This window comes from Charadrius vociferus, unplaced genomic scaffold, assembly GCF_000708025.1.
Source record: "Charadrius vociferus isolate BGI_N301 unplaced genomic scaffold, ASM70802v2 scaffold477, whole genome shotgun sequence".
Taxonomy (NCBI): domain Eukaryota; kingdom Metazoa; phylum Chordata; class Aves; order Charadriiformes; family Charadriidae; genus Charadrius; species Charadrius vociferus.
Genome location: NW_009649449.1, coordinates 2,999,782 through 3,070,051, shown reverse-complemented (window position 1 = coordinate 3,070,051; position 70,270 = coordinate 2,999,782). Strand labels below are relative to the sequence as shown.

General features: G+C 49.3%; 1 protein-coding gene across 1 annotated transcript; it reads left to right on the top strand.

The window, feature by feature from the left end:
• Nucleotides 1-12,347: 12,347 nt before the first annotated feature.
• Nucleotides 12,348-59,055, top strand: ACAP3 (ArfGAP with coiled-coil, ankyrin repeat and PH domains 3). Its single transcript, XM_009889583.1, has 24 exons — nt 12,348-12,399; nt 16,115-16,234; nt 17,105-17,158; nt 29,794-29,852; nt 32,805-32,988; nt 36,492-36,536; nt 36,987-37,082; nt 37,426-37,500; nt 38,825-38,836; nt 47,339-47,451; nt 50,335-50,386; nt 50,856-50,956; nt 51,397-51,508; nt 52,080-52,288; nt 52,588-52,657; nt 52,781-52,875; nt 53,414-53,628; nt 54,507-54,611; nt 55,014-55,115; nt 57,302-57,394; nt 57,548-57,768; nt 57,931-58,040; nt 58,416-58,526; nt 58,641-59,055. Exons 2-24 carry the CDS (start codon nt 16,136-16,138, stop codon nt 58,786-58,788), a joined length of 2,481 nt encoding a protein of 826 aa, XP_009887885.1. The 5' UTR covers nt 12,348-12,399; nt 16,115-16,135; the 3' UTR covers nt 58,789-59,055.
• The last annotated feature ends 11,215 nt before the right edge of the window (nt 59,056-70,270 follow it).

Here is a 70,270-nt window from a genome sequence, read left to right as displayed (position 1 = left end):
GCCGTTTGTCGGGTGTGCGTGGCAGGGACGGATTAGTGCCGGGTATAAGAGCCACACGTAGCTGACAGAGCGACAGGATGTAGAGGGCCAGGGATGGGGATGTTTCCTGGAGATGGAGTCTGTTTCCCACATATTCTTGCCGGCTGCTGGTTGGTTTCACTCCCCACCATCCCTCTTCCCAGTTCTAGGTTGACTCTTCCAACAGGAGTCCAGTTTAAGACTGGGACCAGGACTCAAGGGACTTTGCGCTTAGTTGCTTTTTGACGTTCAGCAAGATGAGTTCGCTTTTTCGTGCGTCCATTTTCCCACCTGAGCTATATGACATGAGTGAAGCACGTGAGCATATGTGGCTCCATTCACGTTTTCCCAGAGCTTGTTGCTGGTTTCAGGAGTGGCTGGCATTAACGGACAGAGTCTATGTTCTCATGCAGGGTAGCTCTTCAGTCCCTTCTCAGACCCTTCTGGGAGGTAATCCTGTAGGACTGCGCTTGTTGAGCTTGGCCAAACCGGCACCACCAAAGTGATTGAAACCTCCAGTATTTTAACAAGCGACGTGTGTGTCTGGAATGGCAGTTTGCTGGCACGGCCGCCCTTCTGCCTCATGTATGAGGACTACAAACTCGCTGCAGCTGTAGCCTTGAGAAGGCATCTCACCTGTCTTCGCTTCCCAGCCCACGCTCCAGCTGGGTGGGATGCTGAGCTGGCATTTACTGATGCTACCCAGTTTCATTACTCCTGAGAACTTACATCTCCAACAGTGTGCTGTATACTCTGCCCGTTACCCTCAGAAACCTTTGGCTGTGCTTAACTATCTCGTAACCGGTCCCGTGCTATTTCCATGAGCAAATGCAAAGCCGTGCAAACCAAGCTCTCATTTTGAAGGAAGGGGAAGCCACAGCAATGGCAGGATCCGGTTGTCATGGATATTGTCACCATGGAGCTGTTGCCATGGCGCTGTCTGCTCACATTGGCAGAGAGATGCAAAGTATACTTATTCTTTTGAAGAAAGGAAGAAGAACAGTGGATAGTAGAGGGCACAGAAGCTTTCAGATAGGTATTTAGGGAGGTTAATAGCTACTTTGTTTTAGAGTTTTGCTGACTCTGCTGTCTGTCTATGTCAGGTTCCTTATTTTTCTCTTTTGTGTCTTACAGTAACAACCAACAAAAAGAAGTGAGACTAATGTGTACTTGCTGTAGGGTCATCCTCAGCCGTATTTCACTGTGCAATGAAAGCGGCACTTTTCTCTTGCAACAAAAATCCAAAGAGTGACCACTAGCAATCAGTGCTTGGCTTTTTCCTCATCTCTGTTTAAACCTCCAGAAATACAGTATCTTGCAGAAGACGAGGGTATGGAGCCGGAACTTAAAATCCCACGTTCCCCTGCAGGCCCCTGTTCCTTGAAGGAACACACTCACCTTATTTTAATTTCTAGAGAAAGGCAGCGCTCCTTCGGACGGTGGTTTGGCAGCAGTTCGTGACCTTGTCAGGCTGCTGATGGCTCTGGAAGGAGTTGAATGAGAAATGACTTGCGCCTGTGCCAGACATCCTCGTCTAGTTAGGGGCAGAGCTAATCTCATCGAGGCAAATGCTGGTTTCACTCCGCTTCAAATAGAACACAGTCAGGTTTAATAAATAATAACTACTCCGCTTTGCACACCTACAGCTTCGGACTCGCTGAGCATTTTGCCGCTGGTATTTATTAAACCCTCCAAACACTTCTGCGAGAGAGGGAAGGGTTAATTTTTCTCAGTCTTTTAAGAGCGGTAATGGGGCAGAGAGGCTGTGGTAGGTGGTCTCCCATGGGTGCTGTGGCCAGCGGGAATAGGATCCGGGAGTTCCCGTTCCCTGTGCTGAGCCCTGGAGAAGCCCACGTTTCGTTCTGTCCCACAGCATCCAACTAAGGGAGACCCTGAACATCCCCGTAGTGACATGTCGCGCAGGGCCCTTTGCAGCCTGATTTGGAGCTATATTAAGCAGCGATCTGAATGCTGCGGGTGGCTAAATAACGTTGCCTTTGATCTGAACATGCCAGCGGCTCACTTCCAAACTCATCAGGCTCATGAGGCAGTCCTTTTCTGGCCACAGAAGATGTTTCTGTGGAGAAGTTGTCACTGCCAGGCATGGATTAGCCCTTTCCCCGGATTTGACAGTCGTTTTCGTTGCTGCGAGCGGAGTGGGTTTCATGCACACGTGGATGCGGTTATTCCTGGTGCAAGGTGGGTTTCTAGGAATTACCCAGCCCACTCAGGGCGTTGATGAGGTATAGCAGGAGGCAGAAAAGCACTGCTTTGAATGTGGTGCTCCTGTTTTCGCATATGACTCATCCAAGGCAAGAGAGATCGGAAACCCGAGCGAGTCTGCGTGCATCCCAGCCAACAGCTGGGAACAGCTGGCCTGCAGGTGGGGCTCTGCGCCGAGCTCGATGGCTACGGCTTCTCCTCTCCAACTCGGGGAGAGTTTTATGCGCGGCGATACAGGCGGCTTGTAAGGGAGCGGTAACACGATGTAGCAGTTAAATCACATACGTAAGAGTCACAAATCAGCCTGAGTTAGAATTGGCACCGGTGGAGGCAGAGGGAGGTTCTCCGGGAACGTTGCCGCTCCCGCTGAGCTGAAGGGATGTCTTCCCGTTGGCTGCGTTGGGAGTTGGCGTGGTCCCCGCGTGTCCTGCGGATAGCTCGTGGAGCGGGATCAGCCCACGCAGCGCAGAGCTGTGTGGCCCCAAAGAGGTGTCCCTCCATTTGGTGGGTGCTTTGGAAAGCAAGAACCTCCCAGGTGCTTTTTACACGCTCGGCTGTAAAAATGCAGCTTTTTTTGTAGATGGTGAAGGAGACAGCCTTGTATAGAAATGCGCCTTAGGGACAAATGAGCCCTTTACTTGACCAATTTAACAACCTGTAATCTGGTGAGTGCACGCAGAAAATAGCCTTGTGTTTTTCTGAACTTCAGTACTGAAAAAAAAAAATCTTAGTCTTTGTATTCTTGTGCCTCAGTTTCCCTGCCAGAGAAGAGAGGAAAACCAAATGTGCTTCCCAAGGAAAAAGAGGGGCATGTTTAATTAAATCAGCTTTGTGTGTTGCTTTGACAGCTGCAAGTATAACTAGTTGCTATTATAGCAGCTAATAATTTGGAATTACATTTTATGTTCTTTCGGTTCTCTTCTTCATGTAGTTGCCAGAGGTAACCAAGCATTTTTAGGTAATTTTATGACTTTTTAATGCCTAGTTTGGTGTTGGATTTCTGCTGTACTTGCCTTCACGTAGAACACGTGTGTGTTTGTGTCAAAGGCACTCATTAACAAAAAATCTCAAGAAAACCATGACCACTATTCCAGCATGAAGAAAAAGAAATGTAAAAAATGCAGACAGACCTCTCTGAGAAATGTCTGTTGATCCCTTCATGCCTAAGCCGGTTAGTAATATCATATTGTTTAATGCTAAGGTTTATTAATCAAATACAGGACTGTTCTTTGCCGTAGTCACCTTGTCACCTGAGGATCCCCCGGAGCTTGCCAAATCACCGAATGCTCACGACGTCACCACGAAGCAAATGTTTATCAATTTAGCAATGGGGAAGTCCAGGCGAAGGGATGACTTACCTGGCAGCTAATAACAGCTTTGCTGGGGCTGCTCATTGCTCCAGCCGTCACAAACCATGTCAGCAGAGCCAGAAGCGACTGGTGACGAACGATAATCTAACTAAAAAAGGGGCCCCGTGCTTGACCTGTCGCAGCCAGTGCCCCTCCGTCAGGATGTCCTTTCCCCTCTGGTTTTGTCCATCCTCTCTACCGGCTCTGTCCTCCTAACTGCACCCCAACCACAGCTTATAAAACGCAGTTCTAAGCACCCCCGCAATTGCACTCAGCCTCAGCTCGTAGCGATGCCAATGACTTGATTTCTGCAGCAGTTTGTCAGTGGGACTTTCTTGCTTGGACCACTTTTTGGATGCGGATGATTATCCTCTCGGTGCTTGGCTAGGACCCTCTAATGAAAGTCGGTAGAACCAAGCCACAGGAGGGGAAAGGCAGATGTCTTCTTGCCACAGACCCTCTTCTCTGATAGCAGAATAGCTTATTATTCCTGTCCCCCGTGGGATATAAAAATGCTTCTGGGAAGATTTTTCTCACATACAAATCACGCTTCTGACTGGCTTCTTTAAAGGACAAAGAAAAACTCACAATGCAAACCCCTCTGGACTGTGGAGAATTGCCGATTTCTCTGAGCAAGGAAACTCAAGCCTCATCTCTTTAGTTGGAAGGGCTCCGCTTTGCCCTGAACAACTAGCAGATGAGGTCGTGGATTGTTTTCTCTCCCCTCATGACCGAAATAGCCCAAGGCCTGGAAAAGCATTAGCAGGAAGAGCGCAGCATCGGGAAACACGAAGGGCACCCAGCCAGGACGTGACTACACAGCTTTTAGCTGCCCCAGCAATCGAGACATTGTTTTTTGTTTTGTTTTTGGGTGAAGGGATTCAATTCTCCCGTGTCAGAATCACTTGGTTCCTGAGCCAGATGCCTCCAGCTGGGTGAGCGTGCGGCCCCTCAGCGCTGAGCATCCCTGGGTGCACGCTCCAGCTGCTGCCAGTGCCTGGGGTCTTCTGGTGGTGTCAGAAGCCACACGTGCTGTGGCCATGGCAAGCACGCGGGCTCAGCAGGGATCACGTGTGCCACTTGCCGTGCCTGTTCGTCTCACTGCTGAGTTCCTTCAGGATGGAGCAATGGGGCTCAGCAGTGCTGAGGTGGCATTACTCATCCCTATGGAGTTATTCCAGGTTCTCGGCTTGCTTGTGTAACTGAAAGGGTTTTGCCTTTTATCTATGACACGCTGGTGGAACAGTGGGAGGATTTAAATTTGGGAATGAAATTGGCAGAGAATTTAGCCCAGTGCTTGTGTTCTGCTGTAAGCGGTTGCACTGAAACCTGTTATTTCTTCTGAGCAGTGGACTGTGGAACTGCACCAGTGAGCGGAATAAGGACATTTTGAACCCCAAAAGCCCAGGGATGGACTTAGGCATGTTGTACCCTTGAAGGATGGGAAATCAGGTGTTAAAGAATCTGGTATAATGTCTTTCTCCAAGCTTTCTACCTCTTTGGAGCAAATGTGCCGCGCCTGTCCTGGCTGTATGAAGCAGAGCCTGTCAAGAAGGATCTCAGTTAACACTGCTTTAGCTAATTACCAGCTTGTTTACAGTGTACTGGAACAGCACAGGCCATAATGAAGGGGGGAACTCGAACTACTACTGGTTTTGCTCTGCTCCAACCTTCTCCCAGCCCTTACAGAGTTTATGGCGCTTTCTAAGAAGCAAAGGGCCAGAGCTGCAGGAAGAAAAATCCCTGGCCGACAAGACGGGGTGTATGGGAAAGGACACTGCAGGGTAGGAGTTAGGCACTTGACTGAGGACTGAGGTCCTTTCCTCTTCCACTTACAGCTTATCCAAGATGAATGCATGGCTGCGCTACCCCTAGCCACATCTCAGCCTCAGAATTCATCTCCCCAGGGACTTCATTCGGATATGGAAGCACCATGTAACTGGAAAGGATGGATAAATATTCACCCTTGCTTCCTGTAATGAATCTGGAACTCCATTACAGTCCTGGAACTAAATAGGTCCCTGAGGTCCCTGTCCTTGAAATCGAACACTTCGAACCTTTTATATTAAGTCTGTACACCAAATACAAAGCTCAAGTTTCCTGCACTCCTAGCCATAGTCAGTTGTATACATACCTTAGTGGATACCAATGTCTTCCTCCTCCACACAGAGTCCAAATATATCAACTCCTTTTCTTAGGTTATGATAAAAATGGGGAGTAAATTATAGATGCTCTCTCCACCTTCTGGCAGGAAATATGCCGCCAGACCGCCTTGCTACCCTGGCCTCTAGCTGATGTCTGCAGATTAAACAACGGCTGCTGTTGCGTTCCTGAAAAGAAAAGCATCCCCAGAAATCCCATCTCTCTTTTTTTTTTTTAGCTGATTATTATGTCCAGTTATCAGCAGCACGAAGAAACCAAGTGGAAAAATTGAATCTGGCAGCAAGAGTGCGATGCATGAAGGCACACGACTTCCAAACCCAGAGAACAAAAATAACCGCAAGAGAAAAAAAAATGCCTGAAAGAAGCTCTTTAATTATTCCTTTTCTTTCAAAAGCTTTGCCCCCGGCACAGCCAGGCTGCCATTCGTATAGGGCAGCCATATGTGTTGCAGTAAAGCTTGAGCACCGCATTATTAGAGAGAAAGAAGCTTCTTTTTTGGCTGTGTTTTCAAAGAGCTGGTAGCGGATCGATTGTGGCCAGAGCCCTGGGCACAAGGGAGTCTGTACTTTCATAATGAGTCACCAGGATTTAATTTTCAGTCCGGCTGAGGAGTTTAGATTTCCGCTTGGATTCTAGAGGCAGCTCCCGCGGGGCGGCTGAAGGAAGAGGTTGGAAGAAGTGTTGGGGGAAGGCAAAGAAAGGGCTACCCGGCACTTTGTCTGCTGGAGAAGGTTCCTGGGCTGTTGTTGCTATGGCACAGAGGACTGAGATCTTCATGATGGTGCTTTCTGCCGCTGCTACAGAAAGGCAAAGTCGTTTAGCTGTGCTGACAGCACAGTAACCAGCAGCCCGGTGAATCTGTGTTTCAAGACACTGACAGAACACCCGGGCTTCTAGAAGCCACCCGTTCCCTTCTGTGGTGTCCAAGTCTTTACATCTTTCTCCAACACTTGCAAGCTGACGCTTTTGAAGCTTATGAGGAGCGCTGAGAATATTGCAAAGCTTTGGATTACGCTTGTGGGTGGTGGTTGTGCTGAAGATGGCCATACTGACATCTGAGTTTTCTCTAATTAGGGAGCAGATATTTGGTTATATATCTTCCTTTGGAATTAAGCCAATAGCAATGGTATGAAACCTCCCTGTTGGCCGAGATGTTGTTCAAAGGAACAGTCCTACAGCAGGACAGAAAAAGAAAGAAATTCCTAAACACTCATAACCAAACAACTGTACTTTGCAAGCCAATGAAAAGACCACTGTTAAATACACCTACTAAAATAACCTTTTCTGAACTGTCAAAGGGGCTTTACAGTAAGATCTGTTTCTTTAATTTTTTCTTTGGGCAAGACCGTTGCTGCCCAGTGGCGCGGGTACCGGTTGGACACAGAGCACCCTGGAGGGAGAAGAGAGGGATGCCAGGTCAGGTGAGGACAGCAACACAGTGAAGGAACAGAGTATGACATTTCTGTCACGCCGAAGCAGAGACCCTCATTCTCTAATGGCACCAATCTGTGGTCTGGCCCTTCTGTTAGAGTTTGTGACGTCCCTTTTTGTTGTATGGCTCCAGTGAGCAGGCAGCAGAACAGAAAGGGCAACGGAGCTTTCTCTAGAAGGTGCTTGGCTGGTGGGACATGAGCCACCATCTGTCAGTAGCATCGCAGCTTCTCGTTAGAGGAGGCCCTGAGTGAGGCCGGAGCTTGGAAGGACAGTGGTGGCAGTGCTGTGGGCTGGGCACGGATCTGTGTTAGTAATTTTCCGTAACGTCCTCATTGCGTTCCCCTTCTTTTCCGAGTGCCTGTGGTGGGGCAGAGAGGTATTTGTAGAAAGCAAAGGCTGGCGTTACGGCCTCATGCCAAGGCAGAGCTTGTTCTTAAACAACAAAAGTGCAAAAAAAAAATTAAAAATAGATGCACTGTAGTTGGTGTTTCTGTTGTTATGACAGAAAATGATACTTTTTTGTAAACCTGCAGTGGCCGGATCCCTCCCTTTGCATCATGGAACCTGAGAGCCCTGCAACCGCAGCAAAGCCCTGGGACTCTGCAGGGAGTACTCCTTGCTGGGGAGTCGTTTCAATGAATTCCTACACGCAAAGACTGCTCCCACCATGGTGGGTGGCAGATTTAGTCTCTAGCCATCTGCAGCTTTGAGGAGCTGCTGATGAAAAAGGCCATTTTGAACACGCATAGTTTCTTACTGCCTTGCCCGCTCCGTCTTGGTGTTCTCGCCAGCTCCCTTACGGATACGGGAGAAGATCGGGGACCAGGCACGCTCCTGAGCAGCCGTACCGCAACTGCGGAGAGACCAGGGCTTGCTCCGTTCAGAAGCTTGCTCGGGGTGGCTCTAGCTGGAGGGTGGCTGTGAAATGGGTGGGTGAAGTTCTGGCCTCACCATCTTCTGGGCATCATGGCAGGGAAAGGGCTGTCTAGTTATGGAGGGCCTAGGAGGAGAGGCGCGATGTGTGGGGCGAGGGAAGGTGTATGGAATACGCTTCGTTTAAAGTGCTCAGCAGGTAGCGGACTTCTGCTAAGGACGTATTTCTCCTTGCGTGGCAGGAAGCAGAGGAGCCAATTGTAGGCAGTAGTTGTATTTTCTTGCATCCGGTATTTTTGAATGAAAGCAGATTCCAGGCTGTCTGCTGGGATATATAACGGTGATTAATAACCTAGCCTGTTTCCTCTGGATTTGATGTTCGGCTTATGTTAAGATGTAGGGAGTATTGTTTGCTGAGATGACATCAAGAGCTCTCGGGTGAAGGGAGTAGAGACACATCCTTTCCTTGCACAGCACTGGCAGGGTTTCGGTGCTCCTTGCTGCTCACAGCCCATTTAGGAACAGCAGACCTACCCCTTTTTCTCCTTCCGACTCCCTTGTTCAATGAAACCAGCTGAGGAAGGGGCAGCAGGGGAGTCACAAGTGGCTTGGAAATGCCCAGCATCCCCCTTCTGCCCTCCCTGGCTGGGAGCAGCATGGTCAAACAACAGGCTGGAAGGGATTTTTAGTGGAAAGGGACACTGAGGGAAGAGACGCTCCTCTGCTTGTAAGTAATATCATCTGGGAACAAGAGAGCAGTGGAAGGGGAGGACAGAAGTCTCTGAAGGAGAGTTATAGCTCTTACATCACAGTTCTTGAATACGCAGCCAATTTCAACAAGATGATTATTAGACCCAGAGTCTTTGAAGCCACTCAGAGTCTGGGCTTTGTTTGACTCCCTTGAAGCAGCGATGGGCTGTTTAGAACTGGGTCCTCAACCAGCAATACTGGACAGCATCAGCAAGGTGGGGATGGAGCCAACGCGTGGAGGCTCCAGCACTGAGCCGGCTTTGCCCGGGGCTGAGGCAGCACCCCTCGGCACGTGAGGAACCAGGTGATTCAGACCTCCTGTAGCACATGGGTAACAGGTGACCCCAACCAGCAATGCATTAGGTTGCGTGGCTGGGAACTCCCAGTGAGCACCTCCAGGCGATGAAGAAGTTCTTGCAAATGTTTTTTGAGGGTTTGGTGCCGCTGCTAAGAGGATATGTCAAATGGCCAGGGCATCCAGTGCTCCTGGCCTGAGAGTACTTGTGTGGATGTCAGTAGAAACATCTGAAGTCTCAAGGCAGCAGAAAGGATCCTCTCACGAGTCTCACAAGAAGGACATTGAGGTGTTGGAGCATGTCCAGAGAAGGGCAACAATGCTGGTGAGGGGTCTGGAGGACAAGTCTGATGAGGAGGGAACTGGGGGTGTTCAGCCTGGAGAAGAGGAGGCTGGGAGGAGACCTTCTCACTCTCAACAACTACCTGAAAGTAGGGTGTAGAGAGGTGGGGGCTGACATCTTCTCCCTGATGTCAAGTGATAGGAAAATGGGTTCAAGTTGCGCCAGGCGAGGTTTAGATTGGATATTAGGAAAAATTTTTTCACTGAAAGTGTTATCAAAGATTGGAAGAGGCTGCCCAGGGAGGGGGTGGATTCACCATCCCTGGAGGTGTTTAAAAAAAGGGTAGACATGGTACTTGGGGACACGGTTTAGAAGTGGTTTAGAAGTGTTTTTGTCAGGTTAGGTTAATGGTTGGACTTGATGATCTTAAAGGTCCCATCCAACAATTCTATGATTCTAAGTCAGCAAGTCACAGGCAAAGAAAGGATTAACCTTTTTATGCTGATATTTTAACAGTGGCGCCAGGACATATAGGGCACTGCTGTGCTAAGTGTTGTGCGGTCCTGAGAAGAGATAATCCCTGCCCTAGAGACCTTGCACTCCTGTTGCTCCTTTTCCAAAGCAACTTCATCACTTCGAAGTGTTTCCTCACGTGCTACTGGGAAAAGGCAGCCAAAAGGGACTGGAGATTTCCAAACTGCCTAGGACTTGGCAAACCAACTCCCTAGGGGGAATTCTCTTTAAAAAGACACTAAGGAGAGGAGTCTTAATTCTCAATGCAAATCTTAATCTGAGGTGTAAAAGCTGCTTTATTGAACATTGTCAAGTACAAAGTGATCAGGCGGCCCGGCAGAAGAAGGTGGTTGATTTCCATTGCCTCCAGCAAAGTTAACAGATTGAGGGTCTTCTGGGGAAGGGTGGTAACCTGTCACTCTCCATCACCGGTTCTTCATGTGATGCCCAATGTATTATTTAGTCTTTCCAGCCCTCCGGTTTGCAGGGTGGTGTGTCAATGTCTACTAGCTTTCCTACCAACTCCGGCTTCTTGGGATTCAGTGGTGTTGGAAGGGGCTTTGCCCAGTTCCGTGCCACCTCCCTGAAGTACGGAGCAGTGGAAAGGCCAGGCACGGCGTGCAGGGAGGGGAGTTCCCACGGTCACAAGACTTCCCACGGTCACAAGACGTCACCTGGCCTTTGTTGTCATTAATCAAGGAGCTGCCACAGGGGATGTCCCAATCTGCTGGCTGCTCACAGGAGGCTTTGGAGGGTGTGCATGGGTAGGAAAGCTGCTCTCTCCTGAGGTGTTTGTCTGAAGCTGCTGGAGATCTCCTGGACAGATCTGACAGCATCGGGTCTTCTTTTTCACTCCAATACTGCGTGAGGACAGACGCTCTCCTCTTTGCTGCACACGGATTACACAGGACTGTAGCACATGTTGGCTGTCTCATAGCTTACAGATGGGGACTGCACACACCCGTGTAAGGTATTATATGTATTTCCCATTGAAGACTGCTTAGAGTAGTTGTTACTGAGTGGACTGTGCTTCTTTGGTTATGTGTAATCTTTATAAGGTACATATAAGTACCATGCTGTTGGCCTGGACCTCTTCCTCAGCTTGGCAGAAATTTGTGTTTAGACCACAGCTTTGTAACCTTTTGGGCTTTCTCCTTAAATTTATCCTTCCTTCTCTTAGAAGCATGTCCTTTAGTGAAGACAGTCATATCTTCGTCATTCACTGATTCGGTGAAGACACCAAGAGCCTCCAAGGCAAGGAGTTACTACGTACTCTAATGGTTCCTTCAGGACTTTTGCTCTTCCCTTTGGTTTGTGGGTGTCCTGTCTTTTTGCTGAGGTCGCAGTATTGATGCGTGTGGCTCTAAGTCACATCTCTCCCCTACTGTTCTCTCAGCTGGCACATGGTCAGTGCCAGATTTTTTAAAGCCCGAGTGTAGTATTTCAGGAACCAACCTTTTAAATGACAAGCCCACAAACTTAAGCATCTCCTTGCAGTGAAATTCGGATCGCGTATCCTCGGTGCATAAGGGTGGCACGAGGCTTACCGCATTTCCAGGTGTGTGGTTAAGGAAACAACCGGCCAAGTATAGACACCGTGTAGCAGTGAGCAGCCCTGGAAGGGAATGCTCTCGGGTTTACAGTGCTCACTGATGGACTCGGGCCTCAAAAAAGTCGTTTTATACCACACGCCTCAGTCCGGGAACGCCTCTTGCAAATGGCTGATGTCATGTTAACATTTCGCTTTGTGAGGGAGGCCTGGTGACCTTTGCAGCTGGATTCTAATGGCCTCTTACTGTCACATCTGTCCAGTGACGTGGAAAGAAAACAGATCCGATAATCGTGGAGCGGATTTATCCGTATGCAGCAAAGCCCCACGTGTGCGAAAGAGACTTATGGTGTTCAACGACAAAAGGACCAAGATGTGTTTCTGCCTGAGTGATGCTTCCTGAGGTTCAAAGGACATAATTCGCCATGTGGCTGCACTTCAGGCATGGTTATAGCCTAGAAAATGGGATTTGCAACTTGTGCCTGACGTGAATGGATGGCTAAGGTGTAACAGTGGTTATTTCTGTGTCACTTAGCATTACTGCCAATTAACAGCATTGCTTGCAGAGGCAGAACCAGGCCACTACATGAGTTTGCTGTGTATGACTACCACAGCACACCTGAATTTCTCCATGACACTGACAGGACATAGCATAATCTCCATGTCTTTTCCCAGCCCTGTGGAATTCATTCCTGATGAGGTGTGATTCTTCCTCGGAGTAAGTCAGTCCCGAGCTTATGTAGCAGCAGGAAACTCCAAAGTGGGAAGCGTGAATCCCTCCTCCTGTCCACCACCAGTCCCTCTGATCTTTACTCATCTGGGACTTCTGACTTCTTTCCCAGTCATCACAAGCAATCAATTAATTACTTCTCTTTGCTGTTGTCATTGCAGGGCGACCATTGATGAAGTGGAAACAGATGTGGTGGAGATAGAGGCGAAGCTTGACAAGGTAAGATGGGGCGGCTTAGCGCGTTGGTTTGAAGAGGGACTGATGAATTCTTGCTTAGGAGTGTGGCCCCACCAGTCTCCTCTAAAAAGTGAGCCCACCTCAGGCTGTCAGGAAACTGGTGTGCAATACACTGGGCTTGTCAACAGGAACATGTCTCCCTCTGCTGACAGGTACCTGTCAGGGCTCCTTTGTGACTGCCAAAGGAGTTAGGACAAGAGGTCCAGACTTGGGCTCCTGAAGCTGAATGATGGCTGGTCTTGTTCTGGTCCTGGATCTCAGGGGACTGACACTGCTTCTCCCGCTGTGGCAAGTTATTTCGGTGCTGTCCGTTTCCCCACCCCGCCAGTTTGCTTGTGATATGGAGCTGCGTGGGGCAGGAGCCGTTACATGCCCACATGGTAGGGGCAGCACTGCCTTGGCTCAAGGGCGTAAGGAGACACTTGCAGGTAAACATTAGGAAAAACTTCTACGCTAAAAGGGTTATCAAAGAGTGGAACAGGCTGCCCAGGGAAGTGGTTGGATCGCCATCCTTGGGTGTATTTAAAAGCCGTGTAGATAAGGTGCTCAGGGACATGGTTTAGAAGTGGGCCCGGTAGCGTTAATAACGGTTGGACTTGATGATCTTAAAGGTCTTTTCCAGCCATAACAATTCTATGATTTTATGAAACACGGGGCCAGGTTGAGACCAATGGTGGTGGTAGCTGTCTGATGTTCAGCCAGGCTATGTGCCACAGCTGTAATTGAACACTGGAAATATCCTCTCAGGAACCAGTTTGGCCGTTTTGCATTTATTCTGGTGATTCTTGACATCCAGTTGGTAGTTTGGATCTAAGTCAGAGGTTTTATGATGGAAGGCAGCTTTTCCACCCCCACTCCTGATGTCTGAGACATCAGCCAAGTTGTTTCTTAATGAGAACAGAGAGAAATGAAGAAGAGGAGCCAGAAGAGCTGTTGGCTTTTTATCTGTGAGATTTCCCAAAGCTAGCAAGGAATAAAACTCCTGCGTCTGGTGGAGAAACAGGCTTTGTTGAAGTCACAAGCCTTAGGCAGAGCTGTGTCCTATAAAACCTATTTACTACTCAAGCTGCTTGAAACGGTTGTCTGCACGAGCTGACTGGTCTCACTGGTGAGAGCTGCAAAGGGATTCAGGTTGTCTGTTTTCCTCTATGGAAGAGGGTAAGGCTCTAAAGACAGAGCGCGGGGGCAAAATTTGGTCTGATTCTAGCCCTGCTGCTGTCAGTGCCCCTGTATTTAGACAACCTGGTGTGCCAGGGGCAATGCTGGAGCGAGGAGGGTGGCCTGGAAGTACAGTCCCTGTCAGCAACACGCTTATCAGCCTGGGTCCAGGGCGAGTGAGGCTGGAGTGTGCATCTCAAGTTCAAATTTGTTTCTCTGAGGGTAACTTTGGACAAGATTCAATCAATCACCCCCGTTCCTAATAAATCAGCCTTGGATGTCGCAGCTCCTCTGCTGTGTACCGGCTGGGTGGATGCCCAGGGCAGCCGTTCTCCGGCTTGGTGTAAGTGTTGTTTGGTGGTACCCAAATAGCTGGCGTGACTAGTTCTTTAAGAGCAGCGAGCTGGCAAGGACTGACTCTGCTTCTCTGCCTTTTACTGTGCCTCTGAGCACCGAGTTTATAAGTGATTAGCCTTTTAACACCCGTTTAAAGTGGAGGTAAAGGGCAATGGGAATGATTCATCCAAGGGAACACCAGAGATTTTGGCTGTTTCAAAGAGATTTCCTTCATTCTGTCCTGTGCTCCATCTGCAAAGCCGTCGTTGCTCCCCTCGGGAGGGTGCTTGTGCTGAATGACCTTCAGCTACCAGTAACACAGCCTTGGCCACGAGTGTTTGCACAGAGGTATGCTAGAAACCGCCACGTTGCAGAATAGGCTGGATTTCCTTTCCAGAGGATCTGTCCAAACTCCGAGTGTGCGTCTGGGCTCCAGATGTGACAGGAACTGCATCTGTTTGCTTTTCTTCTCTGGGCTTGGATGGGATAGTACAAGTCTGCTGGCGTCCAGTGCTGTTCTGTCAAATTGCGTGGACAGGAAAGGACGTGAGTGTGAAAGAGTGAAGACTGTATATACTACGTATACACAGATATACCACGTGCGACTATATATATATATTTATCCATTCAGATATATTTTTTACAGAACTGCAGATAGAGGCAAGCAAGCTTGTTCTGCAATGCACAGGTATAGATTAGACCCCAGAGCCTTGTGGCTGCGTAAATAGAACAAGCACCGAGCCCCAAAACAGCACACCGTGCTTCGGGGGGGCTTTGGCATCAAGCCGAACTTGCGAGCTGCTCGTTCCCAGCCTGTAGGTGAGGCTGGTTGGCAGGGATGGATTTCTAAAGCCATTTTTCATTAGTAAGATTAATATCCCTAAAAATCTTGTGGATTTTGAGAACGGAAAACTTCAGTTCCAAGTGTTGTTCCTTAGCAGCAGCTAAAGTTTTTCACTTAGTTAAAAAGCTTAGAACAGTGATGATTTAAAAGCAAACAAGCAAACATTTTTAAAATTGTGCTCAATGGCCAGCCATTACTGTCGCAAATCTCGTGGAACTTTGGTTTATGGATTTATCTTGTTTAACGTAACCTTTTACAAGAAGCTTTGGCTGCAAGGAGATAGGCTAATGGCCAGGAATTCTGGCTAAGCAAATGCTCCAGTCTTTACAGGCAGTTCCAGGCACGCTAAGGCAGTTCGCTGCGGCGAGGAAGTCAGGAATGTTCCCTGCGGCTGTTAAATTATCAAAAGTTAATAAGGGCTGTCTGGAGGTGTATACCTGTACTGCAGCAAACTAATTCCAAGTTGAGGAAGCCGCCCCGTTTTTCTGCAAGTTCCAGGTAACTTCACCGGTACCTTCACTCTAACAAGGCTGGTGATGAGGACTGGAGCGTGTGTAGCTTGCTTAGAGTTGTTCACGTTTCTCCGAACAAAGCTCCTTCCAGGTCCATCAGAAAGACTGCACTAAGTCCCAGGCAGTCCAGAGGTACTTGCTGTAGTCCCTCACCGTGCACCAGCAAAGTTTCCTTGGGCTGCAGAATCGTGGGAATTGATTCATAGTTATCTACAATGTCGATGGTTTAACCTGCATGTGAGGGAACACACATGTGCACTGGCTGCACACAGCAGACGTGTCCTAAGTGGTCCTGGTGGGTTGGTTTCAGGAAAACATGATAGAAAACCATCAGGCTGCTGGACACCAGGTCCCCTTCGTTCCAAGGTAACAGCAAGACAAGTCTCCACAGGCGTACGGAACAGCCAGCTGGGCTCAGAGACTCGACAGTCCCAAAAAGCAGCGTACTCCCAGCAGGGAGGTTCCACCCAGCGCCGGGGAGTCTCACCTCTGCCCAGTCAGTGTGGGTGAGCGGGTTCCTTTCACCGCAGTCCTGATGCCTCAGGATAGAACGAACAACAGAAACCCACCAGAAAAAATGTGCTGCCCTGATTCGTCCGTCCTCAGGGCACAGCCTGGAACTGTTACTCTTAAGTGACGAGTGAAATGCTGACAGCAGGACATACCCCGGGAAGTGCGACTTGCGTCCCTGTCTGTGCCACGTGCAGTGAGGGTTGCTGGTGTACCCACACCAGGAGGGTGAATGGCATCTTGTTCTAAAGGTCCGGGGCTGTGGTGTGGGTGCAGATCGAAACCAGCCTGGTTGTAGTTGTGTTTGACGTGCGCTCACACCTCTCTCCTTGTGCAGCTGGTGAAGCTATGCAGTGGGATGATCGAAGCGGGCAAAGCCTACATCACCACCAACAAGCACTTTGTCAGCGGTGTCCGGGACTTGTCGCAGCAGTGCAAGAAGGATGAAATGATTTCGGTAAGTCATCCTGTGGGATGGAGCATGGGACACACTGAGGGGTGGGGAGGGTTAAGCTTCCTCATGCTGTGTATGGACCATCTGTCCAAGACCCTTGTGCTGTTTAAGTAGCCATTTAGTATGAGATTTTATTTGTGGAGGAATGTAGAGATCATCTGATAAGGGAGTGCTAAAAGATCAGAGTGAGATTCATCGTTTGCAGGGAGGACTGGACTTTCAGCCTGGAGAAGAGAAGGCTCTGGGGAGACCTTAGAGCCCCTTCCAGTGCCTAAAGGGGCTCCAGGAGAGCTGGGGAGGGACTTTTTACAAGGGCATGGAGTGATAGGACGAGGGGGAATGGCTTCAAACTGGAAGAGGGGAGATTTAGATGAGATATCAGGAAGAAATGTTTCCCTGTGCGGGTGGTGAGCCCCTGGGGCAGGTTGCCCCGAGAAGCTGTGGCTGCCCCATCCCTGGAGGTGTTCAAGGCCAGGTTGGACGGGGCTTGGAGCAACCTGGGCTGGTGAGGGGGGGAACTGGATGATCTTTAAGGTCTCTTCCAACCTAAAGCATTCTATGATTCTATGACTTTTAAGAAGCCAGGGTGATGGCAAGGTTGTTGGAATCTAGGTCAGTAAGCATCAGTTACTTAGGGAACATGGGTAACCAGCGTACAGAAGCGACAACTGACATGTTGATTTCAGCACTAAACTGGGAAGGACGGGGAGCCTGTGGCTTCAGTGTCAGGCATTCTTGAAACACCTTCTCGCCAAATGGCAGAGTGGCTCTTCAGTGGCTTCACGAGAGTCTCTCCCAGCAGGGGTTGAACCCCTGGGGATGAAGGACAGCTGCTTCTATTCACTGCCAGTTCTTTTTACCTTTTTTTTGCAGGAGTGCCTCGACAAATTTGGAGACAGTCTGCAGGAAATGATTAACTATCACATGGTAAGATGCCGCTTCCTCTTGTCTTTTTGTGTGATAATGGCAATCTCTTTCTGGAGGCGCTGATTAATGGTCTGCTGTGTTTGGCTTACTGGGCACTGCACAAAGGTGGGATTTATGAAGGAAGCAGTCCCTGCACGCTGCGTGGCCAAGAGAGCAGCAAAGGGATGGGAGATACTGTTGCCTCTCGCAAAGATATTGAATTGGATGAGCTGTGAGTCTATGTTTTCACAACGATCGGTCCTGATGCATCGTGTACACTAGGAAATGGAATTTCCACAGGCTTGCAGAGAAGGTAGCACTTAGTGAAAAGGTATGTACGGTTGCATGGGTGCCTTTTGGTTCATCGCAGATCAGAGACGTACAACAAATATGTAGAAGGGTGAGGTTAGAGACCCCTTCGTCAAAGGAAGAGGAGAGCTCACAAAGGTCCCGCGCTGCAGATGCTTTGTTCTTCTGTTTGGATAGCACAGGATTTTGTAGTGAGGACAGACAGGGTCCAGAGGGGCTCTCACAACTCAGGATTCTGACTGTTACCCGCTTGCACGTATGACCTTGTTGCTGCAGATTTGGAATACGCTGTGAAGGTGGGCATTCAGATTTGCGACATTAGGACACCAGGAAGGCTGTGAATTGATCAAACCGAAAGGACTTCATTGTTCAGTTGGTGCCGGGAGCGCTCAGTGAGGCATGTGCAGCTCTGTGTTTAGGGATAACACAGGACATATTAATTCTACACTGAGATGAAAGGAGAGAAATGCCCAGACAGCGGCTGTTCTCCTCAGCTTGCTGTCTCTCACTAACAGAGCCCAAGGAGTTAGAATCTGCCCTTTCTCCATCTCAGACATCCAGCCATGGCACCTGTAAACCTCATAGAAGAGGAAGGTGCTTCATGCGTGGTGGCTCCATGCCAGATGCACAATTTTAAGCCTGTAACTCAGTAGGGGCTTAAAGCACAAGTGCTTTAAAGCAAGGGAAGCTTCAGGGTGTCAGCACTGGACTGACCCACTTTTATACCACGATGCCCCTGTCAAAGTACATTAGGCACAATGTTTGCTTTTGGGCTGCAAGTTAACCACGTGCAGCTGGAGAAGAAGCTGCATCAAGTCTAATTATTTCATGAAGGAGCTGGGAAGATTGTTCCCTAGTTAAAAAAAAAGGGCAGGGAAAACAGGTAGTGCACAAGCAGCTCTCCTAGGACAGTCAGTATTTGGGATCAGTCAAAAAGCTGTACAGAAATGTTCGTGGTGGGGAGAGAGTGAATAGACCAGTGTGAGCATCAGAGAAAAGTTGTGTTTGTGTCAAAGCAGAGACAGTCAAACCCTGATTTTCTGATGCTGCTTGAATTCCCTTTTGAAAACATAAGGCCTTTCTGCCAAGAAAATAAAGCCCTGAGAAACTACCCCTTCGTTCCATGGATCACATCACAGCTGCAGTGCTCGGGGCTGGGCTGAGGAGTGCGTGCAGCCCAGCCGTGAGGAAGCGGTCCCGGCCAGAAACCTCTAGATGCAGAATGCTGTCTGCAAGCGCTGCTACGCCAGCTGTGCTGCTTCCCCCGGACCCCTGCTCTCTGCCAAAAGTGCCACTTCTGGGATTGCTCTTGCCTCAGCCAACTAATACGCAGAAGGACCCTTCCCAGAGCTGTCAAATCCCCGGCTGATGCGGGATGACCGTTCCCATGCACCCCAGCCTGTTCGGCGGGGGCGACCCCCCCGCTACATGTGACTCAGGGGTTGTGAAAGGCGGTATTTCCCTACCACCAGCTGCCGTGCACAAGGGGAAACGTGCTTCGATCCTCCCGCCCGCCGGCCTTTGGGGAGCACCCTCCTCCCTTGGTGCAGAGCGGTGTGGGTCCCTCTCCAGGAAATGGCTTTGGAATGACGGCTGCATCTCCGGCCCTCTCTGACGGCTGTTCCGTTAGCTGAGTTATTTTTAGGGCATTCTGCTGTCTCTCCTTCGTGTGTGTGTGTGTGTGTATCTTGGCTCATCCATGTCTAGGATCTCAGCTATGAAACAGTTGTCAGTGCTTACTCTAGGAATGTGGCCAGGACAGTATGTACAACTGGAACAAGTTAAAAAGAAGGGCAAATATCCCCCAAAAATCGGTTGGAAAAGCTTGTTCTGTAATTTTACTGCTAGAGCATGGGGCCCAGCGATGTCCTGGTCCTAGTTCAGCAAAATCCAAGCGTAAAACTCACTTGAATGTAGAAGATGAACACACTGAGCTCCAGAGCATTCCCACCTTCCTTTTAATGCACAAGGAGGAAAAAACATGGACGCAGCCTTAGAGAACAGATGCCAAAGAGAGAGTTGAGTTCGTAAGAGCTAGACTCAGTGTCCCCTGCCTTTTTCTGTGCTCTTAGCCACATGCATTTGGGCTCATAACTTACTCGTGTCAAAGCACGCATAGAAGTTAGAAACCTCAATATCTTTATGCATCTGGACTATTGTACAGTTATGTCTCAGCTTCCATATCTGCAAAAAGCATTTCAAGTGCTTTCCTGTCTCTGAGGGGCTGTTGAGAGGACACAGAGACTAACGACTAGCAGAAGCTCTGCTAATTCGTGCCAGGTACATACCAGGATTGTCAGAAAGGTGAATCAACATCTCACGTGTTGGAATTTTTGCCCAAACTGTAGAAAGGGATGAAACCAAGGAAGGGTAGACAGGCAGAGGGAAAAGAGGACAGGTTTAATACTGAGTTTCAAGGAGCTGGGATTCAAATTCTGTTCAGCCACGCAGACGTCTAGGAGATTACACTGATATAACTGGAAATAGTGTTGGACCCTTGGCTGCTAATGAAGTTTGAGTAAGAGGTACTGTGAGAGCAGCAGTGCTCCGTGGGGAGCAGCGTCTGTGGAGGATTTCACCCACAGTCAACACGCTACTTCGCAAACAGCGCAGGGAGCAGTTCTGCATCATCCCTTCCCCATTCGGATCTGTGGTTCTTGCTTTGGCTTGGTGGGAGAAAGCAAAGCAACCAAACTAAAGCGGTTTGACCTTTGCAGAGCCACGTGCAGCAGTGTAGAAAGCACCTTCTGGGTTAGTTCCCAGTTAGGTGACTGGCTTCCCTCAGGGGTCTAAGCGGTTTCATGTCCTCTTCCAGCCAGCCGTGCCGCAGAGAGAGGCAGTCCTGCCACCTCTCCTGCCTTCTCTCTGTTTTTAACTTTTTCCATCACCGTTGTCATCTCTCCCTGGTGCTGGCACAGCGGGTCGCACAGCTGCAGAGGGCACTGGTCTGTGTCCAAACTAGCCAGGGTTTTAGCTAGTTAAAGCCATTTCACAACACAACCACCCAAAGACAGCAAACTCTGACTGCAGGGCTAGCTTGTGCTGGCTGGAAGGGTTCATGAAGCTGCCCTGAACTGTACTCTGGAGGTGACTGCCTCTCCCCATTAAGTATTTAAGAAGTTTGGGCTCCTGGCTTTGGCTGGTGATGTTGACTGCCTGATGTGACTTGCTTGGGCAGCTGTTTTACTGGGGATGGCTTTGTAGGGGAGACAGGAAAGGTTAGATAGCTCAGAAAAACTGATGTGGGTAATGGTGATTGAGTAAGAGGTCAAGGAACTAATGTCTCCACCTGGCTGTGTTTGATTTGACTGGTGAGCTGCAGAATCATAGAGTGGTTAGAGTTGGAAGGGACCTTGAAGATCATCTAGTTCCAACCCCCTGCCCTGGGCAGGGACACCATGGCAGTGCCCTAGCAGCCTCAGAGGATGTGTTCCTGTAACATGCCAACTGCTTAGCTGGGAGGCTGATTTCGGTTGCTGCCCTTCCAACGTCTTGGGCAGTTGGCTTCCTAGGATGTTCTGTTCAGAAACGTATGCTGAGTGGCTTGAAGGCGAGCTTCCTAGTGATGTTACAATGCTGACCTCTTGAGGCATCACTGCAGCTGCAGATGTTGGGCGCAGCATCAGCAGAAAAGCCAAAGGTCCTGCTGGCTGCCATGTCACCTCGGAGTCCGGTTCAAGGCAGGAGGCTGTGCAGTATTTCTCATGGTGGCTGTACTGTATCTGGATGAATATTGTGTTTCCTTTGGGGGACTGTCATTTCCCTCTCCCAAAAATCATGGCATTGTGTAGGCGCGCTGAATTCCTCTACTCGTCTTTTCTAACAGCAATTCAGAGGTCTGATTCTCAGCTGTACTAATGCTACATTAGATACTTCAGGGATAAGGATCCCCTGCGTCAGGCATCCTAGACCCAAAATTTCAGTTCATGCAGGAGGAAAATGATGAGGAATGACCGTGACTCCTCCCCGTGCTCCAAAAGCAAAATGCCCCATCTTTCCCTGTTGACTGTAGGAGTCCTGCAGTTGTCAGTTGCGCTAAGAATTTAAAAGCATCAGCTATTATCTCCAGTACTTGTAAAAGTCCAGTGTTTAGGGTAATTGGCTCTTTACCAAACACAAGCAGGGCAGAGGTGCAGGGTCTCAGAGGTATTTGGTTCTCTGAGTACCTCTGGACTCCGTCAAACTCAGGCACTCGGACACCTTTGTGGTGTTCATTGCACTTCCTACCCCCGAGCAAAAATGAAATCTTACTCCTGAAAAATTCCTTGTCCCTGAGAGCCCGAGGGAGCGAGGAGTCTTCCCCTCACCGTGTGAACACTTCAATATCCCAGAGCACTTCCCTCCAGGAAATGTTACGGTCTGTCCCGGTGTTTGCACCGTTGGGTCCTGTCGCTCCCTTGCCCTCCAGCAGCCTTTGCCCCAACGCCGCCTGAGCTGACGGTCTGCGGAGACTCCCCTGCCCGGTGGTGGGCAAGTGCAGGATGGGGCACGGCTGAGCCGCCTGAAGGATGCTGCATCACGTCGCCTCGCCAGGCGAGCTTCCACGCGTTGGTTAGAGGTACATGATCCGTGACAGGGAACAAGTTTCCAGCTACCTCTGTGAGAGCTCTGAGCAGCGGGTGGCAGACAGGGATGCCGGCGCCGCACGGCAGCCTTCCTGCGCAGCTCACCAGGGTGAAACGTTTCCTTTCACGTGAGCCTGAGTGGCGTGAACTGGAATTTTGCTCGAGGGCCTGAAGTCTCCCCTGTGATCCCTCCTCCTCCCAACATACCACACTGCAGTGAATAAATTTTGACTGCGGCTTGCCAAGCTCTTCTGGACTGGAAACGCTCCTTGCTTCTCTGCAGGCAGATTCTGCGCTCTCAGCTCCAAAACCCGCGTGAGTGTTTGCTTGCCTCCTCCCTTCCTCCTCATCGCCCTCCCTAAAACATGAAACGGGTTGAAAGGCGTAGCAATCTCCCATCATATGTGAGAAAACAACCTTTCCCTCTTTTTACAGAATCTGGTGAATGTAATTAAAGTACACGAGTGTAATGAGGTTTCCTCACAGCTATAGGTGCATAAGTTCCCTGTGCTGCTTTTAGGTGCAGTTCTTTCCAGCGCAGTCACGTACCCCATGAACACCGGTGAAGGCAGGTAATCCTCTCCATCGACTTTTAAAGCAGACACACTGGCTGCGCTCCATGCCAGCCTCGTGGTGCTGACTACCTGTCTGGGTTAAGAGATGTACAATTTACAGATAGCTCAAAGCTGTCAGCATCCACTTCCAAGGAATTAGGGAAGGGGAGGCTCCAGGTTATACAAGGGCAAGAGGCAGGGAGTGTGGGGATGCAACAATCCCTGGCTCAGTCAAAGAATGGGAGGCAGTTTTCCCACCAGCCTATTGCCCTACACATGTCTTGGAAGGAAATACCAGGATCTGCAGCACAACCTTGTCACCTTTACACATCGAGGCTCTTTCCCATGCAGTTCCCCCTCTCTATGTGATCAGAAAGATAAGAGAAGTGAAACGATGCAAGTGAAAGTGCTGTTTTGGTAGGATTACTCTGGCTGAGTCCCTTAAGTGCATCTTCAGCAGCACTGTGGTTGTGGAGTGCACCAGGTATTTTCCAGCTGAGAAGATGTAACATGAACATTGCCCTCATCACTACTACTCCAGACAGCGCTGCGTTGAGCTTCATTAAGCCCTAAGCTTTCCTGTCTGCCACAAATCACTGCAGCTACGTCACAGGAATCCTCCAGCAGGAGCAGCGGCAGCTTGCAGGGGAGATTTCGCTGTGTGGAGCGAGCCAGGAAGCCTTTCCCGCTGACAAGAAGAAAAGCCACCCAAGCTGTGATGAGTCAGTGAGGCAGATGGCAGATGTCATGGGCGGAGGGTAGTGGTGGAGTTCAGGGGGAAGGAAGAAGGAAGGGAAAGTGGAGAGTGCTTCCAAGCTGCCTGTTCTCCACAGGGTTGGGTGGACCACCTGCATTTTCTGACAGCGGTTGGGAAGGGTCCAGGTGCACCAAGCTACCGCAGTGAGGGATATCATCTGTGGATGCAGAATTACCGTCTGATGGGGGAGATGCTTTCCGTTTTCTCATGGCTTCACGGGTTTCGCCATTGTGTCCCAGTGCAATGACATTACACCGGTCCAAAAGACTTGAGTGAGCTGCTGCCCTTGAAGTTTGATACCAGTCCAGCAGTTAACATGAGCTCGGTGCTGCATTCTGGGTTTCAGAAAGACTACATTTTTGGCGGTTTCTGGAATACCTTAGGATGTCTGCTTTCTAGTTAGGGGAGAGAAGCAGCTTCAGTTATCTGTAAGGGGCAGGAACAAATGTCCTTTGGCCTAAGCACAAACTGGAGCTCTTGAGCTTCTTGTGAGAGATTCATTTCTAGCTTGGTGCAGAAGTTAGGCTTAGGCTGTGTTGGCATCCGACATGCGTAATAGGAGTAGTGTTATTGGCTTGTTTTCCAGAGCACAAATCTTCAAGTGAGCTGTATTACAAAGGCATCGCAGATGGAATGCTGTTCATGGGTGGCATTTATCTGGTAGGCCGTCGCTCAAGAGATGTAGGGCCAAATCATATTGCCAGACAGGAATAAAAGTCTTTTAAGCATCCTCTGCCAAACAAAAAGTACTTGCATTCTGACTGGCCCTCCTGCCCCCTTAGGTTACCATATTCAGCTGCTAGAAGCTGCGATGAAAGAGAAGTAAGCTGTAGGAATATGAAAACAGGGAAAAATGTACAGTTTGCTGTCATTGTTGAGTTTTATTTTGTTATTTTAACAGCTGCAGTGGTATTTACTTGCTTTTTCCAAAGCTCTGTTGGGCACACCCTGTCCTCAGCTTGGATAGACGTGCCATGGAACAAGAAAGCACCCAGGTCATGGAAAACCTCTTTGCAATTCTGCAGCAGGACAGGGAGTTGCAGAGAAGAGGAGGAGGTGGAGAGGGCAGGACAGACTGCCAAAGGCACGGTGGTCCTCACAGTGCCGTGTTTGAGAAGGGGTTTATTGGCAGAATGGGCCATCTTTGGGGAGCGAGGTGTCTCCCCAGCAGATGCTCAGAGATAACCCACAGAATCCCATCAAGGCAGCCCCATAGCTGACCGGCCAGTCCCACCATAGCTGCCTCTCTCTCTCAGAGACACGCTGCCGTGCCCCGGATTTGGGAGACTGCTGACGGGACAGGATTCCCGAGACTGGATAAAAGGATCAGGCTCTGATTCCCAGGCCACCAGACAACCGACCCTCATTTAAATGCAACATAAGCCGGTCCCCAGACTGCTTCTGGGGATGTCGGTGGGAACGAAGCCTCCAGACTGGCCATGAGGGAGATAAGCACAGAGATGTGACTCATCCAGCTCATGGCTGGGACGGTTACTTGGCGGAGCTGGAGAAGGCAGAGCTGCCTTCGTCCATATGTCAGGCAGCTGCAGAGGAAGCTCCACACCCTCCATCTCATCAGCTGGGACCAGTTGTTGCAGGAGAACGGCTGATTTGCTTCATGATCTCCAGCTATGGCTCTCAGTGCACTAGTAGACCTTAATGGCCCCAACCAGCTTCACCTGGGGTCTCTACCCACACCCTCCACCCGTGGGCCCAGGTACGCCATTTAAGCTCCACCTGGGGCCTTTAGTCTTGGTTTGAGCTGTGCTGTAGGGGTGCAGGTCTCCAGCTCCACTGCAGCCATACCCAGCTATGGACACTGGCGATCCCAACTTACAGACTGATTTTTCTAGCTTGGTGGTGGACCTGCCTTGTCACCATGGATCTGCCTGCCAGTCTCTGGGCTTGACTCTGATACGTGGACCAACTTCCCAGCTTGGCCTTGGACCTGCCGCATCACCACAAACTTACCTGATGATCTGGGCTCTTGGTTGAATGTGGCCACCGTGTCTGGACCTGCCCTGCTTTCTTGGTGTGGAGCCTTGGCTGGTGAGGCCCATGCCCTGCCAGCTGCCTTATCCCCCCTCACCTCCTGGCCTGATGACCCTTGCTGCTCCTTGACAAATTCCCGCCAGAAATGCCATTGCCTACCTTTAATCTCTACTCAAGTGCTCTTCCCGTGTGTGGCTGTGGTGTCCTGCTTCTGAATTTCATGCATGTAAGTGCTGAGAGAAGCAGCCTGCAGCCAAGCGATTGCACTTCTCTTTACCTTCTGCTTTGCTCTGGAGCCAGGTGGGATCTCCTTGTGTAAGCTCTGTGGGGAGTCATATGTGAGTGCTGTGGCAGTGGCATCCCTTTGGATTGCTGATGTCTTCTAGCTTGACTTTTGGGCTTGCAGTTCCAGGAATAACATCCTGGGCCGTGCTTCATTTCTTGGGGCCATGAAATTCCTAAGTCCCCTGTCAAACATAGGTTTGGATTTATCCTGTTTCCTCAGAAGCCCATGCTGGGAAAGTGAAATGTAGGATCTAGGCTTTTGCTGCTGTTGGGCGAGAGCTGTGTTAACTCCCTTCTCTCATGCTGACCCTCCTCAGGCGCAGATGTGTGTGAGTCACAGGCTGGACCTCTCATCTCTTGGTGGAAGCTAAGAGAGAGGGTGGGGTGATATTTGGTCTGGAAAATCTTAAAACAAATGATTTGTTCCAAGTATGTCTGGGAAAGGAGAAAAAGCCAAGGGATGATTTTATATTTGAAACTCTAGCTCTTAAAACTCTATTTATTTTGCGTTGAAAATTGAATGGAGGACCCACTTGAAAATATTCCCCTGGTGATCTTGCCTGGCAAAACTAATGAAGAAGCAATAACAGTAACGCTGGTATCGTAAGATGCCTCTCAGCAGAGGTGCTGGCAGGAAAGGCATATCCATTACCTGGCGTCCCCTCGCACGTGGGGATTTGTGAGGCAATCCCTGCCCCAGACTCACACCGCAGGAATCGGTGCAGACTGGAAGGAAGGGCACCGTTGTGGTGGTGTGGGGCTGAGGGCATGAAGGAGAGAGGGAGAGGAGTACTGACAGAGCAGGAGACGGAGATATGTCTATGGCCTCTCTTCCTCGTTTGTGCAGTTTTTCTGTTCTGGTATGGATATGTTTAAGTTAAAATTCCACATAGAGATGTCCCTGTGCCACAGGTATAGGAATGCTGCTGACGTGATCACCACGAGCTCAATTCTCCCTCAGTAAAGTGCTTCAGTAAGGAGCCATTTTAAGAGCTCTGATTTTTAGACCTGGACTTAATCCTTAGTTAATTCTTCTTCCTAGGCAGCCTGAGAATGAGCCTGTGCTGTGGCAGGAGAAGAGCATCGCACATAGGGCTGGAAGCGCCCCATGGGGAAAGTGCCTTCTCGTTACAGGCGGAGGAGTCCTTCTGGAAATGCTTCGCTGTTCACAGCATCTGTCCTTTTTCCAGCCAGATGCTGGTGTGCAGAGCCTTGCTGACCACCACAGAAGGGCAAGGGCAGTGTCCTACCTCCAGGGTGATGTGCCTGGCCTGGGACCTCACTTAGTTTGTCCTGTCTACCGAGTGATCGGCAGATTTTTGCTTGCTTGCTGCTTTCAACGCAGTGCCCAGAGCACCAGGTAGGATCTGACTTTGCCAGGCAGGAGGGGTATGGTGGATGTAGGTGCTCCACACGAGCACTGCCCAGCGTGGTATCTACTTGTCGTCACGCAACAGGGAGCAGTCTGTGTTTCTGTGAAGCCCTTCAATCCCACCGGTTCCCATCCATATTGTAGCTTTGTGTAGCCCAGATTGGCTATTTACCAAGCCGAGGGAGCCCCGTTCCTTAGTGGTTTGATTTTCATGTACCCTGGAATCCATTCTTCCCTGGAATGTCCCAGGGTACTTCTCTGCAGTCCTGAGCATGGCATAATAGTGTCCCTTCCTTTCCCTCATCCTAAGCAAACGTGTCATCCTGGCGGAAACCAATGATGGAAACTTTCCAGATGTAGGTGCAGGTGGGAACCAGATGGCTTTCTCGCTGCTTGCCTCTCCCCGCATGGTATTGCGAGTGGAGGGAAGCGTTGTCAGTGCCCAGAAGTCACTTGGGGAAGCTGCTCCACGGGAAATGTTGCAGGCCAATACCTCTTGGAGTGCTGTTGGAGAGAGCAAATGGATGTCAAGAGCAGTAAATAATTTACATTGGTAAAAACACAAAGCTGGGTGGTCTCGAGGTTTTCTTTCTTTCCCCCTTGCTTTGCATCTGTTCATATTTAGAAGCCGTTTGTGGCTGTTTATACACAGCTAGTCCTGGCATGTTTCTTGCTTTGTCCTTGGCTGCAGCAATACACATAATGAATGTGTTGGAGGCTCTGCAGCCACCGCTGCTGCTTCTACGCAGAGTGCTTTGCATTCTCTTTGGAGTAGTACACCTGTGTAGCGTCAAAAGCATGACTTGCTTATCTCCTGGTGGGAGATGTTAGGTAGGGAGAACTATCTGTATGAGCCTGTTGGCACTGGAAGGAAGGGTGAGGAATGAACCGGAGTGGTTTTGCTAGTAGATTGCTACGGGGCATGAGAAGGTTAAAGCTTGTGACCACCTCGGCGTGTGTGTCACGTCAGATCTCTGCGGTGCCTGCCAAGATTCGAGTGTTGTGGAGAGAGTGCTGCTCAGGCCGGGAGTGCGGATGGTGCTCCAGTGGAGGGAGGTGTCTTTAGTTTTGTAGCTTGCTATCCTCTGTTTTTAACTGGTGATCAATTAAGCCTTCCCCAAGTAAAGTCTGTTTTGCCTGTGATGGTAACTAGTGAGTGATCTCCCTGTACTTATCTCAACCCGTGAGCTTTTTCCTCTTGCTGAGGAGGGGGAGCGAGGGAATGGCTTGGTGGACGCCTGGCAGCCAGACAGGGCTAACCCACCACCTCCTTGTAAAGACCCGCTGCTTCAGGCAACGCCAGCTCTTTCCCACTGTAACTGGTCTAATGGAAGATGACTGTTCCTGCCTCTTGGAAAAAGCCAGGAGACCCAGAGGTGCTCACCGCTGCTGGGTCTTACCTGAACTGTGTAGTGCAGCAGAGAAGGTGACAGGAAAGGAGAGATGGTGAGTGGGGTGTCAAGGGAAGCTGGCCAAAAAACTCCCACTGGAAATGCAAGCTTGCCACAAAGAGGAGGGGGGGGGGGAAAAAAAGCAAACTAGAAAAAGCCATTTGGTTTAATCCGAAGGACTTTGCACAGTCTGCTTGCTGAGAGAAGGTGTCTTGACAAAGTCCTGTGTTAGCCCCACGCTCTGTGGGCTCCCCTGAGAGGGCTTTGGTCAATCCAGGAGAGAAAGCAAGGTCAGGTGCTGGGTTGGGAAACGCTGCTCCTGGTGACTGCATCTGCAGGAAGACAGACACAGTTACCATTGTGTGCTCCAGGACCTCTTTGGGTTAAACTGGCTGCTCAGGACACAGTGTTAAATTGGAGCAAATGAGCCAGAGTCGCTCAGCCCAACCAGCTGTAGTGATGCCAGACCCCAGCACTGTGATGTTTCAGGGTATCATTAAGTTTTGGGCCCGTGCCCAGGCCTTGTGTTCCTGATGGTGGAATGACGTGGGGTCCCTGTCCATTCTTTGTGGGCCACTCTTGCTGGCTGCAGCCTGGCCAGTGGCTTTTGTCTGTAACCCGGGGGTGATGTGCGCGTCCCACTGCAGTCGCTATGTGGTCTGGGAGCCTCTGCTCGTCTGGTCCTAATTAGCCAACTTGCTGCATCATCCTGATGCATGTCTGAAATATGGAGTTATTTGTAACTGCGCCCGTCGGAGATGGGTGGGAGGGAGCTGAGCACCACTGTTGGCATCTGTCAGAGGGCAGGGGGAGAACAACTCGTAAAGGAAGATGGCAAGGGCTGGAGATGAGATGGGCAGAGGGTGTAGAGTAATAGGCTTGGGACCTTTTTTTTTGTGTGTGTGAGGGACAGGCAGGAGAGTAAAACTTGTAGGAACTAAGTCTGTATACCGTATGCTTGAACCTCTCACCCATGTTCATCAGTGTGTGGCTGGTGATGATGTACCTTCACCGATTGTTCTGTCTCCTTCCCGAAGTGGTATAGTGTTGAGTGGACAGTGCCCTCCTCTGGCAAAATGAGAAATTCAAGGCTTGGGAGAGTTCAAAATGGGGACTCGGAAGGTAAATGGTGCTTCAAACACCCCCCTTAGGAAAGTCTGTTGGTGGCATAGGTCTCTAGGATGTTTGGAGCCCTGGCATAGGTTGCAGAACCTGCAGTGCAACAATTCTGCTCTTGTAAGGGAGTGCTGCAGCTACAGAAAAAGGTTATTATCCATTATGACAGCCATCAAGTAATGGACAGCCCTAAGTCCTGGAGTAATGCTGAGTCCCTCACACTGAAGCTCCTGGAGAGCGTTCATGGATTTTCTGAATCCTCAATGTTTCCATGTTGCACAAATATCTGATACTTTTTCCTTTCTTTTCTTTCAGATCCTGTTTGACCAGGCTCAGAGGTCAGTCCGGCAGCAGCTGCACAATTTTGTGAAAGAGTGAGTACTTATCTTATTAGTTGGGTTTTCAATTTCTTGAACTTCCATTGCACCTGTCCTGTGTGCACTGGAAATGGAACCTCAACCTCAGCACAACTACTGAAGCTTGGAGCAGGAGAGATGGTGAAGGGCAGAGGAAAGGATCTGGTTTGTGTGACGGCTGTTGCTGTCATCTTTGGTTGCTCTGTTGTCAGCCAAGTGTGGTCATCCCAGTCCCAGCTCATAGTTAAAGCTGGACGTGAGGCATCAGAGCATCATCCCGAAGTCTGGTAAAGTTTGTCTGCAGAGCTCATCTTTTCTGCTTCTCACTGATCCTCTATGTCAAACACACCCCAGAGTTGAGATCCCTGCAGAGCAGTGCCAACTCTACATCTTACGTTACCTTACGTTCGATGCAGGGTTTCCTTAATGGTTTTAACCAGTGCATGCTTGCAGAAGGGAGGAACTCTGCTGCCAAATGACCTGGGGGTCCACCAGAATCACTGTGTTCTTCACTCCCCACACAACTTGCTTAGTCCCTCAAAACGACAGCAGCCCTGCTCTTCGGCAGTAACCTGAGCATCCCTCTGGAAGGTGACAAACAGGAAGACCTTTCTTTGCGTGGAGGGAGCTGCTAATCATCACTGTGCCTTCAGCTTGGAGTTCGACCGCGGGTTCGGAGTTCTCTGCTAATGAAAAGCAAGTTTACAACGCCCTGGTGTGAGCGATGCAGAATATTGCTGTCCCTGCCATTGCTGCACTAACCTTTCCCCGGGGCGGTACCTGGTGCGGCGCGGCATCCCGGGGATCCCACCGCAGCTGAATATAGGTCAGAGAGGCAACTGGGGCCTTTTGGCTAAGCAGGAGCTGGTTGCCATGGGAACTGGTAATTGACTGTGAATCCCTCAGCAGCTGTGTGGTTTGATGGAGGGAGGGGGTCCCTCTGACCACCCCCCTCCTCTTCCTCATCCCCGTCTTCTTGCCTGGTATTCACCCTACCTCCGTGCGCTCTCTAATCATTTCTCTGATGAGCTCAGATTAAATCTGCTTAAGCCTGGCAGCGGGAAGGGGGAATTTCACCTTCCCTTTGGGTCCGTCATCCTTTCAGCATCTTTGCAACTTATTCTTTTTTGCAGTTATACTGCTCGAGCTCTGCGCTTGCAGGACCTGGTGCTTTGATCTTTGCACGGCTCCTGCCCTTGGTTGGAAGATAATGTCTATACTTGGGACCATTTTGGATAATCCACCCAGGGCCAGTCTGCAACTCCCTGGCTGAGGATAGGAACCGTGCCCTTGCCTGATTCATATGTACCTGGGAGGGCAATATTTGCCCCCTAACCTGCCCTCCCTGTCCCCGAGCCCTGAAGGTCTTTTGCCTGCTTCATTTACATGGTACGCACAGGAGAGGTCAGCTTGCCCAGCCCATGCTGTCAGTAGCCAAATGCTCTGTGACAGCCGTAGCATGTAACCAAGCCACAGACCATACTGAGTAGGAAGGTTTTATTAGACAAGTCTTGAGGTTGCAGTCGCGCTGCTGCAGCCTGGCTTAGAGCTAGCTGAGAATTTCCAAGAGTGTCATGTGCCTCCCAACTTCTGCTCCCTTCCGCTGGGGATATGCTCAGATGAAGAAACCATTCTCTCCAGCGCTGGATCAAAAGCTATGTAAAATCCCCACAGCCCTTCGCTACGAGTGACCCAAAAATGCAAAAAGTGACCCCGTTCTTTTCCTGTGAATGGAGCTAGATGGCCATGTAACTCGGCAGCATTGAGGGCAACGCAAAAAGCAACAATCACCAGAACAGTAGTCAAATCACCTCTATTTTAATTTATCCTTGCTGTACCTGCCCATGGTAGACTGTCTTGGCCAGAGGCGGATCCATACATAACTATATGCAACTTCAAACAGTTTGCCACAGGGCAGAGGTCAGCATTTACTGTCTGTCATGTTCAACTGAGGCTCTTCGTCTTCCCTAGGGCAAAGAATAAGTGGATGCTACTTATTTACTAGCAGTTTTTAACTACTTTAAGTTACAACAATTTATAATGGAGGTAAACAGAGCTCCCCTGGACAGAAAATAAGTGTGTGTTACAGCTGCTGTAAATCAGTGTTGCGGCTTTCAACTCCTGAGGAACCAGGGCCACTTGTAAAAGCTGATCTTCAGGAATGGCTGTCCTCAGTTCTTTGTGGACATGCAACTCAAATCAAGTCCTGCCTGAATGGTACCTGCTATTTAATTAAAAAAACAACCAACCAAACTCAAAAAACCCTGCCTGTTGCTACGCCTTTATAGCCTCGCCTCTGCCCCTGCAAAGCAGACCCCTGATCCCCTGTGAGGTCTCTGGGCATAAATAAAACTTTGCAAGTTCATATTGCGGATTGTGTATTTCTGAATTCAAAAGTTAATAAATGTGCCTATTATAAAAGAGGAAAAGAATAGTCAAATGTCTGGATTTTACAGTCAGACAAGACAGAACCAGCTAGAGGTGCACACGAACAGCCTGGTTGCTCTAGTTGAATGCCATGTCTGGAATTTGAAATGTAGCTAGTTTTACTCTTTTCACAAAGTGAAATATGAAGCGAGTGTTTTCACAGGTAGGTTCTGAAATGTTCTGCTCACCACTTATTCTGAGGGCCATTATGGACTATCTTTAGGGCTGGATGCTATCTGCCCTGGCTTTCTGGATGCTGTCCTTGGAGAATTTCCTTTAGGCTTTGAAGGCAGCATGTAAGGTCTGATATCTTTCCTTGCCAACTGTCTCTAAAGCAAAACTGCCTGGTGTTAATCTGGAGTCAGTCTGGCTGGACATGGTAGAGCTTGGTGGGGTCACTTAGGATCCCAGTGGCATCTGGGGCACGATTTCTGAGTGATCATAGCAGACCTTGTTGCACCTCTTCCTGCTCTGCTGGTGTCAGCCATATTCTGACTGCTTTGTAATGATGATTCTCACCATCTCATCTTCTTTGGGTTCCAGTGACGTCCGGAAATTCAAGGAAACCAAGAAGCAGTTTGACAAGGTGCGAGAGGACATGGAGATTTCGCTGGTGAAGAACGCCCAGGCTCCTCGACACAAGCCCCACGAAGTGGAGGAGGCAACAGGCACCTTGACCATAACCAGAAAGTGTTTCCGACATCTGGCCCTAGACTACGTGTTGCAGGTTGGTGTCTGTGCCCCCAGCTCTGACTGGATTTCCCACTGCAGAACAAGACACCACAGGCAAATTCCTAAATAACCTACTGCAGGGAATGGAGAAGTTGAGGGATGAGAGAGGGCAAGTAAGGTCTTACCACTGGGTTCAGAAGGGTGCTGGATTACTAATCCATTGGACATTTTGCCCTCTGCCCCCTGAGGCAGGGAGTCCTTAGGACTGGTGTGTGATGGAGCGTGAAACCACCAAGGTTTGCTCTAGTTCCAGGCACTGGTGTAGTTGTACCACTGTGAACCCACGGGTGGCTTAGCAAAGCCCTGTGCTGCAGTAGGTGCCAGGGTTCTTTGAGCTGTCTTTTGGTACAATCCAGCCTGCCTTTGTGAAAGAGCAGGCTGTGGTGGGATGAGAGGACCTTCACTGGTGGGGGCTGTGAGTTCTGTAGCTGATTATCTTCTTGAAATAGTCACAGGATGTTGGTACAGGTGGTGTGAGAGAGGGGAGGCTCTTCCCCAAATCCTTAGCTGCTTTGATCTTTATAACTCTCCGTAGAGTCTGGCAAAACAGTGTCATGAAACTACTGAAAGTGAGGGACCCAACACAATGCTATCAGGTGTTCTCTGTAAGTCATTGTCTGCTCCTACGTGTAGAACGTGTCCTTAAGGGCAAATGTCTGGATCTGTGTGCACATGTACACATCCGTGTGTGCGTACTTGTGTTCATGCCTGAAACTCCAGATGGATGTGTGTGCATGCAAAAACGTGCATCTGGATGGCTGTGTGTATGTATGTGTGTGTGCACAGTGCGTACCTGCGTACGTGGAAAATTCCAATTGAATATAAGGCAGAATTTTCCATGGTGGAATCAGCTGTGGAGGGCACTGTATTGGCAGAGAAGTCCCAGTTGGTCCTCGTGCCAATAGTAGATGCAGAAAATCTTCCAACCAGCATCTTCTGCTTTCTCTCCAGTCTCCAGAGAGACAGACCCTGTTTTGTGGATCTGTTGCACCTTTCGCATCTCTGAAGCCCCCAACATAGGAAAGACATGGACCAGAGGAGGGCCACAAAGATGATCAGAGGACTGGAGCACCTCTGCTCCTGGAGAAGAGAAGGCTCCGGGGAGACCTTAGAGCCCCTTTCAGTCCCTAAAGGGGCTACAGGAGAGCTGGGGAGGGACTTTTTACAAGGGCATGGAGTGATAGGACGAGGGGGAATGGCTTCAAACTGGAAGAAGGGAGATTTAGATGAGATATCAGGAAGAAATGTTTCCCTGTGCGGGTGGGGAGCCCCTGGGGCAGGTTGCCCCGAGAAGCTGTGGCTGCCCCATCCCTGGAGGTGTTCAAGGCCAGGTTGGACAGGGCTTGGAGCAACCTGGGCTGGTGGGAGGTCCCTTCCAACCTAAGCCATCCTATGATTCTGTGATTCCCGTCTTGCAGAACTCATCTTCGTTGTCTTTGACTTTGTCAACAGGCCTGAAATTGACATGGTCAAACTTGAAGGATTACTCACGCACCTTGAAGAGGGCCAAAAGGACCAGGACCAGTAAAGCACAGTTCAGGGCAAGACTTTTTGCTGTAATGTAGCACGTTTCCATTATTATAGTGGTGGGTTTATGGTCATAAATGGCCAGGAGGAGTTACTGCTGTGGAGTGAAACTGTCTGTTGGTATAAAGCAGGTTGCTAGTTCCAGTCTGGTTTTGGTTTATTGGGTTTTTTGTCTTTTTTTTTTTTTAAACCTAGTATGCTGGGTGTGGAAAGGAGAGATCTAGGAGGCTGGGGGACATCCCTGAACTACTTTGTCTCCCCTCCTGTGTTGCTGGAGCTGCTGACCAGATTGCCTAGCGCAGAATCAGGACGCGGGCGGTGGTGGTGGCGGTGTGCCTCACAGACCCTCTTCCGAGCAGGACTGTGATGGGCGCCAGCAAAATGCCCTTTGGTAACTTTTACCTACTTTTAGGTTCAGTTACTGCGAGCTTAGTGCTTCTCAGCAAACTGATGCTGCATTTATAAATGAGTTGTTAACACACTGGAACCGATTGTCTGTTGTGGTAACACATTATTCATGACCCCGACAGCTGAAGCCCCACTGAAACCTTCTGCTACGTTTGACAGTTTCTTCAGTGCTAATTGCCACACTTATAAGACTTCTCAGTGTAGCTCGTGGGGTCTGTGGGCAAGCGATTACCTAAGGATGTGCTATTCATTTTCTGCTTTTGAAATTATATTCTCCTGGGTCAGTTCTCAGACTCTTACATTTTTTTTTTTTATTATTTTTAAATCTCAAGGATATTTTTTGCTTCCAGATCCTTGGCCCAGTATCAGAGAAACATACTGGGTTTCACAGAGTTTGCCTTTTTCCCCACTTAAAGGAGATTTGCAATACTTTTATCTTCGTTTCCAAGAGATGCTGATGGTTGTAGTCTCACTGGTAGAGTGATGAACATTAGAAACGGAAACTACCTTTCTTGTCCTTCCTGCATAGCACATAGTCCCAGGTTATTCCAATCTTCCTGTTCTTCCTTTCAGGGTGAAGATTGCTGTTGACTCCAAAACATGCTGTTACTGTACAGTTGTGTGGAGTAGGGGTTAGCACTCGTTTTTCTAGTGGCGTAGGACAAAACTGGAGAGAGAGAGACAGAATCAGGGTATAGAACCTTGCTGCATTGTGTCCAAGATTTTACGGTAGGGATTTCAGGTGGGACTTTCCTAATCAAAGATGCAGGCAGTGGACTGTGAGGTGTCAAAGATGAGCTTCTACCATCACTTTGCTAAACACCTGCTGGAGGGCTCTCATGTAAATGCTCCAAACTGGTTCTTTTGCAGTAGCAGGGTGCATTTCCAAAGCAACGCTGTCTTGCTGTTGCAAGAGGTACTGCGGTTCTTCCCTGGCCGGGGAAGAGGGGTAAGCCTGAATGTGTGGGAACGCCTCTTCTCCCACCCCAGGAGGCCAAGCACGTCAGGGCTGGCACAGGAAACCCTGAACTGCTGCTGCTTCTGTGTGGAAGAGATGTGACGGTCTCTGGGGCAGTCAGCCATGTGCTTTTCTCCAAGAAAAATGAGTGTGCAAAGGGTGCACACACTGAGAACGTAAGCCCCCAACACATACCACAATTTCTGGGCTAGCTTCACTGTGATTACTGAAAAAAACCCCATAAAAACTACACTAATACCTCTCAGCCTGCTAAGAGAAATCAAAGCAATGACCTGATAGATTAAACATCTCCTTTGTGTGATGCCAGTTTGCACTGTGGGGTTTGTTGTCAGCCTGTGTACAGACATACGCCTAGCGGTGACTTCAGTCAGTAGCAGCTCAGGTCAGAAAATGCATCTATGCTGTTTCCCTTTTTATTCCACATGGAACTCGCCAGAACTGGCTTTTCAGAAACTCACTTTCTGCAACTATCCTTGAATAGTTTGTGATTTGCTGCTAGTGGTACTGCAGCAAGTTGTTCATACTTGGATCTCCATGCCAAACTGCTTAATGCTGCTCACGCTCTTATCTTCATTCCTTCGCAGATCAACGTCCTGCAGGCCAAGAAGAAGTTTGAAATACTGGATGCGGTAAGGGCTCTCTGTGTTTTGTGTGGCTGCTCTCAGTGACTCAATGAAAGGCAGCCCTCTCCATTTCAGGTTGCATGGGTCGACATACCGACTCCTCGGTCTGCCCTGGAGATACTGTCTGGGACTGCTCTGGGGGCTGCAGGTATGCTAACAAGAGGGGGAGAATGAAGGACCAGCAAGATACTCCCCAGCCCAGAACCGGAGGGGACTTTCAGGGGTGAAGGACACTGCTTTTACTGCTTTGTGCTCACAACAGGGGTTACCTGATAGTGCAGAAGGATTTGTGAGAGAAAAAAAGAAGAGGGAGAGGCATCTCCTGTATAGATCGCTTTGGGAAGCGAAAAAGTTAGACAATGAAGAGACTTATTTGTGGGTAATAAGGGATACGGACTCTTCACATTTGCTTTGTCCCAGAGCATGTTCTCATCTTGCTATTGTTTCCCTCTCCAGATGCTGTCCTTCATGCATGCCCAGTACACCTTCTTCCAGCAGGGCTACAGTCTTCTCCATGAACTGGATCCCTACATGAAGAAACTAGCCACAGAGGTGAGGGGGCAGGGAATGTGGTTGACTCGGTCTGCCTGTTCTTACCCATTCACCCTGAAAGGACATCCTCTTTCCTATTCAGCTACTGTACTTGGTGATCAGGGAGCGGTCAGAGCATCATGCTTGTTGGATGCTGGATTAGTCATGCTGCACTGCGGGGTGACAGCCAAGAGCTATGGGTACTTTCAGTGCACACCCAAACACAGCCCTTTCCCCCCACTTCGGGGACTTACGATGTTAGGTAGGGCTGCTGTAAGCCCAGAGCAGCAAAGCAGAGATGGGACAGCGGCTCATAAACCTCTTTCCTAACTTTTATGCCCGGTGTTCTCCTCCCTGCCTTTAGCTGGACCAGCTGGTGATCGATTCTGCAGTGGAGAAGAGGGAGATGGAGCACAAGCATGCGCTGATACAGCAGAGGGTGAGTCCCGGGGGCGGCAGCTTGGTGCAAGCAGCACTTCTCTCCATCAGAGCAGTTGTCTGGATCACAGAGTGGCAACTGCCATCTGATGAGGGGCGTTGCTGGGTTAGTCCTTCACAGCCTGGAGCAGTAGCGGCAGAAGTTGTTGAGATGAGAGTCATAACCTTGTGGATGCTGGGAGGTCCAGCTAGTAGGTAAGCCTGATCGAATGCAGGGCCTTCAGCTGCTGACATATCTGAGTACACAAGGGAGAGGGACACGAGGAGGACCCCACGGCTCAGGGCACCTGGCTTGTCTTCCCGGGTCTGCCAGTGACCCGCTCTGCCTCTGAGCACACCTTCCTTCTGTGCTCTGTCTCCCTCTTTGCTACTGAGGATGTGGGAAGATTTAAAGGTTCGTGTTCTGTAAATGGCTCTGAGACAGAGGAGGGGATGTAGTTGTTTATAATTGCCTCTGAAAGCAGTTTGACTGCCTTGCAGAGCTGCTTTCAGGGAGACGTTAGAGCACTTTTCTCGCACCCTTTTTTAACTACTTTTCTCCCCCAGTCTCTCATCCTTCCTCTGCCTGAGCAAGTTAGCTTTTGGCTGGCAAGCCCTGTGGTCTCCAACTACTGCAGTATTAGCACATCCCGTCTGACACTCGTCCCTGCCTCGCGCTGCTCTGCCCCGCAGTGAGGCAGCAGCGTGGCAGCACGCCTGAGTGCTCAGCCCAACCGGATGGCCAGAGTCCCTGTTAAATCGTCAGGAGATGAATGAGTGGGTGCACTCCTTTGGTACTGATAGACAGGGCCTTTTCTTCATTCACAGGGAGCTCACACTGTCCTGAAGTGATGTTAATGGGTCGAGAGGGCAGGTCTCTGCGCTGCCATTGAGAGAGGAGTGTGCTGCAGTGAGTTTCTTTCACGCAAGTCTGCTCCAAACTGCAATTCACATGATTCTTGCCATCTCTGTGACATGAGATGGCTGCAGCCTTGAGCAGCATAACTTTGGGAAGGTCCACGGGGACCCAAGCAATGGAGCTGCTGTGGCTGAGCAAGCTGCTGGTTTCAGCTGAGCTATGACAACCATGATGTGTGTGTGCTCTCACCTGCTGTAACTGGGAGTAACCACCATGAACTGGCAAGATAATAGGATTTATTATCAAACAAGCCTGAGCCTTCAGTAGGGAGGCATCTTTGGTTAACGTGGGCTCTGATTTTCCAGATCATTCATCTGGGAATGATTCCAAATCTGAGGCTTGTAGAAACATCAACTAATGATTGGTTGTTTTTTTTTTTTTCCCCTTTCCCTTCTCCTCTTCATGGATTGCTGACCTGCCCCTGCAGACCCTCCTGCAGGTGAGTACCCACATGTATTTCTTTTTTTTGGCATCTTCATTGCTCAGAATTAGCACTTTGCTCTGGATGTTTATGAAGTCCTGCCTTTGAAAGCAAAACAAGGAAACGGTGCCACAGCATTGGTGCTGTAACCTGAACACTGGCGATGTAATTTTAAAGCCCAGTTTCAAGTGAGTTTGATTTCATCCTCAAAGCTGTTTTCAGTCCTTTGCTATAATAAGATTTCCATTCCCTCTGCTCTGTATGGTGGTTGGTCTTGACTCGGAGTTCAGTATTGCGGTGGCAATACTGGTCCTCGCTGCAGGTTCGGTGCTTAGGAACCTTTGAAGGCCACGGGTGTGGTGGGAGGTGAATTGGCCGCACAGGCTCATAATGGAGGGTGTTGGTGGACTTTCAACACACACATACACACACACACTCACACTCTGGGCACAGTGAGAGGGGATTTCAGAGAGCCCTGGGAAATAGCTGTTCATCAACCAAGCCCTGAGTAGGAGTCGCTAAGGAGACCAGATCTGGCAGGCACTTGTGTGGATCAATACTGCTCAACAGCAGGAATCTAAGTGGCTCTTGTTTTCTTTCTAATGCTCGCTCTCAAAAATGTCATAACCCATGAAATGGAAACGTAACCAGATTTGAAAGCTAATGACAGGCATTCCCTGTGAATCGGCCTGTGCATATGCTCCCTCTGGTTAAGTGTTCCGAGGGAGGGGTAAATCCATTTGTGAACTCTCGGTTCCCCTGGGACTCTGCTGGAGTGATGACTTCATTCGAGGGAACATGGAAAATCTCTCCAGCGCAGTGCATTTCACTTAAATCTCTTTACGTGGCTTTGCTGACTGGACTAGCAGGGGATGAAGCAGAGGTCAAGTTCCAAGAGGGAAAACGAGCAATTACTCTTCATCAGAACGCATATGCATAGATCTGTGGCTCTCTGTGTGCATAAGCTTATGAGAGAGCTGAACGTCCCTACTGCAAGTTAGGATTTAAAGCTTCCTGCTTGGAAATGTTACAAGACTGTTTTTCAGCTACTCTGAGTCAGAGATGCTCCTCCCTTTGCACTGGAGCATGGCACTCCGCATCTGGTGAGCATCTCGCCATCTCCGCGGGGAGCACAGCGCCTATCTGAATATACGTCTTTATGCTGAGCCTGGAATGCCCTCTGGTCTCGACAAATCTGGAGATTTAGTTGTGCTTAATTAGAGAGGAGTGGCAGAAATATCTTTTTTTTTTTTTTCTTTTCTCCACACAGTATCTGCCCAACCAGCCAGCTAAGGTGTTATAGAAAGGGAGGGAATCCAGTTTAGATAATGCGTTTTGAAGGCTCTTGGGGTGGGGGAGCTGTGCAGATTCTGCAGCCAGGGAGCTGGATTGTCATCTCTGGGCAGCTTTGTGAGGCACGGAGGGCAGCCTTCGAAGAGTTCATAAGGAAGCACTCTCTGGCATTTTGTTTCATTATTGTTTTAATTAAAATGTGGTAGGAGAGAAAAACTCAGCACAAATCTTGACTACTTTCTTTCATGCTGGAATTGAGGTGCCTTTTTCCTATGCCACCCTTTCCCCATCTTCCCTCGTGGAATATCTGCCACCTTTGGGGCAGATTCCTAAGGCAGCTGTCGTTTCAGGCTCTCATTTTAACTGGTTCCCTCTCTGCCTTCCCAGCTTGAAAACCTTAAAGAGATCCACTTGCAGCTTCACACTTCATATGAAAATAATGCTCGCTTGCACAAAAAGGGTTCCGATAAAATCAGGAAGAGTCTCAATTTTTATGGGCTACAGTAAATATCTGAGTTATCCTCCTGTTGTGCAAGGGGAGAGGAGAGCTTCAGCATGAAGGCTGGGGCTGCCTTCCTCCCGGCTGTGTGTGGGATGCATGTGGGCAAGGACTGCAGCATGGAACACGCTTCTGCAAAGGCTGAGGAGATGGCCTTAGAGCGTCCCTCACGTCCCTTGTGTGTTGGACTAAACTGTCTTAAACCACGCGTGTGATGAGTTTGTATGTTTTTATGTGGCCTCAGTTGCTTCAGATGGATGCACAAAGACACACGGGGCCTGGTGTAGGCTGGACCACTTAGAAGAGAAGGCTCCAGGGACACCTTGTAGCAGCCTTCCAGTACTTAAAGGGGACCTACAGGAAAGATGGGGAGGGACTCTTTATCCTAGTGATGGGATGAGGTGTAATGGTTTTGAATGGAAAGAGGGAAGATTTAGGTTAGATATTAGGAAGAAATTTTTCGCTCTGAGGGTGGTGAGGTAGTGGTCCAGGTTGCCCCGAGAAGCTGTGGCTGCCCCATCCCTGGAGGTGTTCAAGGCCAGGTTGGATGGGGCTTGGAGCAACCTGGGCTGGTGGGAGGTGTCCCTGCCCAGGGCAGGGGGAGGTGGAACTGGATGATCTGTGAGATCCCTTCCAACTCTAACCATTCTATGATTCTATGAAAAATTTTGGAGAACTTAGCACTGGAACACACAGGCCTAGGATTTTTTTTCCAATGGGAAATGAGTAGAGAAACAGTAACACTTAAAGCAGTTCTCCCTCGCGAATCCTGACCTTCCTGAATCCTTTCACTGCACCAAAAACTGACAGGCCGCGCTCTGGAAGTGGAAGAATCCAGGGCTGTATACAAGCTCCTTTGCAGCCTCATCCCTTATTCCCCATCCGGCAGTCGTGGGGGAGGCGATTGTGCTTCTGTTGCCCGTTTGCAGGGGAAGGCAGGATGGAGTGCCAAGGCAGAGCTCTCTGCCTCATTTAGTCCAGCTGGTAGATAACAAACCGGGGGCCATATGGCACTTCAACACCCGGATTTCTGCGGCTGCGGTGGAGCAGGGGCGGAATTACTGGCCAAAGGGTGGCTGTGCTCCAGGCCGCGGGGGGAAGCGGGGCCTGCGGAAGGCAGACAAGCCTGGCTCCGTTAAGGTCAGGGAGGCGTTCGGTGAGCCATCTTCCTGTCAACTTTGCTCTGTGTTGCCTGGCTTCTCCCGCTCCCTTCTGTGCCTCCATGACAGCTGTATGATAATTAGCCCTTGCTCTAAGCTGATTGACTGTGAATAGGAGGGATGAGGAGGGGGTAAGCGAGTGGTCCCCGGAGGCCAGCAGCCTTCCTTCGCCCGGTGCCCCTTGCTTCGACAGGAGCCAACGGCAGCGCTTACAGCTTCCCAAAAAGGAGTAGGAGGGGTAAAAGAGAAGGGGGTGAAAAAGAAATCCCTCCTTCCCTGCCAGCCCACGGTGCTTAGCAGAGATGCTACTCTAGAGAGCGAACGGAGAGAGAGGACACAGAGCTGCTCCCTGCTCTCTAGGCAAGAGCGGCAAAACCTCCCTGGCAGCTGGCACCATGAAGATTTTCGGCAGGCTTGAATACCTCCTGGTAAGGAGACTCCTGCAGGGTTGGCTTGACTTGGGGAGAAAGTTTAGAGGGCACTTTTCCCTGGGGGAACAAGGGTTGTGCCTGTAGGACCTCGCTTGCTGAGGTGACCCGAAAGCAAGTACCGCTTTATTACCGCCGGGAGAGCAAATGCGTTTGGTTCTGTTTCTGGGATGGAAAAGCTGTGGGGCAGGGCACAGGTCTCTGTGCATCATCTGCTGGCAAGCTGCGGAGCGGGGAGATCATTTGGCATTAGGAAATTCAAGAAACAAAAGGTCTGTAAATGGGATTTGGCCAGAATGAATGAGAGCTGTCTGCGCAAAACGGGAATGTAGGTGGGGGAGCCCTCCTCCAAATTCCATCTGCCGCTGAGGGTCTTGGATTGTACACAGTATATACACAGAGGTAAAAATAGCCAGATAGAGAAAAGCTTGAAATATACTCAGGCAGTAGAAGAGAACAGAATGTGCATGCACCAGTGTTTGTGTGGAAAGGGGGTGTGTGCATCTTTAGGGAATGTGAATATTCCTCTGACTTATGTTTTCTTTAGAAACAAATAGCCAAACTAGTCACATACAATTTTTAACTTGCCTCCAGGAGAAGTTCTTCTCACTCCATGGATGTATACATAATGTTGTTAGAGTGTACATAATATTATTGTTAAATACTGAGCATTCTTGCATACTTAAGTGAAGAGGGCACTTTTGGATAAAAGCCTTTGTCTTCTATGAGGGAAAGCGTGTAGTGCGTGTGTTGTCGCTTATCCTAAATGGTATTGATTGAAAATAAAATAACATGGAGGTTTGGCAGTAAGATATGTTTCTCTGAATATCTGAAAACACCTGGGCTGAAATGATTCACTGGTCATGACTACCTGGTTTTGATAGTGTTTTCTATCATTAGAAATCAAAGCATTGCACAGAAAAGGATGGTAGCGTTACTTCCACGTTGAATTTATACACTGAGGGAGTGATGCTATGGCTTTTCAGGGAGGGCAATTGCCATAGCGATTGTGTTTTAAAGAATTTTAAGGAAGCATTGGTATTTTAGAGAAAGGTTCTATTTGTTGTCAGCCAGGTGTTGTGCCCTTCGGGATAGGAACGAACCTATAATCAAGACCTTCCTACTTCAGCAGGTGTGCTCTTAGGCAGGACTGACTTAAAAGATTCCCCCCTCCAAGGATTCGAGGCTGATGAGGGGCATCTTCACTCTTCATATTTAGTCTGTTCACTGAAGCTGGAGGATTATTTAATTTCATCAGCCATTTTCTCTGCATGAAATGCTGGCTACACAGGAGCAATTGGAAGAGCTTGTCTGTCGTCTGCAATTCAAGCAGTCTCTGGGCACGCTGTGTGGAGGTGGGCATGGGAGTCCTTAACCGAGTGGGCCGTGAGGCTGCCTTCAAATAGGGGGTTTTTTTCTTCCCCTTTTCTTCTTTTTTCATAGGTCTGTGTGTGCCTGTGCTGGGTTTTTGCTTTCCATTTGCTGGTTTCAAAGTGTCCGCATTAATATCCTTTTTCACATCCCTATGGATGTATCTCTTGGAACGTGTTACTTCATTGTTGCTTCGGCAGCATTCCGTGTGCTCCCATGGAAACCATTGTGATGTCATTTCTAAGAGAATATCAGTTCCCAGGCAGCCTCGTGTGTAAACTCGGAGTGACAGGACTGAGAACAAGAGGGGACAGTGAGACAAGATTGGTGTGATTTACTGAAAGTCAGTGAAGGAAGGGGAAGCAGACGATGGCAGAGATCTGGCTTCTTATTTTGGAAGACGTCCGATTTATTTTACCAATGTGTGATCCAACATGTCGCTGCTGTTGCTAATCATGATTGCGTATGCGGTTGTAGCCAAAGCTGCTCAGATCCCAATCCGAGGCAGCCTTTTCTGTGTCAAGCATTTTCTTCATACTGCAGAGACAATGAGGTGCTAAACGCAGACTTAATAAATCAGTCCAAACTCATTTAGAGCAGACTCGCCTACTCTGTGTACATTGCAATGATGGGGAAAAGTCGGTAAAAGGTAGTTTATTAAAATCATGAATTAAAATCCCATATATAGCAGGAAATGAAAAAAGAGGGAACGGGAGAAAGCATATGTGTGCTCTATTACCCTGCTTTGTCAAGGGTGAGATTTGATTCAAGAAAGTTACTTTGGGTGTTGTAGAATGGGGGACGCATTCCATCTCCGCCAGCACCTCCCAGACGTTGCAGCCTGACTTCCAAGGCTGGAAGGTTTATATTTCCTAGTTCTATCTGGAGTCACAGTCCACTGATGCGCTGCGTCCCTTGTAAGAGTCACGGAGAGATTTACTGATGGCACAGTTGATGATGTGCTTGGCAGGAGCCGTGGACCCTTCGGCTTGTTTCCCAGAGCTAACAGGATCAAAATCTTTTTGTGTCGATGAATAAAGCAGATACAGGGACACATTGACTGGCAGGTCTGCCAGTTAAGGGGATTCATTGTCACACATCTGTGTGTATCCAGCTGTGGCCACACACTACCATGATATTTCAACACCATTGGCAAGATGATCCCTTCAGACAGATTCTAAGCTAGCTTTGGTCTGGAATCAGGATTCAACAGATGTTCTTGTAACTCTTTTTCCAGAAATTTTTCCTCTATTTTCAATGGCGGTGGTAAGAAGGTTCCCTGTATGGGCTGCAAGAAGAAGGTGTGCCCGGGAATCCATTGTTTAAGCCCGTAGTTCAAGCTCGCTCTGGTGCACTGGAAGTTTCACAATTGCACTTGCCATGATTTTGCCTTTCCACTACCTGAGCCATTTCTGTACATCTCCCTTCTGGCCTTTGCCTGGCTGAGAGAGGAAAAATGATACTGATCAAGGGGATAACTTCTGGATTTTTAAAACCTTCCCCTTTCTCTTACTTCATTTGTCTCTCAACACTCAATAAGACTTCAGGTGCTTCCAAGCAGGGTGCAATGGAGTGGGACAAAGTGTCCCTGAGGATCAGCCTGCTGCTTGCCCAGGGATAAAAGGGAGACTGGTCCTTATCCCTTGGATCTCTCCCTTGATTTGTACCTTCTTTACAAATCCAGCTTACAGCTCTGGTCAACGTATTCTGCCCTCAGCTGCCCTGCAGTAGTTCTGTTGATAGCAGCGGAGTTGCTCAGGAATTGTACCAGCAGAAATATGAGCAGAATTTAGCCTGGGGACGTTTCCTAACCAATGAGAGAACAAGGAAGAGAAATGTCTTCAAAGTAATGTAAACACAAGCCATTCTTCTCAGCAGTGTCTTTCGATGTTTGGACATCACCCAGATGACTCTGTCATCTTGTGTATGCGCTTGGTGGTTTTGTGTGTAATTTTCTCTTTCTAAAAGTGGGCTTGGTGTGGGTTAGAATCCTTTCAAAGGCAAGGAACAACTCCATGCGCCTTCGGCTGTTCTGCTTTAGCCAGGCAGTTTGTAGAGAGATGCAATACAATGCAGACTCAATGAGGTTAAATTCACACCTGGCTTGACTCCACTGATTTTTAGTGGATTTACTCTAGTGACGCATATGGCCCATCTGTTCCTCCTGCACTCATCAGCAATATATCCTTCTTACCATCACACTGCTTGATTATACAAGGGCAGCTGAAGAAGTCAGGTGATTATGTTTAGACCCTCCCCCTTATTTTTACCTCTTCCACAAAGTGGACCACAGCTAAGCGGTCATTTTTAAGATGTACTTGGAAGGGTTTTGCCCTACGCTTGCTGTGCAGTTTTCAACAAAGCCCAGATTTTGGGGTGTTTGCATTATTTATTATAAAACAGTGCAGATTCTCATCGTATTTTTAGAATAGTCACTTCGGAGCAGCTGTACAAAAATCCCATGTTCATATATCAACGAGTCAGAGGAAAATTCCCTCTAGCCTTTGTTTGCAATATGTACATGAAAGACATCTGCAGAAGAGGACCCCCCATGGGATTCACCCTCTTACGGCAAGAAGATTTGGGGCTGAGCAGACCTCTCTTAATTGGGTGCCTTACAGCAGTTTCCAGTGTCTAATTGGGCATCATGCTGTCTTTCCAAGGAATGACTCAGTCCTGTCCCATTATATCTCCTCCTTCTGTATCAGTATTATTCTTATTATGACACCTCCCAGGCAAGCTTGCATCTCTGAACATGAAAATAACTCATCTTAATGAGAGTGAAGTGCGTGTTGCCTAGCAACACAGCATCACAAGGGTCTTCCTATGCTGAGCTGGGAAGGGCACTTATCTTAATGGGGCTGTTCTCACTGCGCTGTTGTGTCTCTGAACCAAGGAGTACAGGGGGAAATATTTGTGCTGAAGAGAGAGGGAGGTGTGGGTAGAATGCATCATTAGGGTGGGATCGGTGTGCGAAGAGACAATGTGCCTTAGTTTCCCACATTAGAGGGGAAAGTCATTTAGGTTTCGTGACCTAGTTTCTCTTGGGAAGCAGGCAGACCATTGCCCAGGGAGAAGGATCCCATGTTCTGTGAGAGCAGCTGCCATTCTCTCTGCTCTGTGTCTTGCTCACCAGCTGTCAGAATCCATGAGATCTGTCTGATGAATCGGTGCCAAACCTGACAAATCAGCTCTGACTGGTAGCATAGCGTAGAGAATTGAGTGAGCAGAGATTGGAGGTGGCATCTGATGATAGCTAATGAAAATGGAATTGCTAAGTCTTCCCCTCTAGAAATCACCATGCCTCTTCTCCTTGCGTGAAAAGGCTGGGGTGTATTCTGTTGCTGACCCCTTGCAGAACAGAGAGCTGGAGCAGCATTGCTAACTCACATGGCCAGTGAAAAGCACCTCTATCGCTTTATTTCCCACTGCAGGCTGGCCCAAATATCGGGAATTTTTAGCCCTCACGATGATATGCTATCTGTCTCTCTCCTTATCAGCTCCTGGGGTCGGGGAAAGTACAGCATGTATGGTACTTTTCTCCAAATAACAGGGACAGATGAGCTTACTGGAATGAGGATAATTCGTGACTGGCATTCATGGCTGCAGCCCACTGAGGCTGTGGGTATGCTGTGACAGACAGCTCTGCCTAAGCCTTAGCATCTTGTCATAGATGTTTTTCTCTTCTTGATGCTTTGATTAGGCTCATCTCCATCGTGGTCCTGCAGAGCGCAGTCACGTTAAAGTCTCGGCCTCTTTTTATTTGCAGGACTTCTCCTACGATGACTCAAAGGTGGAGTTTAATGTTGATGCCCCGAATGGAGTGGTGATGGAAGGCTACCTCTTCAAGAGAGCTAGCAATGCTTTCAAAACATGGAATCGGTGAGTAATAACTCGTATTCCTTTTGATATTTGGGCTGAGACATGCCATGAGTATCAAACCTGTCTATTCTGGGATGGGGAGATATGTGAGAGCAGAAATATCAGCTGTGCTGCCGGGAGCTGAGAAATGGCTTTCTGTGCGCTGACCCTGCTCTGAATAATTTATAAATATTTCATCCGGTAGGTCACTGGGAATGCGGGGCTGATGTGCCTCCTGCACTAGACAGGAGGCTCCACAGCTGCCAGAGACCTTGGGGAAAGTGAAAGCAAAGGTTTCATGTTCTAGCCTTGCTCGATATTTGAGTGGTTCATTTCCCTTGAGATAGTCAATGGGTTTCATACACAGTTGTTGCAAAAGGATTTAAACCTTTCCAGTGAGTTTCTAATGCATGAGATCAATGCCTCTTTGACCTACATCCCCTCCTCTCGCATAACAGGGAAATGATACAATATTAAGAGATCTTTTACTTGGCTGTGGGATACGTTCACAGTATACATCATGGCAAGGCTGAAATGTGCTGTTGTTAGACTTTGGAATAAATAAACACTAAATGGTTCCGTAAACAGTTTGTGATATGCACAGAAACGGTGTGTATTTGCATGGAAAAGAGACTTCAAATTATTAGAGACCTCTGAATTGGTTAGATAAGTGATTCCTTCTCTCTGAAGTTTCCCCTAGTACTACGGAGATTCCAGGCAAATTTGGTATAATTTTGTTACCCCTCAGGCTCTCTGGTCCCCTGACACTTAAGTACTAAGTTTGCACTTGGAGGAACCAGAAGCCACAAAACAGAGTGCGTCATGGTGTTTGATTTCAGTGCTCACAAGCTGGTGCACTGGGAAGGTATCTTGGTGGAATTTTTATCACCCTTTTAGGGTTTCCTGCTCGGTGTTTGCTAAGCAATGTCTAGCCTCGCTCCATAGTCTATCGCATGGCGGCTTTCACTGATGCCAACGTCTTTGCAGAGCAGAAGGTTGTTCCAAAACGCATCAGGCTAATGTCAAGACCAGTGCTTGAGTTGTGGTAGAGATGGAGGGTTCCAGGCCGCCCCCTTCTCCTGGCAACTCCCCTGGCTGTAATTTCAAGGGTCACTCCAAAGGACACTTATCGTGGAGGGAACATGACACTCTGGGACTTTGTTTTTCCTGATGTCTGAAGTGATGTTAGTGTCAAGGGCTCCACGTTTTCCCTCTCCCCCAGATCCCAGCTATCCTCCCTGTATCCTCCTACATCCCAGTCATACACGGTCTGTGTTCTCCCCACAGCCATCTCTGTCTCCTCAGTCCCACCCACTCTTAGCCATATCTACCCGCACCGCAGCTATTCACGGCTCCTGTAGCCTACTCAGCACCATCTCACTGTCACTCAGCTCCTCGGTGTTAGTGCCTCCCCCTCTCGGGAGCAGGAGGGGACAGGCAGAGAGAGCAGCAAACCCACAGTGCAGGATCTCAGGCAGAAGCACGCGCTCAGGGGGGCGAGCAGGAGAGCACAGCTGAAAGGAGCAGGAGCAGAAACCAGAACCCGAGAGACAAACCTTTCTGCTCAGCTTTGTGTGACAGCAGAGCTCCTTGAGCATAGACTGCCGCTGTCACAGCAGCTCGGAGTGATGCAGAACCGTATCAGCTCATCAAAATGGGCTCCCACACCAACGGGATGGCCTCCAGTTACCTGTATTTTCCCATTTGCTCACAGACACGTCAAGTCCTTTTGTCGTCTTTTATCTCTTTAATATTTCAGCAGTGACAAACGAAAGAGGATCCTGTCTCATCTCATTTTCCCAGGGAACCTAGTTCTTTCGCAAACAGAGTATGCAATATAAGCTGTAAATAACATCTTGCTGCAAGCGTCTCTGATTCTTTATGCTCAGGTGTTCCAGTACCTTCTTCCTGAAGCTTAGTGGTGGTCATGGCTTCCATTGCCCTCCATGAAGATCAGGTTGCTAAATCTTAGGCTGTATGTTGGAATGAGAGAGTGACTTGGGGGTTTGGATTTAGCACTGAAGATTAAGACACCAGGGAATTACCAGTGCTGTCAGCATCGCATGGACCTTCTGTCACTTGTATTTTAATGGAAAGCTGCTAGCTGGTGGTTTGTTGCTTCCTCAGAAGGTAGACTCCCTTCACACGTGCCTGTCCATACCTTAGCCATAGGCAACAGGAGCTTTGGCATTGTTTTGGCCTCACGTAGGCTGGAGTGGGTACAGAGAAATCAGCCTGGTGGGTAGCATAGCCTCTATAAACAGCAAGATGTGCAACTCATTCGAATGATTTTCTCCAACGCTATTTGCAGGGCTGCCAGTTAGCAGGGTTTCCTGAGATAGATTTTTCTTTTCCCCATCTGGAAGTTTCTTCATGATGTCAAGGAATTTCTTGCTTGTCTTATGACAGCCTGCTTGGAGAGGCAGCAGGCACACTGCATCTGGCACGGCATGTGCAAGTAATCCGACTTCCCCAGTAGATGTCAAGTATGCCTCAAGCAGTGCAACGTGTCCCACAGCCACTGGATTTACTACCTGCACCAGGCCAGGGTGCACACACAGACTTCTTCCCCAGAAATTGTGGGCAGTAATACGGGACTGCCCTACTCCTTTGTTTCTTCCCATCTTTCCTTCCTTCTTGCTGAACATCGGTGTACCTGGAACACTTGCCATCACAGTGTCTCAACGCTAGGAGTCATTCCCTAAGGCTGTAAATCCTTCATTTGTTCTCCGAAGGAAGGGACCGGAGAAGTGTAAGCTTTTCTTGTGACATTACTTTCCAGCTTTTTGGAATAAATTACGCTCTTTTTAAATGGCACGATATCCCGCTCTGCTGCAGACAGACTGCCTCTCTGCAGCTCTGCTCTTCACTTGTTCTGATGTCTGTCTGTCTGTCTTCCTTCAGGAGGTGGTTCTCCATACAGAACAGTCAGCTGGTGTACCAGAAAAAGCTAAAGGTCAGTGAGGCTACCCCAGATGACACGGGTAGATTAGCCAACTCGTCTGGTGTCCTGCTTTGCTGGGGACTTCTGTGCCATGGTGTGGGAGTGGGGTGGAAGGAGTGGGGAGAGGAATTGGATCAGAGGGACAGCAAGCCCATTCAGGCAATGTTGTGCTCCAAAGTTAGACTGTACTGAGAACGAAGTGGCAGCAGATGGTGTTGGTGGCAATCTATATTATTCCTGTTCAGCAGAGGAAGATGGTGAAGTCCCCAATAAGCCTGCCACTTCACGGGCACATTATCCCGTGCTTTGACTCTATGTAAGCCCTTCCTATTGCCCTGGAGTCAGCCGGTGGTGGGCTGGCTCTGCTCTGTATGGACTCAGCGTATGCTGACCAGCAGGGTTTGGGAAGAAGTTTTCGGAGAGGGCTAATTATGACACAGATTCAGGGAGCCAACGAAGCCACCTGTTCTCACCCTTTCAGGATGTACTCACGGTAGTGGTAGAAGACCTGCGGCTCTGTACTGTCAAGCCATGTGAAGACATAGAGAGGAGGTTTTGCTTTGAGGTCGTCTCACCTACCAAGTAAGTTTAAGTTACCATCCATATGGTAGCTATGACAGTTGGACTGTGCATGGAACTGCAAGAGATTAGCTTGGAGCAGATGCTGCTCTGGGCTATTAGATGTTGACTAGGAGATGCCATTGCATGTACTCCAGAATCTCTATGAAGTTCATCAGACATCAGCATAAGCCAGGTCTAGGCCACACGTACCTAATAAATATATAGACAGTGACACTGGCAATGGTCACCTTTTCAAAACAGCTAGCAGACCTGCCTGGAGCCTTTGAAGAGGGAACACCTTTGGCAGTGCAAGCTTCTAAGAGTAATCTTTGCCCCTTTGCCTGTCAAATCAAGGTGCTGCCCCCATTGGAGTGGCTATGCTGAGGATGAAGTGGAACAGTTTTGACCGAGACGTGCACCCTGTCCTTTTGCTCTTTCCAACTCATTTCCTTCCTTCACAGGAGCTGCATGCTGCAGGCTGACTCGGAGAAGCTGCGTCAGGCCTGGATCCAGGCTGTTCAAGCTAGCATCGCTTCTGCGTACCGGGAGAGTCCTGACAGCTACTATATTGAAGTGAGTGAAGGGGTCGTAAAAGGTCCATAATTGTGTCTCAGAGCCCTGATAGTGGGCTTTCGGGCTGTGGCAGGTCCAGTGTATATGGGTGGACCGTTTGGAAATACTCTTCTGGCCTCAAGGACGGGAGCTGGTGTCAGTTCTAACTCAAAGGCAACAGTTGTTCCCCAACCAAAGCTGCACTTACAAAGCTGGGCTGGGGGAAGGGCAGGGCTCTAAATCACTGTTGTCCAGACATCTTTGCTTTTTTGCCATCGCTCTGGGTTGATGTTACCCTAGGAATTAAGTTCCCCTGGGAAGAGCTTGCTCCCTAGCTGGGACCAGTGCAAGCGGAGCACCATGATAGCAAGGGCTTTGGCAGACCCCAGAGCAGGGATGGGCTGCAGCGCCGTCTTGTGGCAATTACGGAGATTAATGAGGCTTTAGCTGTTCCCTTCTTGGACTAGCCCTTGCTTATTCTTCTTCAGGGAATGCGTCCTATCAATGCTTCTACTGTGCAAAGCTCTAGTTCGTTCCACAGCGCTTTGCAGAATCCTAGAGCCCCCCTTTTTTTTTTTCTTCCCCCCTGCAGAGACTGGACAGGACTGCTTCCCCATCAACCAGCAGCATTGATTCTGCTACCGACTCCCGGGAGCGCAGTGTGAAAGGAGAGACCATCTTGCAGAGAGTGCAGAGCATCCCTGGGAACGACCAGTGCTGTGACTGTGGTCAGCCTGATCCTCGCTGGGCCAGTATCAACCTGGGCATCCTGCTGTGCATTGAGTGCTCCGGTATCCACAGGTACTGCATGCATGTGCGTTCTGCGCCGCCAGCCAGGGATGGCTTACAAGCTCCTGGAAAAAACAGTGGGGCCCGAATTACAACTGACTGTAATGTTTTTCCAGATAAATTCAAAAGTAATTGCTTGCTGCGGCACCTGTGCGTGCAGGTACATCTGTATGCGTGCGCATAAAACTCTGCTATAGCTACATCTGTATGGATAAATACCTAAGAACTGGATTGATCTTGTTCGTTATGATGCATGAGAAGTTCTGTTTTGAGGCATGAAATCATCTGTTTTCTTCCTTTTGGATAAATAGGAGTCTGGGCGTTCACTGCTCCAAGGTCCGATCTCTCACACTGGACTCCTGGGAGCCAGAGTTACTGAAAGTGAGTGTTGGCTTTTAACGGCAGGAGATAGACAAAGGGTGGACGTGGACTTGGTGGCAAGCTAGACGAGAGGGAAGGTGGCTACTCACCTGAGGATTTCATTCATTCCCTGTTGTGTTGCAGCTGATGTGCGAGCTGGGGAACAGTACCATGAATCAGATATATGAGGCACAGTGTGAAGAGTTGGGACTTAAGAAACCAACAGCGGGGAGCTCCAGGTGAGTCGGAGCGCACACACTGGTCCTCTCAGTCCTGTGGAAAGCTATCCATCCACACAGCAAACCCAGTACCTGAAACTCTCTGGAAAGTCAGATTAAGAGTGTGACTGGGCTTCACTGAGGTCCCAGACTGCCTCAGGTGCACCTCAACACACTCCCTCTGTAGCTACTCTGAGCTTGACTCTCAGAAAGGTCAGAGGGAGCAGCAACCTGGTGAGACATGCTTGGGAGCCAGGGCTCGCTGGTTTTAAACTGCTCTGAGACCTTTCAAACACATCTAGCTGAAGCACGTGGTGTTGCCTAGGGCTGAACATCTCATTCCGCTCTCAGTTACACCCTGTGCTGCTTAGTTTTGCTTTGAAATGGGAGGCATTTGTAGGTTTGAGAAACTCTCCTTTCTCAGTACAGGCCTCAATGATTTTTTAGGACTCAAAGCCAGGTTGATGGAATGACCCAGAGCAGCTCCATCTCCTTGTGGCTGTTTGCTTTAGGTGATTCAAGTGACCCTGTGCACAGCTTTATGCTGTTCTTCTCTCAGGCAGGACAAGGAAGCCTGGATCAAGGTGAAGTATGTGGAGAAGAAATTCCTCAAGAAGCTGCCAAATGGGGAGACTCTAACAGAGAATGAGCGGAAACCTCGACGCTGGTGTGTGAAGAAGTGCCAGAGACACAACAGCACCACGAAAGCACCCACGGCTCGTAGAAAGTACCGCCATGAAGCAGGCAATGCATCACCAGCCATGTTGTCATCAGGTGGGGACCTCCCTTGCCCCGTTCGCCATGCAGAGCTGTGCTGGCCAGCCCACCACTCTTTGTAGGTGTTTACACAACTGCCCCAATAACATGCGAGGCCCTTTCTTCTCTAGGACCTGCAGCCTGCTAGAGGTGTAATCAAAAATGCTGTTGCACAAACCGTGTTGACACAGCTCTTTAGAGCCATTTCCTAATATTTTCCATCTGTTCAGGGAGGTTCCTGTGGCTAAAGGAGGAGGGCATTACACTAGGGTGATCCAGCAACTTCTAAGCTTGCTTTGTGCATTTTCTTTTGTATTCCAGCTTCCTGCTTTTTAATGTTTCAAATCCTTTTATATTTACCTGCCTGGTCTGTAAGAGGGGCCATGCTTATCAAGGGTTCTGGCTGCTCAAAATGCCCGGGGATGACTTGGTCTGCAGTATGTCACCACCTATAGTCAGCTTTTTGTTGTATCTTGATGGTGTGTGTGGGCATGAGTATGGCATTGGACACCTCTGGGGTGCATTGGATGTGAAAGCTCAGCCTCTGTAAATACAGCTGTAGAATCATAGAATGGTTTGGGTTGGAAGGGACCTTGAAGATCATCCAGTGCCACCCCCTGCCCTGGGCAGGGACACCTCCCACCAGCCCAGGTTGCTCCAAGCCCCGTCCAACCTGGCCTTGAACCCCTCCAGGGATGGGGCAGCCACAGCTTCTCGGGGCAACCTGCGCCAGGGGCTCACCGCCCTCACAGCCAAGAATTTCTTCCTAATATCTAATCTAAATCTCTCTTCTTCCAGTTTGAAGCCATTCCCCTTGTCCTATCACTACATGCACTTGTAAACTGTCTCACTTGTTTGTTACTAACCATGTCTTTCAAAATCTCTCTGTAAAATAGCAGCTACACTGGAGAGGAAGTTCCGTCGAGATTCCCTCTTCTGCCCTGATGAGCTGGACTCTCTCTTCTCCTACTTTGACACCGGCGCTGGCTCCGGCCCACGTAGTAAGTACAAAGAAAGTGTCCCTGCTCCTGGCACGCTTAACCTCCCGGCTCTTCTAGGGCATGTGCGTTGCACCAGACCTAAGGCAAGGTATCAGCCCCACTGGAGAGAGGGTAAATATTTCAGAAGAGTCATGGGGAGTTAGTTGCACAAACTCCAACCCATTGCTCTTTTATTGCACTTATTATTTTAATATCCTACCCAGTCAGTCCCTGGTGGATGGGATTTTTTTCCCAGCATCTTTTACTCCCAGACTATGCATTCCATTGGCTTTTTTTCTGGTTTTAGTTTTGGCTTTTAATTTTTTTTTTTTTCCCTTTTTTTAGCAAGTCTTACTGCGGACAATTTTTCTTTTTGTGTTTGTGACGATGAACTCCCCTCATATTCCGTCCACCTTCCTCTAGGTGCCAGCCACATCTCTATGCAGCATCCGCTAACAGGTGGCCCATGGAGTGGCAGTGGCATTGGTCCCGGTGGGAGCGGTACGCCGTTCCTCCTGGACGGAGGTAAGGTGACGCTCTGGCAGCTAGCAGCAAAAGAGACACCCAAATTTTACTTGTTCCAAACCAACCTTCAGAGGCAGTGGTGTATTTTCTTTCAGCCGAATGATTGGAACCCCTACATTACCGGCCCCTTGTGGGACAGACAGGCTGACAGGCTTTCGAAAGGCAAAAAGCTTCCTAGGGTTTCCAGCGGTCGAGTTACTGCATCATAAAGGAACGACTGTCCCTCAGATGAGATAAAGGATCCGATCCTGTACAGGTGGGATCTCATGGCAAATAGGAAATACGAAGTGTTTACTTCAAATGCCCCACATCTGTCGCAGACTAGTCCTGTGGTCCATTATCATACTTGGCTGAGGAGGGGTAACTTTTTAAAACTTATTAGCTCAGTTGCTTGTTATTGTATGAACTTAAGAGAAATATGTATGGTCTTGAGTCAGCACAGCAGAAAATCACAGGCTTTCCTACAAGTACATGTTATCTCTTGAAATCAGTGAAGAAGGTGCTTTAGTGCTTGTCTGAATCGCTGCCTTAAGGCACGGTTTCAAGGAATTTAGCATTATTAGCCAACAGAAACAATACTTGAGAGATGCAGGGCTTCAGAGTTGCTCAACAGCCTTATCTTGCTCTTGTAGAAGAAAATAGGAATTTTATCACTGATTCAGTAGGAACAGAACTGGGAGTTTGACGTATTAATATTCTTGTGCCATGAGCCAGATCCTCCTTTCTTGCTTAGATGTAAACCTAGAGTAGTGCCACGTGGCCTCGTTGGAGTCCCTCTTTACTGGTACTGACGTAGCGGAGAGCATAGTCTCACTGAGCAGTATGTTTGCTTTGTACAAAAAAGAGCAATGATTTTTCTGACAGCAAGTCAGAATAAAGAGATGCATGATACGTGCCGCTTAAAACTTTTTCTGTTGTAGCTTCACTATCTCCTTTGGCTGTTGAACAGCGCTGAAGGGTGATTTGTGAGCCGTGATTTCAGGACCACTGGTTTAGAGACTGTTCTTTATCTGGGAATCAGCTGTAGCTGCTCTGAAGACTTCAGCAGGCAGCCTTAAGGTGTCTTGTTCTGCGATGGCTTTCAAAGCTCGGGTCTTTAGTTCATGCAGGCTTTCCTGCTGTTGCTCTTTGCAAAGACTTCTCGGCTCATATTTTAGAAACATTTTGTCAGCTGCAACCTGGCTTGGTTTTCTTTCTAATCGCAGTGGTTTGAGGGTAGGTCTTGGGGTCGATCATGGGGGCTTAAACTCTTGAGTTCTGGGAGGAGAAACACCCCCAGCACTTAGAGTCATTGGGAAATTAAGAGCGGCAAGAAGCTGAGTCCAGCCGGAGTTGCCGAGGGGGCCGGGCATCCCTCAGGACGAAGGTGATGTGCCATCCCTGTTCCCGTAAGGGCAATTCCTGCACGTGCTTCTTCCTTTCTTTCTATCATTTTCTTGACTGCTTTCGGGTGCAGGCTGGAAAAGGCACAGAGTTGCTCTGCCACTGACACATTATGTGTCCTTAGACAAGTTGCTTCATCTCTTCATGACTCCGTGTACAGTCAGCTGTCTCGTAGCATTCACCAGCTGAGCAGGGAAGGTGGGAAGCACTGTGGGGAAAGGGAAGGAATGTCTGTGAAGGTAACTGAGCCGATGGACAATGCTTTAGGAGTTTGGCTTGAGATACACACTGTTGATATTATTTAGCCCAGTCACAAGAGCAATGCATTGGCAAGTGCCCCAGCGACACCCGAAAAGCACTGGGGAGAGCACGGATAGAGTAGAAACTGAGATTATTAGTGTTAAAAGCAGAGGGGTGTCTTTATTTGCTTATGACACTGCATAACCTGCTGCAAAGCTGTCTCTGCTGCTGCTCTGCTCCAGTCTCCGTCACGGCGTCCCTCATGGATTGCAGCCAGGGCTGTCCTCAGCAGTCCAAAGTGCCATGGCAATGTCGGAGCATCCCTGCATGAAGGGCAGCGTGTGGGGACATGGACACCATAAGGCTTTGCGATTTTTCCTTGGGCAGTTTCATTGAGTGGGGCTAAACGGGATAGCAGTCCCCCTCTCCCTTACCAGCAGTGTCCAGTGCAATGTGTGTGTGACGTTCTGCGCAGCCCTTTTCCCCTGTGGTCTCAGCTGTGCCTGGTACTGGAATGGCTGTGTATTAAAATGGGCTTGGTTTGTCTTCTGTTGGCCCTGCAGGTCTGAGCAGTGACAGCGGACTTGGAGGAAGCACAGATGGCAGCACTGATATCCTGGTGTTTGGCTCTGTGGTGGACAGCGTGACGGAGGAAGGTGGGTGTCACGGGCTGTTGGTGGAAGTGTGGGGAGGCGGCTAGTGCGAAGGCAGGATGGATGGGCAGGACTGTCTGGTGCCAAGAACAACAGGAAACATTAGAAATGGGAAGCTTTGGGGTCATCTCTCTCCATCCTTTTTTTGCCTCTTAGAGTGCGAGGTGTCAGAGGAGTCAAGTGGTGAAGCGGAGATTGAACAGGAGGCATCCGATTTGGAGGACCTGAGGGAGCTGCATCCTGGCTTGTTGATCTACAAGGCAGCACAAGCCCGAAACCTGCCTCTCATGGCAGAAGCCCTCGCACACGGTGCTGAGATCAACTGGGTGAATGACGAAGATGAAAACAAAACTCCTCTGATTCAGGCTGTGGTGGGGGTACGTTGTGCTAGTGGCTGGGAGGGCACGTTTGGGAACGTGCGGTCTTGACTCTATTTCAGAGAGCACTGACAACGGGTGGCTTACAGCCTGGTATGTGCTCATGTGTCCTCTCGGTACTGCTGACTGAATTTATTTAGAAATTCCCCTTTTCCTTGGCAGGGCTCCTTGATAGCCTGTGAATGCCTGCTGCAGAATGGGGCAGATGTTAACCAAAGAGACATCCGAGGCCGAGCTCCTTTGCATCATGCCACATACCTAGGGCACACCGGGTAAGTTCTTCGCACGTTGCTGTGACGTGCTCCGTCACCCTTGGGCTGAGATTCGGCGTTAACGCTGAGAGCCGTAGGTTGAGGTGGGGAAAGGAGCTGGGGTTTGGTGAATTGGTTATTTGCAAAACTCGCCTTTTTATATCACATCAACAACTTGATTATCTTAAAGATAATTGCCCCCGTGATGATAGACAGGGGGTAGTTGGGCCCCTGTACGCTCATTCTTTTCTCCACGCCACTGCAGCGTTTCCTGATATAGACCGATATAAGTGAAGCAGGGTCTGCCTGTGGAGGGCCGGTGCCCTCTGCCCGCTTCAGGGTGGGGTGGGGGAGCCGGAATTTCTGCTCTCATGGTCTTTTCTTTCCCTTCTGCAGTCAGGTCTGCTTGTTCCTCAAGCGAGGGGCAAATCAGCACGCGGCGGATGGCGACGGGCAGGACCCGCTCAGTATTGCTGTCCAAGCAGCCAACGCAGACATAGTTACCTTGTAAGTGCAGCCAGGACTCGCCAGTGCACCTATACGGGAACGCTGCCTGTAAATAGCCATCGGAGGAGGAATAACCAAACCTCTCTCCCTTGTGCTTTCTCTCTTTCATTCTAGGCTGCGTCTGGCTCGAATGAACGAGGAGATGCGAGAAGCAGAGGGGCCCTTTGGACAACCAGGTCAATATCCCAGCAACAGCCCTACTGAGCTGCAGTACAGAAAGTGTATACAGGAGTTCATCAGCCTTAATATAGATGAGTGTTAGTGACAACTCCCCCACCTCCCCCCTGCTGTCTTGAAGTTGGGCTGAATTTCTAGAAGCCCCGAGAAGCCCCATCCTCGGTATATTGGTGTTTCTTGCAGATTGGTCTGTTTTTGATGCCTGCACATGTAGGTTGAGATGCACACAGGAAAGAAAAGGGGTCTTTCCTGTTGACGTTAAGTTCTCATGCTTGACTACTGGATGGTTGATTTTGCATAGGAGACTCCTAGGGCATAACCACAGACCATGGCGCGTGGACTTGAGTGTGTGAAAAGTATGGGAGACAAGTTTAACATTAAAAAAAAAAAAATACAAAAAAAAAAAAAAGAGAAGAAAAGGAAACCCTCTATCACCAGGAGAAACCCACCAACAATACGATCAGACGAACCTGTCTCTGCTTCAGTGTAGTTCCCGTGCACTGAGTTCTCGTCTGAACAGTTTGTTTGGCAGGGATTCTGTCGTGGAGCCCTCTGTCCTGGCAGCGCGACCGGCGGCCTGCGCTCTCGGGGGACCGCTGCAGCGGCTGGGAGCTGCTGGGGCCAGTTCAGAAAACTACAAGTTGACCTCTAAGACAGGACCAGGCTGTTTTGCGGGGCAGAGATACTTTGCTCCAGAAGGCACAACAGAAGGGGTAGGATTGAGAGCGACGGCTACTCACCTTAATTGCTCTCAGGACTATACCAGCCACGCTCCCCTTTTTTTGCCCTTGGTGGTTAGCTGGTCAAAGCCATAGCTCGCCTGCTTCCTGGGCCACGATGCGATGCGCGCAGTGTTATGGAAGCAGCAGTGCTAATTTTTTGAGGCTGGGAGAAGCTTGTCGCTGGCGATGGGCTTTTGTGTCAGGGAAGAAAAGCCACGTCCAACTCCCACTGCCTAACTGCCTGGCTGCACGGCGCAATTTGACTTTGGGTCAGTTCGTTTCCCGGTCACTTCAGATTTCTGACTTAGCATCTCTGTGAAGGAGACTTCTTCTTGCATGTGTACCCCTCTGTGCTCTTCCCCCGCATGCTGAAGCATGTGAGTAGGGCATCTCGGCAGCTGGCCCGGGAGCTTTCGAGTTCCCCAGTTCCAATGACCGGCAGAATCTTCTTTTTGTTTCTTTCCTTTTTCTTGTATTATTCTTTGCTGGAGTGGGGGAATGTGTTTCTACTTGGAGCACTTTGTTGCTGTGTTTATGGTCTGTGTTATGGGGATCGTGCCACAGTAGCTCTGCAGTCGTGTATCCCTGTCCCAGGAGGGCTGACAGAGCACATGTCCCGCTGGCGGCTTCTCCTCTGGCTGGGAGACTGGATGCCAAGCCGAGGTGTGCTCCTGGAAGAGCCTCTTCAGAATGCCCTCAACTGCAATTGACGTCAGAATTTTTGAGGACTCGTGGGTGGCAGTCCACAACCGGTGTTTCGCCTGCCGGGGCACCTCGGCTGCGGGGTCGGGCCGTAGTGCCTTATGGACGGTGCTGGGATCTTGAGGGCATCAAGATCTCGCAAGGAACGCAAGAATACCGGGCAGAGTTCCCCATCCTCCTGCATTACAGCAGCAGTGATGCGCAATCATTATTTTTCATCCAATAGCTGTTTCACTTCTTAACTGCTTTTTTTTTTTTGTATCCTGGCTGCTGTCCTGCCGCAGCCCTTCATGATTAAACCTTTACAGGTTTGTTTCTGTTGACATAATTGTGCCCTCAGACCCTGAAGCAACAGCGATCCAGCTCTTCGCTCACGATGCTGCCCTCAGACTGAACCAACAGCACTCGCTCTCCACCCACACATCTAAAAGTGGAACAATAAAGAAACCCCAGTCTCTAGTAGGGCGTCCTTTCCGTTCAAGGGACAGTCTCCGCATCCTTCAGGAAGTGCTGTCCCTCGTTTTGCTGCAGCCAGACTGCAGTTTTCTGTCTGTGCCATCTGGGGCTTGAAGTTCATCTGTGTCTTGTTGCCTTCTCATTCTTATTCCCTTTGGAGCTTTGGGATGTGCAGCACCAAGTGCTGAGTTCTGAGCTCCCTCCCTTATTCCCGAGGTAATAAACGATCTCCTTTTGCCAATCTTGGAAAATAACAATTAATGAGCTTGGCCCCATCAGCCTTTTTATCATTGGCAATGCCTTTCAAGGCATTTTCTACATCGCCCCAGCGTGCTGCCGCTGACCGCGCGCTATGGTTTTAACCCGATTCACAGCGTGCTGACGGGCTGGAGGGGAGCGCAGCGTGCGGACTTGCCTTCTCCCTTCTCTTCAGTACCTGGTCTGAAACTATCCTGTAGTCTTTGACCAGGCAATACTCCCTCTGAAGCAGAAGCTGTAGGATGTGCCCTTAACGGTTGGCCGAGGGCAGGTCACTGGGGCTGTGTCTGTGTTCTCTTCAGCTGTGGGGGGACTTCAGTCCAGAGAGACTCAGGACTGGATGTGGGATGAAGCAGTGTGGCATAAGACGCTATCGTTGCTGCGATTCAGTTTAAATCCTTCATTCAGAGGACGATTTCTTTGTGAGAAGGAACCGTCTTCTGATTGTAGCTGCCACGTGTGACTCGAGTCCTGTCACTGAAGGGAGAGGGCTGATTCTGGGGGTACACCCGTGTAAGTGGTACCCAACGTAGGCGGGTGTGCACTGTGTGGAGTTGTTGCTGCAGTGCTGCTACACGGTCTCCTTCGGTTTGCGTTTAACGTGCCCTGGGTTAAATATCTTTCTTCTTGATACCTGTGAGAAGGTACAGCCGGCATCGCTGCCCACTCAGCGTTTCTTGTGCAGGATTACAGAAGGGGACCGCTTTATGTTCTTATGGAGCTCATCTTTTGGTCCTTTGCATTGGACTTGGTCTTCTTTCTGGTCCAAGTCACCCTAAATTTAAATGGGCTTCCCCGCTGAGCAGGGTGCTGCCTTCCCTCGTGTGTCGCTGCCCCGTTTGACACCCCTTCCTTGTCGGTTGATCCTGCGTACTCTGCAACCGGTGGTAGTCCTACTGTCGGTCTGAGCGGGGTCAGGAGCAAACCTGCAGTCTTACAACCATCTGAGCGAAACACCCCACAGACCGCACTGCTCTGCGCGGCGCTCAGATGGTGTTGGATGCCGTCGTGCAGTGAAACGGGTTGTGGTGCTGAGCCTGGTAGCCATCCGGCAAAGCACATCTCCGCCTTCGGAGGGACTCTGCTATGCTTATGGATGGGTCACTCAGCTCAGCCTGCGGCATCCAGACCAGCACAGGAACCAGTATCCAGCCAAGAACTCGCTCTGCTTCCTGGGTCAGGAACCGAGAGATCCTCTGTAATGAGTTCTCTTTGATAATCCGATCCCATTTTTTACTGATCTGCACCCACTGAGACATTTGTTGATGCTGATGTCCCCTCGAGTTGTGCCTTTTCCTAGAAAAAGGCCACACCGAATCCAAGCTGGCGTCTTTCAGGGTACGTCAAAGATCTTGAAAGTGAAATAGGTGTTTCACCACTCCCACGGCCCTACTCCGTGAATGAATTTCAGCATGGTCATTGTCTAGCAATGTTTTCTACTTGTACAGCAACTTAAACCACCCCAGTCGATTTTCCAGCTTTTTATGCGAAGTTAGAAGCACGACCGATCCTTTCTGTAAGCCAGGGAGAACTGGAGACACGGCTTCCACTGTGGGTCATTTTATTTCACGGTCAGCATTAGCGGCTCATGAGAACAATACAAAAATCCTGTACAGTTGAGTCCATTGGAGCTCAGACTCACTGCTGAAGTACATGAAGTTACAGCCTATGTAAATACTGATGCAAAGCAGTGTCTTGCAAGACAATTTATCTATTTAACATGTATTGGTACTTTATTTAGATTCAATGTATAAAGCGACTTTGTGCACTTTTCCTACATACAGTATTGGGGGGGTTTATGTTCTTTTGTTATGGATTTTGTGCTGTCTTTTTTTTTAATCGGTGAAATTGTTAAGTATTTAATTTATTATTGATGTGCCCAGAGGACTAGTGCAATTTTTATTCAATACAGTTCGTCTGTATTTAATGTCAGGATTTTTTTGTAGCATTGTTAGGGAATGTTTTTCAAAACCTGCCTTTCCCCCCCCACACACAATTTTCCTTTCTTTCCCGTCCCCCCTTTTCTCTTCTATTTTCATTATTCAGATCACGAGGCGTTAAATGCCTCTGGTTTGAGATATAATCAAACACTTCCGTACATCCTGCAGTTTCTAAAACAAAAAGGTTCTCCAGGAAAAAAAAAATGCTAAGGAGGCACTTCTCAATGTTTGCTGTGTTTATTTGATTTTTTTTTTTTTTGATTGGGGTGTGTGTGCGTGTGTGTGCTTAAAAGTTTGGATGGAGAGTGGGAAAGTTGTACAGAAAACTTGTTTTCAGCAAAGTAAATGGCCAGCCAGGCTCCAGGGAAGGCAAGATATTGAATGCTTTCTTTTTTTTTTTTTTTTTCTCCTTCAAATACAGCTGTATTTGTGTTGTACAATCTTGTTTGAAATACCTAATGCCAAAACTACTCCCTTTTCATTCTTCCTTTCTTTTCAAAGAGCGCGTATGTTGTCTACGTGACAGTAACTTGCTTGCAACCACAGTTAACAGGAGGAGGTTTGCCTTTGTCTAGAAAGCAACATGCCAGGCATTGTCAAAACACAAACGGACCCAAACCATTGCCTCAGCCATGCAGATTCTGTCATCTTTTGAGGGTTTTTTTGGTTTTTTTTTTTGAGATCTGGGTGAATATTTATATACCTGTCCTAGTTTTTCTTTGACTCGACCCAAGCCCTGTAACCAAGTGCCTGGACCAAGTCTGGGTTTGAATCTTTGGGGTCTGCCACACGTCTCCCATTCCAAACGGGATGAGTTCAGGTTGCTGGCAAGTTGAAAGGAAACCCTCTGTGTTCCCTCTCCACGTGTCATCCAGGGAAACCTCAGGTGATTTTAATATTGTCTCTGAGATGGTCTCTGCAATGTGCCATTTCTTTGAGCAGTCTAGACGAAAAGGGTGGAATTGGAAGAATTTATGTCTTTAAAGAAAAAGATTTCACCAGCTGAGACTGTGATCAGCGTAAAACAGATCAGTAACATCTCAGACCAGCAAAAATGACCATTATTTATGCAAGAGAAAACCAGGGCCTCCTGAAGAAATGCACTGATTAACTTACTGTCCAGTGGCCACAACACAGCTGTTGTCTTCTGCCAAACTGCTGTGTTGTTCCTGCGCTGCTCGACTGTCCCCGAACCCACTTCTCTCTCCGCGCTGCCCGAGCATTATTGCTTTCAACCAAAGACAAAACAGGATGAACGGATTCAACATGATATTAAACCATTGGGTTAGCTGATGAAGAACGTGTGTGTGAGTGCGTGTGGTGCTGTTAAATGGAGAAGGGGATGCGGAGAAGGGACTGAGAGTGGAAGTTCTGAAGAAACAAGATTATTTTTTTTTTTGAGATTCCACAATATAGAGTGCTGTTTCCATAGGAATGTGATTCATAGCGGTCTGCCCGCTGGTTCCTCAGCCTTGGAGGGAGTTTGGCGCTGGGGTATATTCTCTCTGGGCTGTATACCCAGCACCGAGTTGGGGGAAAGGTAGGACAGCTGGGTAGTTATGGGGAGGGAATGAGGGATGGAGGTGGGGGGAGTAGCCAAGATGGTTTCCAGGGCACAAGGAGGCCCGTGTGGGGGTTGAGGTGGCTGCAGAGGCTAGCTGCAGTTGGAGCGTTTGCTCCACAAACACGTCTCAGCACCGAGCACCTTCCTCGCGGCGAGGGCCATGGTGGAGCACGTTTAGTTTGTACGTCCTCGTGCTCCAGTAGGTGACGTTGGCAGCGGCCAAGCGGTTGCCTTCAGGTTGTCAACGGACCTGTAACCCTCTCTCCGTTGACTTCCATCCGTCGCGTCCCTCCAGCAGCACAGGAACATTGGTGTGGATTCCCCGTCCCGGGAGCCCTCTGCCCCAGACCTGTGGCTGCTGAATGGCAGAAAGAGAGTTCACCCTTTCTCGCTGTAGGGTGAGGGAGGCCGGCGGCCGGCCGGGAAAGCCTTTGAGGTGAGAAAGCCCAGCAGGACGCCTCCTGGCTGAGGCTCCCACACCTTCCTATCTAAACAGCACAGCGAGAAAGAAGTTCTTTAGCCGAGTGCGAGCTGCTGCGTGGGGTTGATTAGCGATGCTGTGTGACACACCGGGTGGCTGGGCTGCTCTACCGGGGGCTGACACTTGCTGTAAATACGCTATAACCTATTAACCTCCTTCACTTGCCTGCTTTCAGTACAACTTTGTAACACGTTTTTTAACTCCCCCTTTCCATACACAGCCTGTTTTTTTTTGACTGTAACTATGGAACCGGATATTCTGTATGTTATTATCTTTGTACAATTTTAAAACTGTTGCTGTGGTGTCTGCCTTTTTCCCCCCCTCCCTTCTCTTCTATTGTCTCTTGAAACACTGTTAATAAAAATCTAGATAAACTCCTTCCCTCCTCCTCCTTTGGCTTGATTTATTTACGTAGGGTTTCTTGCCTTGTTGCCTGTATTAACTGGATCTGGAAAACCATCCCCTTTTAACCTGTTCTCCTTCTCTGCAACCCACCGCTTGAATTTCACGGCAGCGAATGGACTGGAATGCCACGTAAATACTCTGCATTTTTGTTTGGGTTTCTGTGACGCTGTCTTGTGATGATGTGGTTTCAGGGTGCTTTGGAAGAAGGCTGTGGTAAAGGTGACAGGTTCACATCACCCCCCAACACACCCATTCGTGTTTCTTCAGAGTACCTGAATCGGTTAATGCTTGCTATATTACGAGCTCTGCCGATGGCGGTCCTGTAAAAGGAGACCTTGCACTAGTTATCAGTCTCCTGCACATGGACCACCATTCCCCACGTATCCCAGTGCAGTCCTTCCCCCGTTGGTTTGCCTCATACTGCGTGTCTGTGGCAGAAAAATAAAAAGAAGACGAAGAAAAGACAGACTGGCCTGGCCTCGTGATTTCTACCATACTTAGCACGGAAAACAAACGCGGAAAAACAAAATTGTGGAATAACCTCTGTTTTCCCCGGGAGGGACAAAGAGATCCCAATTAATGGATCTGGGTATGATCCTGAACTCAGTGGAGAAGTTAAGCAGGAAGGATACTTTGAAATCAGGAGCATTACAGTCTTTTAAGGTGTTTATGGCAGGAGAGCTGGGTGGTCTTACAGTAAATTTATAAGCACAGAGTTTGGGAGACACGTGGCTTGTTCCCCCCCCCCATCACTGGCGCCCACTGCCCCCTTTATTTTACTGCATTTCTATTTCTGTCTGAAACGGAGACTGTGGTCTCTCCCAACCTCACGAGGATAGATACACCGAAGACTGAAATGCCAGATCTCCAAAAGACTGTCTCTTTCTTTAGTTAATGAGGATTAAATGCTTAAATATCTTCAAAAATCCGGGCCTAATGCTTTACTGCAACAGTACGATTCTTGTAATTGGAGTTATATGTAAGTCTTGCCAGAACAAGTATTTTACCGGTGCGCAGGAGGATGAGTGATCTCACTGAACAAGGAGACCTTCCTGATTTTACCAACGTGGTCAGGCTACAGGCAGGAGGTAATAGCAAATCTCTGTCCCACTACTCAGTAGTGCCACTTTGTCACCATCCCACTGGTGTCAAAACTGGGGCAGGATCGCAGAGGAGAAGTCGCGGCTGGTTTCTACACCAGAACTCAGCCAGTTCAGCGTTTACTTACCTGTTGCTACCAGGTACGATTGACAATCCAACAGCAGACTCATTCTAAATAAACCCCAGAGAGACGGGTCTTTATTGTCCTCATGGAAACTCCGCCTCTTTTCTATGCAGTGTATAAGGCTGAGTTGGTTTGTTGTGGTTTTTTTTTTTCTTCTTCCAGAGAGGGAGTACGTTTTATTTAGGGAAGGTGGGGAGGAATAGGCGGCGGGGGAGCAGGGGGCAATGGTAGGACGCTGCGGTGATGCACATGGAGAACGAAAGGTGGTGTGGGTCCCGGAGGGGATGTCACGGGTGGGAGGGGACGGTGTCTAACGGGCTGCCAGGCACAGGTCCTGTAGCATCAGGATAGATCTGTACACACAGGACAGCACTGGTGGGGGCAGTGGAAACGGGATGAGTCCCTCCCATTAATGAGGGGCTCAAGGGACTGTAATGAGAAGCTCACAGGTAGGTCAAGTGGGTTTTGCGGCAGGCACAAACGAACCCGTTTCCCGAGCGTTGCTGCCTGAAAATAGATAGATCCTGATCAAAGCTTCCCCTGGCCATAAGGCTGATGTGATGAGCCTTTGCCACCTGCATGTGGATAATGCTGAAGACTTATTCTCAAGACCTTTTGGGCTGGACGCTCTTTATATACTGAAGAGGGCCACTCCTGACATCCCAGTGTGCTCTCCCATGAGCTGGGGTGGAAGGGGACGCCCCAGAGGGACCTGTGCTGTGGCCTTGCATCAAAGGAGCCGCTGGAGGAAGGGTTCTTGGAGGACACCTGCAGGGTTGGGAGCACTGCAGGCCAGTGAGGGGACGCTGCCCTGTCCACCCTCAGCCAGTTGGACACACTCAAGCTCAGACCGCTCTCTCCAGCCCAGTTTGTGAGGCAATATGGAGTGACACGGGCTCCTGCTGTTGACTTGGCTGGGTGGAACCAAGTTTTTGGGTTAGCTTTTCTCTTCCCTCGGCGCCACACCAATATCGACAGACAACGTGCCTTGGAGCTACGTGGCTCGCAGCAGCTGTGGGTCTTCCCTCCCAGTGACTCTCCAGGACATGTCTTCTGTCAAACAAAGGGCACCACTGGAGCTCTGTGTGAAAGACCAGAGGGAGCTGTGCCTCTGAAGGTGAATACCTGGGATCTTTCACTTATCTTTTCCCCTGTGGCTACGTGGGTTCATCACCAGGTAAAAATGAGCTCAGTAGCCCAGTCAATGGCAAAAATTGCCCTAGAACATCAAGCAGCAAAACATACAAGCAGAGATAGCATTAATGGGATGCGGGTGCCTAATTATCTCTAGAATTGCAGCACAAATCTGAAAGCATTCCTAGGGAGATTCTATCACAGAACCGCTGCTGGGACACCTGAACTCTCTGCCTTCCCTCGCGGTTCGAACAGGGCCTTGAGTCAGCTCTCACGGAGAATCGCTATCGTCTGATAGTGCCCCTCAACAGGTTGTTGTTTTGTTCCAGCAGAGGTGGACTGATGTCGTACCGGCCACAACGAGCTCTGAAGAGCCTGGTTGCCAGAAGAGAAGCCAGACAATCAGTAAATTACCTTCTCCCTGCTGCTGGGCGAACGCTGTCCCCAGCAAACCAACCTCAAGCCCCGTGTTCCCGACTGCATGAAGCTCTGCTGCCCCCCAAGCGGCTCAACGAAGGACCTTTGCCTTTCAGAGCACTCAGCTTCCATGACAGCTCTCTCCTTCAAGTCTTGAAAGTCCCTCTGCTGTCTCTTGGGTTTCGGAAAGAAAGTAGCAATAATAATAAAAGGGAGGAATTATCCCAAATCCGATTGTGACGCAAGAGTCCTGAGAGCATGTTTACCCATGCAAGCTCGTGAATAATCCTGTTCTTATTAACAAAGAATGGAAAGCCAAACCAGAACCCTCTGCGGCAGTGCAAGGCTAAAGAGCTCTGTCTATGTCACATGTAGAGCTGTCTCTTACCCCCAGATGAAAGTTGTGATGAGTTCCTGGTGAAAACAGCCTGGTGCACCATGACCTCCACGGGTGGGAAGTAGCAAAGCAAAAATATGGGGACTAATGCCTCTTCCTGTGTGTTTTTGCAGGAGACGCTACCTACCTGGACATCTTCCGGGAGTTCTCTCACATGGCTTCCAACGACCCTGAGAAACTCAAAAGGAGGAGCCTACACTTCAGCCACTCCTGCAGATAGCCCCCTCCTGCCCACCCTCCGCCGGGACCTGCCAAGCTCTGAGCTGCCCTCGACGGCAGAAACGGGAGCGCCTGAGCGGCTCCGACAGGCAAGGCGAGCTCCGCTGCTGAAGAAAGGTGTTCTCCATTCAGACACGCTTCTGCTCCACACCTACGTGTCCCCTGGTGTGGGCTTTTTGTGCCCTGACCAGGGAGGTGGCAGACCCTCCGGGGTGGCTCCAGAATAGGTGTCCGTTCAGGCTGTAGGCTTAGGGCCCGTGCCTCGCAGCGCCCAAATGCAGTTTAAAATGAGTTAAGCCGATCTTTTAGCTCCCGGTGCCCTCTCTACATTGCTGTTTCTGGGAAAAATCCCCCCTTTCTGGGTGTATGCAAACATTTATGACACAGCAGCAGAGCCCGCCCCTACGATGAAGTAAGTGGTGGTGACCATTGAGCATTCCAGGAGGACACCAAGTCTGAAACACCCCAAAACCAGAGGAAAAGTGAATATCACAGACTGTTACACTGCTTTGTGATGGTGTCGCTGGAGCCAACTCAGCCCATGGACAGCCTCACCAGCGTCCCACCACGGCGAGGGGATGCGACTCCGTGTGGCCTGAGACCCTCCGCACACAGCCCTCCCGTCCTCTCGGAGGAGAAAGGCCACCCAGGACACGGCACCAGAATACCGCCGCGCCGCAGGGCTCCCGGTCCCGACCAGTCCACTGCAACACCTTTGGCGAAGCGCTTCGTTTTGCCGTGTAACGCACCTCTGAAGGTGCCTCCACCACCGAGCGCTTTGAGACGTTTGGTCTGAGATGGAGCAGGAACGCAATCCCGATTCCATGGGGGCTTTGCAAACAACGCCGCAAACAGAACCCAGCTCGTTCCCTCCGGGGCGCTCTGTCTCCTGCTGCTTGTGCATCTCACTGTGAGGAGAGCTGTACTCTTCCCGAAGGCACGGCTTTCAGTATTGGGTTTTGTCATTTTTATTATCGTATGTCGTAGCTAGCGAAAATAATAGAAGGTTATGCGTGGACTATACAGGTATAGGCACCGTGACATCATAAAGTGCATTGTCAGGATGATATCTATAAACTACGACACACTGAAATGTAATATATCTTATGGCAGAAGAAATGTATTTTTTTGAAAAGGTGGGAGTGAAAAAAAAAAAAAATCTCACATGCAAACAGTATCTATGAACGGAGAATAAAGATGGGAATTTTTTTTAAACTTCAGACATTCTTTTTCATTCTTTCTGATTCTGGATCTTTACAGGCCAGTGAAGCACTTTAGTGTGAGAAGGTTTAAAATATGAAATTTATCTGGCACAGCTTTATGGCTCGAAAAGAAGAAGGTAAAGGAACTTTTCTCCAAAGAGCCACATGATTCTGTCTCTCTTAGTAGCCCTTCTGTTTTATCTGATTAAGACAGGTTCTGATTTCATTAATGCTATTAATGAAGTGCACGAGCAGTGTGGCAGCTTAATAGACATCTCAGCCCTTCTGCCAGGCTGTTTCTCCTGACGGACAAGCCTCCCGACATGTCCCTCAGCAGGCGACAGAAGGCAGCGTTCGCAGGCTGTCGCGGACACGGGGACGGAGGAGCGATGCTGCCCGGGGAGCTGCGCCGTGGGCCGACCCTCGGGGAGGGCTGGGCTGGGGT

What these genes read in the sequence shown, in the direction of transcription:
- ACAP3 (XM_009889583.1), top strand. Translation starts at nt 16,136, where the DNA reads ATGATCGAAGCGGGCAAAGCCTACATCACCACCAACAAGCACTTTGTC. An exon ending in AAATGATTAACTATCACATG is followed by an intron (nt 17,159 to 29,793) that starts GTAAGATGCCGC and finishes CTTTTCTTTCAG; the next exon opens with ATCCTGTTTGACCAGGCTCA. An exon ending in CCCTAGACTACGTGTTGCAG is followed by an intron (nt 32,989 to 36,491) that starts GTTGGTGTCTGT and finishes ATTCCTTCGCAG; the next exon opens with ATCAACGTCCTGCAGGCCAA.